Source organism: Tenrec ecaudatus, chromosome 3 (genome assembly GCF_050624435.1).
Source record: "Tenrec ecaudatus isolate mTenEca1 chromosome 3, mTenEca1.hap1, whole genome shotgun sequence".
NCBI lineage: Eukaryota > Metazoa > Chordata > Mammalia > Afrosoricida > Tenrecidae > Tenrec > Tenrec ecaudatus.
In genome coordinates this window covers 104406791-104478879 of record NC_134532.1, presented here as the reverse complement: position 1 = coordinate 104478879, position 72089 = coordinate 104406791, and positions in this window count along the sequence as shown.

Genomic DNA, 72089 nt, shown 5'->3' with positions numbered 1-72089 from the left:
CCGAAACCTCCACGCCTCCAATGGCCACGTGGCCAGACAGATAGACCCAGTGTCAGCCAGGGGTCACCTGTTAGGGAGCAGAGCCTCCCCACCACTGCTGCTTGCTCAGCAGATGTCCACCAAGATCTGCAAACATCCATAGAGATAGAAGCCACGCCGACCGAACCCACTGCCACAGTGTGCAGACCAGAGAGCTCTGATACACCTCATCTCAGAGATGCCAAGAAGGTGCCCCTTCCTAAACCCCCACGCCTCCACAGGCCAAGCTGCCAGACGGTGAAACCCAACTGCAGTGAGTCGTCACCTGTTGGGCAGCAGAGCCTCCCATCCACTACAGCTGACTCAGTGGAACTCCAACAAAATATTCCGCCATCCATGGAGGTAGATGCCATGCATACCGAACACGCTGGCAATGCGTGCATACCAGACAGCTCTGATACGTGTCATCCGAGAGATGTCAAAAAGGTGGCCCCTCCGAAACCTCCACGCCTCCACAGGCCACGTGGCCAGACAGATAGACCCAGTGTCAGCCAGGGGTCACCTGTTAGGGAGCAGAGCCTCCCCACCACCGCTGCTTGCTCTGCAGATGTCCACCACGATCTGCAAACATCCATAGAGATAGAAGCCACGCCGACCGTACCCACTGCCACAGTGTGCAGACCAGGGAGCTCTGATACCACTCATCTCAGAGATGCCAAGAAGGTGCCCCTTCCTAAACCCCCACGCCTCCACAGGCCAAGCTGCCAGACGGTGAAACCCAACTGCAGTGAGTCGTCACCTGTTAGGCAGCAGAGCCTGCCATCCACTACAGCTGACTCAGTGGAACTCCAACAAAATATTCCGCCATCCATGGAGGTAGATGCCAAGCATACCGAACACGCTGGCAATGCGGGCATACCAGACAGCTCCGATACGTGTCATCCGAGAGATGTCAAAAAGGTGGCCCCTCCGAAACCTCCACGCCTCCACAGGCCACGTGGCCAGACAGATAGACCCAGTGTCAGCCAGGGGTCACCTGTTAGGGAGCTGAGCCTGCCTTCCACTAAAGCTGAATCAGTGGATCTCCAACAAAATATTCTGCCATCCATGGAGGTAGATGCCACGAATACCGAACACGCTGGCAATGCGTGCATACCAGACAGCTCTGATACATGTCATCCGAGAGATGTCAAAAAGGTGGCCCCTCGGAAACCTCCATGCCTCCACAGGCCACGTTGCCAGACAGATAGACCCAGTGTTAGCGAGGGGTCACCTGTTAGGAAGCAGAGCCTCCCCACCACCGCTGCTTGCTCAGCAGATGTCCACCAAGATCTGCAAACATCCATAGAGATAGAAGCAACGCCAACAGAACCCACTGCCACAGTGTGCAGACCAGGGAGCTCTGATACCACTCATCTCAGAGATGCCAAGAAGGTGCCCCTTCCTAAACCCCCACGCCTCCACAGGCCAAGCTGCCAGACGGTGAAACCCAACTGCAGTGAGTCGTCACCTGTTAGGCAGCAGAGCCTCCCATCCACTACAGCTGACTCAGTGGAACTCCAACAAAATATTCCGCCATCCATGGAGGTAGATGCCAGGCATACCGAACACGCTGGCAATGCGGGCATACCAGACAGCTCTGATACGTGTCATCCGAGAGATGTCAAAAAGGTGGCCCCTCCGAAACCTCCACGCCTCCACAGGCCACGTGGCCAGACAGATAGACCCAGTGTCAGCCAGGGGTCACCTGTTTGGGAGCAGAGCCTGCCTTCCACTAAAGCTGACTCAGTGGATCTCCAACAAAATATTCTGCCATCCATGGAGGTAGATGCCACGCATACCGAACACGCTGGCAATGCGTGCATACCAGACAGCTCTGATACGTGTCATCCGAGAGATGTCAAAAAGGTGGCCCCTCTGAAACCTCCACGCCTCCACAGGCCACGTGGCCAGGCAGATAGACCCAGTGTCAGCCAGGGGTCACCTGTTAGGGAGCAGAACCTCCCCACCACCGCTGCTTGCTCAGCAGATGTCCACCAAGATCTGCAAACATCCATAGAGATAGAAGCCACGCCGACCGAACCCACTGCCACAGTGTGCAGGCCAGAGAGCTCTGATACCACTCATCTCAGAGATGCCAAAAAGGTGCCCCCTCCAAAAGCTCCATGCCTCCACAGACCAAGTTGCCAGATAGACAAACCCAGTTGCAGTGAGGGGTCACCTGTTAGGGAGCACAGGATCCCCACCACAGCTGTTGGCTCAGCAAAGATGCAACAAGATCTGTCCTCATCCATGGAGATTGATGCCACACCGAACGACCTTACTGCCATAGTGGGCACACCAGAGAGCTCTGATACCCCTCATCTCAGAGATGCCAAGAAGGTGCCCCTTCCTAAACCTCCACGCCTCCACAGTCCAAGCTGCCAGACGGTGAAACCCAACTGCAGTGAGTCGTCACCTGTTAGGCAGCAGAGCCTCCCATCCACTAAAGCTGACTCAGTGGATCTCCAACAAAATATTCTGCCATCCATGGAGGTAGATGCCACGCATACCGAACATGCTGGCAATGCGGGCACACCAGACAGCTCTGTTATGTGTCATCTGAGAGATGTCAAAACGGTGGCCCCTCCGAAACCTCCACGCCTCCACAGGCCACGTGGCCAATCAGATAGACCCAGTGTCAACCAGGGGTCACCTGTTAGGGAGCAGAGCCTCCCCGCCACAGCTGCTTGCTCAGCAGGTGTCCAGCAAGATCTGCCCACATCCATAGAGATAGAAGCCACGCCGACCGAACCCACTGCCACAGTGTGCAGACCAGACAGCACCGATACCTCTCATCTCAGTGATGTCAATAAGGTGCCCCCTAGTTGCCAGACAAGGGGTCCGTGTTCCAACAAGGGACCAGCTGGAACAGAGGAGCGCCTCCCCACTGCTCATGATGGCTCGGCGCATCTCCCACAGGATCTGCCCACACCACTGCAGAGAGCTGCCCCTCTGGCCGACTGCACTGCTACAGACAGCATGCCTGCCACCCTTGACACACCTCATTTGGTGGCCACCAGAAAAAATGCTCGTCTGAAACCACCACGCCGCCACCGTCCGAGTTGTCCATGGAAAACACTCCCTTACTCTGAGGAAACTGCCCACATGCCGGAAACTCCTTCAATATCTGAAGGGCCCACTCACTGCCCGGAAAACCTCCCGGCATCTGATGCCACTGCTGGCCCCCCGACAGGCATCTGCGTCTCTGAGGCCACAGGGGCTAGCTGCGACGCTTCTCCAAACTGTCCACCACGACAACTTTTGGGGGAGTCCTTGCCAGCCATACCTGAAGGCCTGCTGCCCTTTACTGGGCAAAGCCTCCCTGCAGGCGACAACCAAGCCTCCCCCCTGGAAAGACCGCCTGCAAAGGAGGCCTCTGCTGGCCGAACCTCTTCCCCAAAACCACCCAAGAAGGTGGGAAGCCGTTGGGGCTTAAAGCTGGTCTGTTTTGGACACAAACCTGCCCAGCACCACCAGAAGGGCTGCCCACCTGAAAGTGTCCAGTCCACCGAAAACAAGGCTGCCGGCAGGGCAGCCTCTCCACGCCGATGGTGGAAGAAGATGCCACGCACAAAAACCCCGCACCATCGCAGGCACAGCCGCGCATCCCAAGGCCACCCTGGTGCCATCGGCCAAGGTGACACGCAACCAAGCCTCCCTGAAGTAGAGGACACAACCGCCACCACGCCTTCCCTTCAGGATACCAAGAAGGCTCATGGCCGGTGGTGGGCAAGGCTTCGCTGGTGGCGGGCAAGACCTTCAGGCTGCCATGGGACAAGCTGCCCTCCGTAAACCCTCCTCTCCAAGGAGGGCAGCTCTGCCTTACACCAAAATATCGCCATCGCTCTGGAATCCCCCCTAAACCTCCCCACTGCCACCGTCCTAGCTGCCCATCCCAAAGCCTCCCAGACTAGGCTGGGACAGCTGATCCCCTACTAAGCCACCTCGCTTGTCATCGCCCCTCTTGTCCACAGCAAGGCCGCCTGCCCGTGGAGGGCACAGCTTCCGCTGCCATGCCTTCCAGCTGCTCCACAGGAGGAGGTGGGGGGTCGGAGGGGTGCCATCCTGCAGTGCAAAGAACGCTCCCACCACGTCCAGCCCTCCACTGACAACACCCACGAGAGCCTCCTGGCCACCTTAAGCACAGCCGCCAGCTCCTGGGAATCCTCTCTGCTGTGCACTTCAAGAAGGTGCCCACTTCCCACAAACCCCCCTGCCCTCCCAGCCCTGCCTGCCCACAGCAACACCGCCCTGGGACCTAAGGAACGTTCGCCACCTGAAAAACTCACCAATAAAGAAATGGATTCTTCATCAAACTTTTAAGATTGACCTAATATTTGCGTGTGTTTGCGTGCGCACACTCGTGTGTGTACGTTTGTGCGTGCGTGCATGTGCGCATACACGTGCGTGCGTGCGCGTGCATGGGCGCGCATGCGTGTGTGCACGTGTGTAGCACCCTTTGAGAGTTTGTTCCTTGCCTTAGTTTCCTCATTCATAAAACAGGGAAACAATGTAGGTGTGTAAATTGTCCCTGGCAATGTTTCCAGTGGAATGGATGGGTTCTATGAAATGAGATGTCACCAGGGTGGTGGAACGGTGGCCGTAAGGATTACATGTTCACTTGCCAACAAACACGAACTAGTTAATTTTCCTCTCATTTTTTAGGACAGGTAGCCTCTGAGAATTTTGTCATATGAGTGAGTCAACCCAAAACACCGTTTGTTTGTTTGTTTGTTTGTTTTTCAAAGCTATGTGTTTGAATTATTTCACAAGACAACGTATCACCTTCAGAGTGCACTCCATTACACTTAGTACATCTGTCACATCCGTGATTCCATTCTTGGAAATATTTTTCAGTCTCATCTCTTGGATGACTGACAGCACCTCCCTCATTTTTGCCTTCAACTCCCTCATGATTTCCATCACCTCTTCTGCATCAGCAATTTGCTGTCCTTTCCCACCCCTCTTCATTCTTGGAAACAAAAAGAAGTTTCACGCAGCGAGGTCAGGTAAATCAGGTGCATGGGGCAAGAGAGGATTGATGTTTTTGCCCAAAACTGGTGCACTGAGGGGCTGCACGAGCAGGTGCATGGTGGCAATACCATTCTCCCGTCTGCCACATATCAGGCCTTTTGTGTTGCACACTGTTACACAATCTTTTCCGAACCTCTAAAAAGAAAGTTTGCATAACAGGCAGAATCTGGAGGAATGAGCTCCAAGTGCACTAGCCCCCTCACATGTAAACCACATGTAGTTGAACAGCAGTTGGGTTTTTCTTGTTTGGGGTTATCTAGAGCAGGGGCATCTAACTGGTGGCCCTGCATGTCGCATGGCCCCCTGAGGTCCTTTTGTGTGTGTGTGTGTGTGTCCCTCGATGCTCTGGAAAGAGAAAACAATGGTTATGAAGGAAATAACAGGAGATCTCGAGGCAACACCCTACACACAGTTCCTGCGTTGCACTTTATGCCAGAGCATCACGGACCGCAAAACATTACCCCAAGAGGCCCACAGGCTGCCTGTTTGACACCCCTGATCTAGAGGATAAAGGAGGAGCCCTTTATGGTGTGTGGTTACAAAGTCAGCCTATTAACTTCAAGGTGAGCAGTTTGAAACCAGCAGCGCCCTCTGTGGGAGATTGATGGGACTTGTTAGTACTGTAAAGTATTACCGGCTCACAAACACCCTGCAGCACCCCTTTCCTGTCCTATGTGGGTCCGTGGCCAGGAGTCAGAATGGATTCAAGGGCAGCGAGTATGGTTTAGGAGAGGTTCAAGGTGCCCTGTAGGAACAGGAGGTTAAGAGTTGGGCTGCGCACCAATGGAGGATTCAAACCCACCGTCTGCTACCTAGGGAAAAGAGGAGTCTACTGGCTTCTAGAGAGATTTACATTTTCAGAAATCCTAGGGACTGTTTTGGGGGATTTTAAAATCATTTTATTGGGGGCCCCTGAATCTCTTTTCACAATATATACATACAACCATCGTGTCAAATACATTTGTACATTCGTTGTCATCACGATTCTCAAAACATTTGCTTTCTACTTGGAGTCCTTGGTATCACCTCCTCATTTCCCTCCTCCTTCCCCACTGGCCCTCTCCCTCATGAAAACTTGAATAATTTCTAAACTATTATTATTTCTTCATGTCTTACACTGCCCAACGTCTCCTTTCACCCACGTTTCAACTGTCCGTCCCCTAAGGAGGAGGTTATATGTAGACCCTTGTAATGGGTTCCTCCTATCTGCACCACTTTCTCTCTGCCCACCCGCTATCACTACTCCCACCACTGGTCCTGAGGGGATCATCTGTCCTGGAGTCCCTGTGTTTCCAGTTCCTATTTGTACCACTGTACATCCTCTGGTCTAGCCGGATTTGTAAGGTAGAATTGGGATCATGATAGTGGGGCAGTGAGGAAACATTTAAGAATGAGAGGAAAGTTCTATGTTTCCTCATTGCTACACTGCACCCTGACTGGCTTGTCTCCTCCCGACGACCCTTCTGTAAGGGGATGTCCAGTTTCCTAAAGATGGGCTTTGGGTCCCCAATCTGCACTTGCCATCATTAACCATGGTATGATTTTTTGTTCTTTGATGCCTGATACCTGATCCCTTCGACAACTTGTGGGGACACAAGCTGGTGAGCAGCTTGCATGTGGGCTTTGTTCCTTCCGAGCTAGATAGATGGCCATTTGTTTACCTTCAAGCCTTGAAGACCCCAGTCACTGATTCTTTTGATAGCCCGGAACCATCAGCTTTCTTCACCACGTTTGCTTACGCACACAGTTGTCTTCAGAGATCCTGTTGGGAAGGTGGGCATCGTGGAGTGCCAAACTAATAGATCAAAATGCTCTTGCATTGAGAGAGTACTTGAGTGAAGGCCCAGTGTCCATCTGCTACCTTAGTACACTAAACCTATGAATAGATGCACGCAGATCAATTTGCACATCATCATATATAAATCTTATTTACATATGTACATGGCTGTACGTAGACCTCTATAAATGCCATTTCCCTCCTAGTTCTTTCTTCGATGTCCTTCTACTTTCCTCTTGTACGACTGTCATGCTCAGCACTCGTTGTGGTTGCAGTAACCCCTCTGGGTGACATTGCCCATGATCAATCCCTACCAGGCCTCCTGTACCCTCCTCGCCACGGATTTTGGACCACTTGTTGTTCCCTTGTTCCTGGGATGATTTACACCTCTTCCTTTGCCACCTACCCCTCTCACGGGTCCCCCTCAAATCGTCAGTCCTGTTGCTTTCTCCTCCAGATTGTTTACGGAGCCTATCTTACCTAGATAGACCGGCAGAAGCCTCCATGATACGATGGCCGAGGACAAACGTATGCTTAAGCCAATGTGGGGAAGGAAGCTGATGATACCCGGCTATCAAAAGATATAGCATCTGGGGTCTTAAAGGCTTGAAGGTAATCAAGCGGCCATCTAGCTCAGAAGCAACAAAGCCCACATGGAAGAAGCACACCAGCCTGTGTGATCACAGGGTGTCGAAGAGATCAGGTATAAGGCATCATCAGAACAAAATTAATCTTACCACAGTGAGTGAAGAGCCAAGTGCAGAATGGAGATCCAAAGCCCATTTGTCGGCTACTGAAGGTCACCTTGCAAAGGGATCTAGGGGAGGAGATGAGTCAGTCAGGGTGTGATGTAGCCCCGAAAAAGAATACAGCTTCCCTCTAGTTCCTAAATGCTTCCTCCCCACCCACACCCACCCCCACCCCCACTATCATGATCCGAATTCTACCTGGCAAGTCTCGCTAGACCAGAGGATGTACACTGATGCAGATGGGAGCTGGAGGCGCAGGCAATCCAGGGCAGATGGTACCTTCAGGACCAGTGGTGTGAGTGGCGATACTGGGAAGATAGAGGGAGAGATGGTTGAAAAGAGGGAACCGATTACAGGGATCTGCATGTGATGTCCTCCCCGAGGGATGGGCAACAGAAAAGGGGGAAAGGAGACAACAGACAGGGCAGGGTGTGACAAAATAATAATTTATAAATTATCAAGGGCTCATGAGGGAGGGGGGAGCGAAGAGGGAGGGAGTAAAAAGAGGACCTGATGCAACGGTTTAATTGGAGAGCAAATGCTTTGAAAATGATGAGGGCAATGGATGTACAAGGGTGCTTTACACAATTGATGTACGAATGGATTGTGATAAGCGTTGTATGAGCCCCTAATAGAACATTAAAAAATAATGTGAGAAAACCAAGCAAGACAGAGCAAAACAAACAACAAAAATTTACCCACCCTATAAAAAGAATAAGAAAAGAAAAGCCTGTTACTAGTTCAAGGTCTGTTTGTTGAAGTTGAGGAGTGTTTTCCAGTAGAGTCTGATGGAGCGCCACTCCCTGGCCCCCAAGTCAATTTTTCATGCTCCCTCGGGACTTCTTGCTCGTCTCCCTTTGCTGTTCGGGTGCACGTCCTTAGTGTTCTTCTCTGTGTGGTGGGGTTAGATCTGGTGCAGTTCCCACACTGTGTCTCCGGTGTTGTCCACTGTAGGACTCTGGGTCAGTGATGGGTATCATGTCTCATAGTGGGGCCGGCCATATGGTCCTCTCTGTGCATTGGTTGCTCTGAGTGGGCATATCCTGCTCCAGGCTTTGTGGGCCAGGCTGTGCTCCATTCTCTATTTCTCCCCCTTCAATTGCTCCCATGGTGCTCTGCTCAGACATGTCCCTCTCCCAGAGCTGTCGCTTCAGTGCTGTCCTCTGAAGTCAATTCTTATGGGGATAGGGGTGGCTGTCCAGGTAGTTGGGATTGGGCCCGGCCCCTCAGACCTCTCGACTGGATCCCTGCTTCATGCCAGTGGTCTGTTGCATTCACATCTTGGAGCACCGGCTTAAGTTCTGGTCCCTCTTTCCTTGTGGAGATAGAAACAATGTCCTCGCCTTGCGTGGTTTAGTACCGTAGTGCCACTGTTACCCGTTTCTCCTTTTTTCTTTGTCTTTTTCCCCCTCTCCTTTTTAGTTGACTACCATATGTAGCCCTGGATTTGGCCTGGCCCCTGCCACACTACCTGGTCCTCACCCCAGGAGTGTTTGTATGCAGCAGCTTCTTCCCTATGCCCCCTTTGCATTGTTTTCTTCTCAAGCTTCCCTCAGGCAGCAGACTCATGCTGTGCTTGTCCTTTTGTGCTTGGCTCACTACACTTAGCCTGCTTTCCTCCAGTTCCTCCCATGTGCCTCCCCTCCACTCCCCCTACATCTTCTGCTTCTCCATCTCCTGCTCCTTCTCCAGCCACTTGTCTCTCCTGACAACAGGCCCCAAACATGCAAGATGGACACTTGTCATCTGTTTGTCTCTATCTGTAAATATTTTATCTTTCTGGTAGTGGAGTAGTTCGGTAGTTTTATATCAACTAGAAAAAAAATTACATAGCCAATGGAAGAGGCTTTGATGGTCACCAAAGGGGGAGGGCAAAGGAGGGAAGTAGGAGCACTGGGCCACCTGAGGGCTCCGACAACTGATTCTGAGTCAGATTTGGCTCTTTGGTCATGTGCCTGGGGCAATGAAGGAAAATTTGAAATTAGTTGTTATAGTTTCATTCAGAGGGATATAATTCACATAATGGAATTTTCATTTGTTTCTCATTATGTATTTCAGGGTCTCCAATAATTTTTGAATTGTTGTGAGGATTGGCTTTTCTGACAAAAAAGTTTGCAGACCCCGGGCTGAAGGGTCGGCGTGGGGTTCACATCGGTTTAGGGTCACATGATATTCTCCAAGGGAAGGGGTCCAAAAAGGGGAGACTCCATGGACTGAGGTGCTCTTGGAACAATTATACCTACACATACTATGTACATTTATATATAGTAAACACACGTATGTGAACATACAAGTCACCATGCACATACCCAGAAACCTGAAAAACAGTTAAAATTAGGCACATCGTCTGACAGCGCTGTGGGCCAACGTCAGAAAGAGTGAACGGCCCCACCCTGTGATGTCATAAAGGGGGCCAGGGCCGTCCCCGCAGCATGCTGTGGCTATCGCCAGAACTGAGCTGGAGCCCGGCCCTGAGCCCTCGCCAGTTCGCGCTAGCGCCTCAGCGATGTCGCTACTGCACTCTGCTTTCCGGTTCCTGGTGCGCAAACACCGCCGCCGCCACCGCCGCCGCTGCACAGGCGGTGTGACCCACCAGGAGCCCAGCCTTGACCTCGGGGAGCACAGCGCCGCCCTCGAGGGACCCCTCCCAGGCGCTGATCCCTGTGACCCTTGCCTGCTGGGCGCACATCCACAATCTCCAACCTGCCCCCAGCTGGACGTTTTGGGTGAGTTTTCACAACCCAGTCCGGAAGGCATGGCGTCCACCGCCCAGCACCACCTCCGGGACGTTGGGCAACAAGCAGCCCAAGAGCCAAGACATCCTGGATCACAGGGTGCTGCTGACCAAACGCCCCCAGTGGCACCATTCACAACAGGGGGGTGGCCGGAGTGGGACCAAGCTTGGCCCATTTGGTCAGAGCCTGCGTGGCGTGACCAGCCTAGCTGCTTACCCCAGAGCCCACAATCCGGCGAGGGACCAACTGCCGATGGGGACCGATCCGAAATAGGATCGTGCCACACTTCCAGTGAGGGGTCTGCTGGCGCAGACCAGAGTATCCCCGTCACGGAGGCAGGTTCGGCATATCTCCAACAACAACTCCCCATATGGATGGACAGAGACGCCAATCAGACTGTCCTCACTGCCATGCTGGGCACACCAGAAGGCTCCGGTACCTCTCATCTCAAAGAAGCCAAGAAGGTGCCCCCTCTAACACCTCCACGCCTTCAGCGGCCAAGCTGCCAGACGGAGAGCACCAATGGCAGTGAGGGGACACCTGTTAGGCAGCAGAGCCTCCCCACCACTGCTGCTGCCTCAGCAGATATCCAACAAAATGTCCCAATACCGGTGGAGATAGTTGCCCCGCAGACCGACCTCACTGCCATGGTGGGCACACCAGAAAGCTCTGACACCTCTCATGTCAGAGATGTCAAAAAAGAGGCCCCTCCCAAACCTCCACGCCTTCACAGGCCAAGTTGCCTGACAGAGAGACCCAATGGCAGTGAGGGGACACCTGTTGGGCAGCACAGCGTCCCCACCACTGCTGCTGGCTCAGCAGTTCTCCAACAAAATCACCCCACATTGAGGGAGATAGATGCCATGCAGACCAACCACACTGCAATCGTGGGGACACCAGACAGCTCAGATACCTCTCATCGCAGAGATGCCAAAAAGGTGCCCCAAGCTAAACCTCCACGCCTTCACAGGCCAAGTTGCCAGTCAGAGAGACCCAATTGCAGTGATGGGTTCCTTGTTAGGCAGCAGAGCCTCCCTACCACTGCTGCTGGCTCGGCAGATGTCCAACAAAATGTGCCCATATTGGGGGACATAGATGCCAAGCACACCATACTCGGTGCAATGGTGGGCACAACAGACAACTCTGATAACTGTCATCTCAGAGATGCCAAAAAGGTGCCTCCTCCGAAACCTCCACGCCTCCACAGGCCAACTTGCCAGACAGAGGGACCCAAACGCAATGCGGGGTCACCGATGAGGCAGGAGAACAGCCCCACCCCTGCTGCTAGCTCAGCACATGTCCAGCAAGATCTGCCCACACCCATGGAGGTAGATGCCAAGCAGACCGACCTCACTGCAATGGTGGGCACTGGAGACAGCTCAGATACCTCTCATCTCAGAGATGCCAAAAAGGTGGCCCCTCCTAAACCCCCACACCTTCACAAGCCAAGATGCCAGACGGTGAAACCCAACTGCAGTGAGTCGTCAACTGTTAGGCAGCAGAGCCTCCCATCCACTAAAGCTGACTCAGTGGATCTCCAACAAAATATTCCGCCATCCATGGAGGTAGATGCCACGCATACCGAACACGCTGGCAATGCGGGCACACCAGACAGCTCTGATACGTGTCATCCGAGAGATGTCAAAAAGGTGGCCCCTCCGAAACCTCCACGCCTCCACAGGTCACGTGGCCAGACAGATAGACCCAGTGTCAGCCAGGGGTCACCTGTTAGGGAGAAGAGCCTCCCCACCACCGCTGCTTGCTCAGCAGATGTCCACCAAGATCTGCAAACATCCATAGAGATAGAAGCCACGCCGACCGAACCCACTGCCACAGTGTGCAGACCAGAGAGCTCTGATACCACTCATCTCAGAGATGCCAAGAAGGTGCCCCCTCCAAAAGCTCCATGCCTCCACAGACCAAGTTGCCAGATAGACAAACCCAGTTGCAGTGAGGGGTCACCTGTTAGGGAGCACAGGATCCCCACCACAGCTGTTGGCTCAACAAATATGCAACAAGATCTGTCCTCATCCATGGAGATTGAAGCCACACCGAACGACCTTACTGCCATAGTGGGCACACCAGAGAGCTCTGATACCCCTGATCTCAGAGATGACAAGAAGGTGCCCCTTCCTAAACCCCCACGCCTCCACAGGCCAAGCTGCCAGACGGTGAAACCCAACTGAAGTGAGTCGTCACCTGTTAGGCAGCAGAGCCTCCCATCCATTACAGCTGACTCAGTGGAACTCCAACAAAATATTCCGCCATCCATGGAGGTAGATGCCACGCATACCGAACATGCTGGCAATGCGGGCATACCAGACAGCTCTAATACGTGTCATCCGACAGATGTCAAAAAGGTGGCCCCTCCGAAACCTCCACGCCTCCACAGGCCACGTGGCCAGACAGATAGACCCAGTGTCAGCCAGGGGTCACCTGTTAGGGAGCAGAGCCTGCCTTCCACTAAAGCTGACTCAGTGGATCTCCAACAAAATATTCTGCCATCCATGGAGGTAGATGGGACGCATACCGAACACGCTGGCAATGCGTGCATACCAGACAGCTCTGATACGTGTCATCCGAGAGATGTCAAAAAGGTGGCCCCTCCGAAACCTCCACGCCTCCACAGGCCACGTGGCCAGACAGATAGACCCAGTGTCAGCCAGGGGTAACCTGTTAGGGAGCAGAGCCTCCCCACCACTGCTGCTTGCTCAGCAGATGTCCACCAAGATCTGCAAACATCCATAGAGATAGAAGCCACGCCGACCGAACCCACTGCCACAGTGTGCAGACCAGAGAGCTCTGATACCCCTCATCTGAGAGATGCCAAGAAGGTGCCCCTTCCTAAACTCCCACGCCTCCACAGGCCAAGCTGCCAGACGGTGAAACCCAACTGCAGTGAGTCGTCACCTGTTAGGCAGCAGAGCCTGCCATCCACTACAGCTGACTCAGTGAAACTCCAACAAAATATTCCGCCATCCATGGAGGTAGATGCCACGCATACCGAACACGCTGGCAATGCGGGCATACCAGACAGCTCTGATACGTGTCATCCGAGAGATGTCAAAAAGGTGGCCCCTCCGAAACCTCCACGCCTCCACAGGCCACGTGGCCAGACAGATAGACCCAGTGTCAGCCAGGGGTCACCTGTTAGGGAGCAGAGCCTGCCTTCCACTAAAGCTGACTCAGTGGATCTCCAACAAAATATTCTGCCATCCATGGAGGTAGATGACACGCATACCGAACACGTTGGCAATGCGTGCATACCAGACAGCTCTGATACGTGTCATCCGAGAGATGTCAAAAAGGTGGCCCCTCCGAAACCTCCACGCCTCCACAGGCCACGTGGCCAGACAGATAGACCCAGTGTCAGCCAGGGGTCACCTGTTAGGGAGCAGAGCCTCCCCACCACTGCTGCTTGCTCAGCAGATGTCCACCAAGATCTGCAAACATCCATAGAGATAGAAGCCACGCCGACCGAACCCACTGCCACAGTGTGCAGACCAGAGAGCTCTGATACCACTCATCTCAGAGATGCCAAGAAGGTGCCCCTTCCTAAACCCCCACGCCTCCACAGGCCAAGCTGCCAGACGGTGAAACCCAACTGCAGTGAGTCGTCACCTGTTAGGCAGCAGAGCCTCCCATCCACTGCAGCTGACTCAGTGGAACTGCAACAAAATATTCCGCCATCCATGGAGGTAGATGCCACGCAAACCGAACACGCTGGCAATGCATGCATACCAGACAGCTCTGATACGTGTCATCCGAGAGATGTCAAAAAGGTGGCCCCTCCGAAACCTCCACGCCTCCACAGGCCACGTGGCCAGACAGATAGACCCAGTGTCAGCCAGGGGTCACCTGTTAGGAAGCAGAGCCTCCCCACCACCGCTGCTTGCTCAGCAGATGTCCACCAAGATCTGCAAACATCCATAGAGATAGAAGCCACGCCGACCGAACCCACTGCCACAGTGTGCAGACCAGAGAGCTCTGATACCAGTCATCTAAGAGATGCCAAGAAGGTGCCGCTTCTTAAACCCCCACGCCTCCACAGGCCAAGCTGCCAGACAGTGAAACCCAACTGCAGTGAGTCGTCACCTGTTAGGCAGCAGAGCCTCCCATCCACTACAGCTGACTCAGTGGAACTCCAACAAAATATTCCGCCATTCATGGAGGTAGATGCCACGCATACCGAACATGCTGGCAATGCGGGCATACCAGACAGCTCTGATACGTGTTATCCGAGAGATGTCAAAAAGGTGGCCACTCCGAAACCTCCACGCCTCCACAGGCCACGTGGCCAGACAGATAGACCCAGTGTCACCCAGGGGTCACCTGTTAGGGAGCAGAGCCTGCCTTCCACTAAAGCTGACTCAGTGGATCTCCAACAAAATATTCTGCCATCCATGGAGGTAGATGCCACGCATACCGAACACGCTGGCAATGCGTGCATACCAGACAGCTCTGATACGTGTCATTCGAGAGCTGTCAAGAAGGTGGCCCCTCCGAAACCTCCATGCATCCACAGGCCACGTGGCCAGACAGATAGACCCAGTGTCAGCCAGGGGTCACCTGTTAGGAAGCAGAGCCTCCCCACCACCGCTGCTTGCTCAGCAGATGTCCACCAAGATCTGCAAACATCCATAGAGATAGAAGCCTCGCTGACCGAACCCACTGCCACAGTGTGCAGACCAGGGAGCTCTGATACCACTCATCTCAGAGATGCCAAGAAGGTGCCCCTTCCTAAACCCCCACGCCTCCACAGACCAAGCTGCCAGACGGTGAAACCCAACTGCAGTGAGTCGTCACCTGTTAGGCAGCAGAGCCTCCCATCCACTACAGCTGACTCAGTGGAACTCCAACAAAATATTCCGCCATCCATGGAGGTAGATGCCACGCAAACCGAACACGCTGGCAATGCGGGCATACCAGACAGCTCTGATATGTGTCATCCGAGAGATGTCAAAAAAGTGGCCCCTCCGAAACCTCCACGCCTCCACAGGCCACGTGGCCAGACAGATAGACCCAGTGTCAGCCACGGGTCACCTGTTAGGAAGCAGAGCCTCCCCACCACCGCTGCTTGCTCAGCAGATGTCCACCAAGATCTGCAAACATCCATAGAGATAGAAGCCACGCCGACCGAACCCACTGCCACAGTGTGCAGACCAGAGAGCTCTGATACCAGTCATCTCAGAGATGCCAAGAAGGTGCCGCTTCCTAAACCCCCACGCCTCCACAGGCCAAGCTGCCAGACAGTGAAACCCAACTGCAGTGAGTCGTCACCTGTTAGGCAGCAGAGCCTCCGATCGACTGCAGCTGACTCAGTGGAACTCCAACAAAATATTCCGCCATCCATGGAGGTAGATGCCACGCATACCGAACATGCTGGCAATGCGGGCATACCAGACAGCTCTGATACGTGTTATCCGAGAGATGTCAAAAAGGTGGCCCCTCCGAAACCTCCACGCCTCCACAGGCCACGTGGCCAGACAGATAGACCCAGTGTCAGCCAGGGGTCACCTGTTAGGGAGCAGAGCCTGCCTTCCACTAAAGCTGACTCAGTGGATCTCCAACAAAATATTCTGCCATCCATGGAGGTAGATGCCACGCATACCGAACACGCTGGCAATGCGTGCATACCAGACAGCTCTGATACGTGTCATCCGAGAGATGTCAAAAAGGTGGCCCCTCCGAAACCTCCACGCCTCCACAGGCCACGTGGCCAGACAGATAGACCCAGTGTCAGCCAGGGGTCACCTGTTAGGAAGCAGAGCCTCCGCACCACCGCTGCTTGCTCAGCAGATGTCCACCAAGATCTGCAAACATCCATAGAGATAGAAGCCACGCCGACCGAACCCACTGCCACAGTGTGCAGACGAGGTAGCTCTGATACCACTCATCTCAGAGATGCCAAGAAGGTGCCCCTTCCTAAACCCCCACGCCTCCACAGGCCAAGCTGCCAGACGGTGAAACCCAACTGCAGAGAGTCGTCACCTGTTAGGCAGCAGAGCCTGCCATCCACTACAGCTGACTCAGTGGAACTCCAACAAAATATTCCGCCATCCATGGAGGTAGATGCCACGCATACCGAACATGCTGGCAATGCGGGCATACCAGACAGCTCTGATACGTGTCATCCGAGAGATGTCAAAAAGGTGGCCCCTCCGAAACCTCCACGCCTCCACAGGCCACGTGGCCAGACAGATAGACCCAGTGTCAGCCAGGGGTCACCTATTAGGGAGCAGAGCCTGCCTTCCACTAAAGCTGACTCAGTGGATCTCCAACAAAATATTCTGCCATCCATGGAGGTAGATGTCACGCATACCGAACACGCTGGCAATGCGTGCATACCAGACAGCTCTGATACGTGTCATCCGAGAGATGTCAAAAAGGTGGCCCCTCCGAAACCTCCACGCCTCCACAGGCCACGTGGCCAGACAGATAGACCCTGTGTCAGCCAGGGGTCACCTATTAGGGAGCAGAGCCTGCCTTCCACTAAAGCTGACTCAGTGGATCTCCAACAAAATATTCTGCCATCCATGGAGGTAGATGCCACGCATACCGAACACGCTGGCAATGCGTGCATACCAGACAGCTCTGATACGTGTCATCCGAGAGATGTCAAAAAGTTGGCCCCTCCGAAACCTCCACGCCTCCACAGGCCACGTGGCCAGAGAGATAGACCCAGTGTCAGCCAGGGGTCACCTGTTAGGGAGCAGAGCCTCCCCACCACCGCTGCTTGCTCAGCAGATGTCCACCAAGATCTGCAAACATCCATAGAGATAGAAGCCACGCCGACCGAACCCACTGCCACAGTGTGCAGACCAGAGAGCTCTGATACCAGTCATCTCAGAGATGCCAAGAAGGTGCCGCTTCCTAAACCCCCACGCCTCCACAGGCCAAGCTGCCAGACAGTGAAACCCAACTGCAGTGAGTCGTCACCTGTTAGGCAGCAGAGCCTCCGATCCACTGCAGCTGACTCAGTGGAACTCCAACAAAATATTCCGCCATCCATGGAGGTAGATGCCACGCATACCGAACATGCTGGCAATGCGGGCATACCAGACAGCTCTGATACGTGTTATCCGAGAGATGTCAAAAAGGTGGCCCCTCTGAAACCTCCACGCCTCCACAGGCCACGTGGCCAGACAGATAGACCCAGTGTCAGCCAGGGGTCACCTGTTAGGGAGCAGAGCCTGCCTTCCACTAAAGCTGACTCAGTGGATCTCCAACAAAATATTCTGCCATGCATGGAGGTAGATGCCACGCATACCGAACACGCTGGCAATGCGTGCATACCAGACAGCTCTGATACGTGTCATCCGAGAGATGTCAAAAAGGTGGCCCCTCCGAAACCTCCACGCCTCCACAGGCCACGTGGCCAGACAGATAGACCCAGTGTCAGCCAGAGGTCACCTGTTAGGAAGCAGAGCCTCCGCACCACCGCTGCTTGCTCAGCAGATGTCCACCAAGATCTGCAAACATCCATAGAGATAGAAGCCACGCCGACCGAACCCACTGCCACAGTGTGCAGACGAGGAAGCTCTGATACCACTCATCTCAGAGATGCCAAGAAGGTGCCCCTTCCTAAACCCCCACGCCTCCACAGGCCAAGCTGCCAGACGGTGAAACCCAACTGCAGTGAGGCGTCACCTGTTAGGCAGCAGAGCCTGCCATCCACTACAGCTGACTCAGTGGAACTCCAACAAAATATTCCGCCATCCATGGAGGTAGATGCCACGCATACCGAACATGCAGGCAATGCGGGCATACCAGACAGCTCTGATACGTGTCATCCGAGAGATGTCAAAAAGGTGGCCACTCCGAAACCTCCACGCCTCCACAGGCCACGTGGCCAGACAGATAGACCCAGTGTCAGCCAGGGGTCACCTGTTAGGAAGCAGAGCCTCCGCACCACCGCTGCTTGCTCAGCAGATGTCCACCAATATCTGCAAACATTCATAGAGATAGAAGCCACGCCGACCGAACCCACTGCCACAGTGTGCAGACGAGGGAGCTCTGATACCACTCATCTCAGAGATGCCAAGAAGGTGCCCCTTCCTAAACCCCCACGCCTCCACAGGCCAAGCTGCCAGACGGTGAAACCCAACTGCAGAGAGTCGTCACCTGTTAGGCAGCAGAGCCTGCCATCCACTACAGCTGACTCAGTGGAACTCCAACAAAATATTCCGCCATCCATGGAGGTAGATGCCACGCATACCGAACATGCTGGCAATGCGGGCATACCAGACAGCTCTGATACGTGTCATCCGAGAGATGTCAAAAAGGTGGCCCCTCCGAAACCTCCACGCCTCCACAGGCCACGTGGCCAGACAGATAGACCCAGTGTCAGCCAGGGGTCACCTATTAGGGAGCAGAGCCTGCCTTCCACTAAAGCTGACTCAGTGGATCTCCAACAAAATATTCTGCCATCCATGGAGGTAGATGTCACGCATACCGAACACGCTGGCAATGCGTGCATACCAGACAGCTCTGATACGTGTCATCCGAGAGATGTCAAAAAGGTGGCCCCTCCGAAACCTCCACGCCTCCACAGGCCACGTGGCCAGACAGATAGACCCTGTGTCAGCCAGGGGTCACCTATTAGGGAGCAGAGCCTGCCTTCCACTAAAGCTGACTCAGTGGATCTCCAACAAAATATTCTGCCATCCATGGAGGTAGATGCCACGCATACCGAACACGCTGGCAATGCGTGCATACCAGACAGCTCTGATACGTGTCATCCGAGAGATGTCAAAAAGTTGGCCCCTCCGAAACCTCCACGCCTCCACAGGCCACGTGGCCAGACAGATAGACCCAGTGTCAGCCAGGGGTCACCTGTTAGGGAGCAGAGCCTCCCCACCACCGCTGCTTGCTCAGCAGATGTCCACCAAGATCTACAAACATCCATAGAGATAGAAGCCACGCCGACCGAACCCACTGCCACAGTGTGCAGACCAGGGAGCTCTGATACCACTCATCTCAGAGATGCCAAGAAGGTGCCCCTTCCTAAACCCCCACGCCTCCACAGGCCAAGCTGCCAGACGGTGAAACCCAACTGCAGTGAGTCGTCACCTGTTAGGCAGCAGATCCTCCCATCCACTACAGCTGACTCAGTGGAAATCCAACAAAATATTCCGCCATCCATGGAGGTAGATGCCACGCATACCGAAAACGCTGGCAATGCGGGCATACCAGACAGCTCTGATACGTGTCATCCGAGAGATGTCAAAAAGGTGGCCCCTCCGAAACCTCCACGCCTCCACAGGCCACGTGGCCAGACAGATAGACCCAGTGTCAGCCAGGGGTCACCTGTTAGGAAGCAGAGCCTCCCCACCACCGCTGCTTGCTCAGCAGATGTCCACCAAGATCTGCAAACATCCATAGAGATAGAAGCCACGCCGACCGAACCCACTGCCACAGTGTGCAGACCAGAGAGCTCTGATACCACTCATCTCAGAGATGCCAAGAAGTTGCCTCTTCCTAAAACCCCACGCCTCCACAGGCCAAGCTTCCAGACGGTGAAACCCAACTGCAGTGAGTCGTCACCTGTTAGGCAGCAGAGCCTCCCATCCACTGCAGCTGACTCAGTGGAACTCCAACAAAATATTCCGCCATCCATGGAGGTAGATGCCACGCATACCGAACATGCTGGCAATGCGTGCATACCAGACAGCTCTGATACGTGTCATCCGAGAGATGTCAAAAAGGTGGCCCCTCCGAAACCTCCACGCCTCCACAGGACACGTGGCCAGACAGATAGACCCAGTGTCAGCCAGGGGTCACCTGTTAGGAAGCAGAGCCTCCCCACCACCGCTGCTTGCTCAGCAGATGTCTACCAAGATCTGCAAACATCCATAGAGATAGAAGCCACGCCGACCGAACCCACTGCCACAGTGTGCAGACCAGAGAGCTCTGATACCAGTCATCTCAGAGATGCCAAGAAGGTGCCCCTTCCTAAACCCCCACGCCTCCACAGGCCAAGCTGCCAGACGGTGAAACCCAACTGCAGTGAGTCGTCACCTGTTAAGCAGCAGAGCCTCCCATCCACTACAGCTGACTCAGTGGAACTCCAACAAAATATTCCGCCATCCATGGAGGTAGATGCCACGCATACCGAAAACGCTGGCAATGCGGGCATACCATACAGCTCTGATATGTGTCATCCGAGAGATGTCAAAAAGGTGGCCCCTCCGAAACCTCCACGCCTCCACAGGCCACGTGGCCAGACAGATAGACCCAGTGTCAGCCAGGGGTCACCTGTTAGGGAGCAGAGCCTGCCTTCCACTAAAGCTGACTCAGTGGATCTCCAACAAAATATTCTGCCATCCATGGAGGTAGATGCCACGCATACCGAACACGCTGGCAATGCGTGCATACCAGACAGCTCTGATACGTGTCATCCGAGAGATGTCAAAAAGGTGGCCCCTCCGAAACCTCCACGCCTCCATAGGCCACGTGGCCAGACAGATAGACCCAGTGTCAGCCAGGGGTCACCTGTTAGGGAGCAGAGCCTCCTCACCACCGCTGCTTGCTCAGCAGATGTCCACCAAGATCTACAAACATCCATAGAGATAGAAGCCACGCCGACCGAACCCACTGCCACAGTGTGCAGACCAGGGAGCTCTGACACCACTCATCTCAGAGATGCCAAGAAGGTGCCCCTTCCTAAACCCCCACGCCTCCACAGGCCAAGCTGCCAGACGGTGAAACCCAACTGCAGTGAGTCGTCACCTGTTAGGCAGCAGATCCTCCCATCCACTACAGCTGACTCAGTGGAAATCCAACAAAATATTCCGCCATCCATGGAGGTAGATGCCACGCATACCGAAAACGCTGGCAATGCGGGCATACCAGACAGCTCTGATACGTGTCATCCGAGAGATGTCAAAAAGGTGGCCCCTCCGAAACCTCCACGCCTCCACAGGCCACGTGGCCAGACAGATAGACCCAGTGTCAGCCAGGGGTCACCTGTTAGGAAGGAGAGCCTCCCCACCACCGCTGCTTGCTCAGCAGATGTCCACCAAGATCTGCAAACATCCATAGAGATAGAAGCCACGCCGACCGAACCCACTGCCACAGTGTGCAGACCAGAGAGCTCTGATACCACTCATCTCAGAGATGCCAAGAAGTTGCCTCTTCCTAAAACCCCACGCCTCCACAGGCCAAGCTTCCAGACGGTGAAACCCAACTGCAGTGAGTCGTCACCTGTTAGGCAGCAGAGCCTCCCATCCAGTGCAGCTGACTCAGTGGAACTCCAACAAAATATTCCGCCATCCATGGAGGTAGATGCCACGCATACCGAACATGCTGGCAATGCGTGCATACCAGACAGCTCTGATACGTGTCATCCGAGAGATGTCAAAAAGGTGGCCCCTCCGAAACCTCCACGCCTCCACAGGCCACGTGGCCAGACAGATAGACCCAGTGTCAGCCAGGGGTCACCTGTTAGGAAGCAGAGCCTCCCCACCACCGCTGCTTGCTCAGCAGATGTCTACCAAGATCTGCAAACATCCATAGAGATAGAAGCCACGCCGACCGAACCCACTGCCACAGTGTGCAGACCAGAGAGCTCTGATACCAGTCATCTCAGAGATGCCAAGAAGGTGCCCCTTCCTAAACCCCCACGCCTCCACAGGCCAAGCTGCCAGACGGTGAAACCCAACTGCAGTGAGTCGTCACCTGTTAGGCAGCAGAGCCTCCCATCCACTACAGCTGACTCAGTGGAACTCCAACAAAATATTCCGCCATCCATGGAGGTAGATGCCACGCATACCGAAAACGCTGGCAATGCGGGCATATCAGACAGCTCTGATATGTGTCATCCGAGAGATGTCAAAAAGGTGGCCCCTCCGAAACCTCCATGCCTCCACAGGCCAAGTGGCCAGACAGATAGACCCAGTGTCAGCCAGGGGTCACCTGTTAGGGAGCAGAGCCTGCCTTCCACTAAAGCTGTCTCAGTGGATATCCAACAAAATATTCTGCCATCCATGGAGGTAGATGCCACGCATACCGAACACGCTGGCAATGCGTGCATACCAGACAACTCTGATACGTGTCATCCGAGAGATGTCAAAAAGGTGGCCCCTCCGAAACCTCCACACCTCCACAGGCCACGTGGCCAGACAGATAGACCCAGTGTCTGCCAGGGGTCACCTGTTAGGTAGCAGAGCCTCCCCACCACCGCTGCTTGCTCAGCAGATGTCCACCAAGATCTGCAAACATCCATAGAGATAGAAGCCATGCCGACCGAACCCACTGCCACAGTGTGCAGACCAGAGAGCTCTGATACCAGTCATCTCAGAGATGCCAAGAAGGTGCCCCTTCCTAAACCTCCACGCCTCCACAGGCCAAGCTGCCAGACGGTGAAACCCAACTGCAGTGAGTCGTCACCTGTTAGGCAGGAGAGCCTCCCATCCACTACAGCTGACTCAGTGGAACTCCAACAAAATATTCCGCCATCCATGGAGGTAGATGCCACGCATACCGAACATGCTGGCAATGCGGGCATACCAGACAGCTCTGATACGTGTCATCCGAGAGATGTCAAAAAGGTGGCCCCTCCGAAACCTCCACGCCTCCACAGGCAACGTGGCCAGACAGATAGACCCAGTGTCAGCCAGGGGTCACCTGTTAGGGAGCAGAGCCTGCCTTCCACTAAAGCTGACTCAGTGGATATCCAACAAAATATTCTGCCATCCATGGAGATAGATGCCACGCATACCGAACACGCTGGCAATGTGTGCATACCAGACAGCTCTGATACGTGTCATCCGAGAGATGTCAATAAGGTGGCCCCTCCGAAACCTCCACGCCTCCACAGGACACGTGGCCAGACAGATAGACCCAGTGTCAGCCAGGGGTCACCTGTTAGGGAGCAGAGCCTCCCCACCACCGCTGCTTGCTCAGGAGATGTCCACCAAGATCTGCAAACATCCATAGAGATAGAAGCCACACCGACTGAACCCACTGCCACAGTGTGCAGACCAGAGAGCTCTGATACCACTCATCTCAGAGATGCCAAGAAGGTGCCCCTTCCTAAACCCCCACGCCTCCACAGGCCAAGCTGCCAGACGGTGAAACCCAACTGCAGTGAGTCGTCACCCGTTAGGCAGCAGAGCCTCCCATCCACTACAGCTGACTCAGTGGAACTTCAACAAAATATTCCGCCATCCATGGAGGTAGATGCCACGCATACCGAACACGCTGGCAATGCGGGCATACCAGACAGCTCTGATACGTGTCATCCGAGAGATGTCAAAAAGGTGGCCCCTCCGAAACATCCACGACTCCACAGGCCACGTGGCCAGACAGATAGACCCAGTGTCAGCCAGGGGTCACCTGTTAGGGAGCAGAGCCTGCCTTCCACTAAAGCTGACTCAGTGGATCTCCAACAAAATATTCTGCCATCCATGGAGGTAGATGCCACGCATACCGAACACGCTGGCAATGCGTGCATACCAGACAGCTCTGATACGTGTCATCCGAGAGATGTCAAAAAGGTGGCCCCTCTGAAACCTCCACGCCTCCACAGGCCACGTGGCCAGACAGATAGACCCAGTGTCAGCCAGGGGTCACCTGTTAGGGAGCAGAGCCTCCCCACCACCGCTGCTTGCTCAGCAGATGTCCACCAAGATCTGCAAAAATCCATAGAGATAGAAGCCACGCCGACCGAACCCACTGCCACAGTGTGCAGACCAGAGAGCTCTGATACCACTCATCTCAGAGATGCAAAGAAGGTGCCCCCTCCAAAAGCTCCATGCCTCCACAGACCAAGTTACCAGATAGACAAACCCAGTTGCAGTGAGGGGTCACCTGTTAGGGAGCACAGGATCCCCACCACAGCTGTTGGCTCAGCAAATATGCAACAAGATCTGTCCTCATCCATGGAGATTGATGCCACACCGAACGACCTTACTGCCATAGTGGGCACACCAGAGAGCTCTGATACCCCTCATCTCAGAGATGCCAAGAAGGTGCCCCTTCCTAAACCTCCACGCCTCCACAGGCCAAGCTGCCAGACGGTGAAACCCAACTGCAGTGAGTCGTCACCTGTTAGGCAGCAGAGCCTCCCATCCACGAAAGCTGACTCAGTGGATCTCCAACAAAATATTCTGCCATCCATGGAGGTAGATGCCACGCATACCGAACATGCTGGCAATGCGGGCACACCAGACAGCTCTGTTACGTGTCATCTGAGAGATGTCAAAACGGTGGCCCCTCCGAAACCTCCACGCCTCCACAGGCCACGTGGCCAAACAGATAGACCCAGTGTCAGCCAGGTGTCACCTGTTAGGGAGCAGAACCTCCCCGCCACAGCTGCTTGCTCAGCAGATGTCCAGCAAGATCTGCCCACATCCATAGAGATAGAAGCCACGCCGACCGAACCCACTGCCACAGTGTGCAGACCAGACAGCACCGATACCTCTCATCTCAGTGATGTCAATAAGGTGCCCCCTAGTTGCCAGACAAGGAGTCCGTGTTCCAACAAGGGACCAGCTGGAACAGAGGAGCGCCTCCCCACTGCTCATGATGGCTCGGCGCATCTCCCACAGGATCTGCCCACACCACTGCAGAGAGCTGCCCCTCTGGCCGACTGCACTGCTACAGACAGCATGCCTGCCACCCTTGACACACCTCATTTGGTGGCCACCAGAAAAAAATGCTCCTCTGAAACCACCACGCCGCCACCGTCTGAGTTGTCCATGGAAAACACTCCCTTACTCTGAGGAAACTGCCCACATGCCGGAAACTCCTTCAATATCTGAAGGGCCCACTCACTGCCCGGAAAACCTCCCGGCATCTGATGCCACTGCTGGCCCCCCGACAGGCATCTGCGTCTCTGAGGCCACAGGGGCTAGCTGCGACGCTTCTCCAAACTGTCCACCACGACAACTTTTGGGGGAGTCCTTGCCAGCCATACCTGAAGGCCTGCTGCCCTTTACTGGGCAAAGCCTCCCTGCAGGCGACAACCAAGCCTCCCCCCTGGAAAGACCGCCTGCAAAGGAGGCCTCTGCTGGCCGAACCTCTTCCCCAAAACCACCCAAGAAGGTGGGAAGCCGTTGGGGCTTAAAGCTGGTCTGTTTTGGACACAAACCTGCCCAGCACCACCAGAAGGGCTGCCCACCTGAAAGTGTCCAGTCCACCGAAAACAAGGCTGCCGGCAGGGCAGCCTCTCCACGCAGATGGTGGAAGAAGATGCCACGCACTAAAACCCCGCACCATCGCAGGCACAGCCGCGCATCCCAAGGCCACCCTGGTGCCATCGGCCAAGGTGACACGCAACCAAGCCTCCCTGAAGTAGAGGACACAACCGCCACCACGCCTTCCCTTCAGGATACCAAGAAGGCTCATGGCCGGTGGTGGGCAAGGCTTCGCTGGTGGCGGGCAAGACCTTCAGGCTGCCATGGGACAAGCTGCCCTCCGTAAACCCTCCTCTCCAAGGAGGGCAGCTCTGCCTTACACCAAAATATCGCCATCGCTCTGGAATCCCCCCTAAACCTCCCCACTGCCACCGTCCTAGCTGCCCATCCCAAAGCCTCCCAGACTAGGCTGGGACAGCTGATCCCCTACTAAGCCACCTCGCTTGTCATCGCCCCTCTTGTCCACAGCAAGGCCGCCTGCCCGTGGAGGGCACAGCTTCCGCTGCCATGCCTTCCAGCTGCTCCACAGGAGGAGGTGGGGGGTCGGAGGGGTGCCATCCTGCAGTGCAAAGAACGCTCCCACCACGTCCAGCCCTCCACTGACAACACCCACGAGAGCCTCCTGGCCACCTTAAGCACAGCCGCCAGCTCCTGGGAATCCTCTCTGCTGTGCACTTCAAGAAGGTGCCCACTTCCCACAAACCCCCCTGCCCTCCCAGCCCTGCCTGCCCACAGCAACACCGCCCTGGGACCTAAGGAACGTTCGCCACCTGAAAAACTCACCAATAAAGAAATGGATTCTTCATCAAACTTTTAAGATTGACCTAATATTTGCGTGTGTTTGCGTGCGCACACTCGTGTGTGTACATTTGTGCGTGCGTGCGTGTGCGCATACACGTGCGTGCGTGCGCGTGCGTGGGCGCGCATGCGTGTGTGCACGTGTGTAGCACCCTTTGAGAGTTTGTTCCTTGCCTTAGTTTCCTCATTCATAAAACAGGGAAACAATGTAGGCGTGTAAATTGTCCCTGGCAATGTTTCCAGTGGAATGGATGGGTTCTATGAAATGAGATGTCACCAGGGTGGTGGAACGGTGGCCGTAAGGATTACATGTTCACTTGCCAACAAACACGAACTAGTTAATTTTCCTCTCATTTTTTAGGACAGGTAGCCTCTGAGAATTTTGTCATATGAGTGAGTCAACCCAAAACACCATTTGTTTGTTTGTTTGTTTGTTTGTTTTTCAAAGCTATGTGTTTGAATTATTTCACAAGACAACGTATCACCTTCAGAGTGCACTCCATTACACTTAGTACATCTGTCACATCCGTGATTCCATTCTTGGAAATATTTTTCAGTCTCATCTCTTGGATGACTGACAGCACCTCCCTCATTTTTGCCTTCAACTCCCTCATGATTTCCATCACCTCTTCTGCATCAGCAATTTGCTGTCCTTTCCCGCCCCTCTTCATTCTTGGAAACAAAAAGAAGTTTCACGCAGCGAGGTCAGGTAAATCAGGTGCATGGGGCAAGAGAGGATTGATGTTTTTGCCCAAAACTGGTGCACTGAGGGGCTGCACGAGCAGGTGCATGGTGGCAATACCATTCTTCCGTCTGCCACATATCAGGCCTTTTGTGTTGCACACTGTTACACAATCTTTTCCGAACCTCTAAAAAGAAAGTTTGCATAACAGGCAGAATCTGGAGGAATGAGCTCCAAGTGCACTAGCCCCCTCACATGTAAACCACATGTAGTTGAACAGCAGTTGGGTTTTTCTTGTTTGGGGTTATCTAGAGCAGGGGCATCTAACTGGTGGCCCTGCATGTCGCATGGCCCCCTGAGGTCCTTTTGTGTGTGTGTGTGTGTGTGTGTGTGTGTGTGTGTGTGTGTGTGTGTCCCTCGATGCTCTGGAAAGAGAAAACAATGGTTATGAAGGAAATAACAGGAGATCTCGAGGCAACACCCTACACACAGTTCCTGCGTTGCACTTTATGCCAGAGCATCACGGACCGCAAAACATTACCCCAAGAGGCCCACAGGCTGCCTGTTTGACACCCCTGATCTAGAGGATAAAGGAGGAGCCCTTTATGGTGTGTGGTTACAAAGTCAGCCTATTAACTTCAAGGTGAGCAGTTTGAAACCAGCAGCGCCCTCTGTGGGAGATTGATGGGACTTGTTAGGACTGTAAAGTATTACCGGCTCACAAACACCCTGGAGCACCCCTTTCCTGTCCTATGTGGGTCCGTGGCCAGGAGTCAGAATGGATTCAAGGGCAGCGAGTATGGTTTAGGAGAGGTTCAAGGTGCCCTGTAGGAACAGGAGGTTAAGAGTTGGGCTGCGCACCAATGGAGGATTCAAACCCACCGTCTGCTACCTAGGGAAAAGAGGAGTCTACTGGCTTCTAGAGAGATTTACATTTTCAGAAATCCTAGGGACTGTTTTGGGGGATTTTAAAATCATTTTATTGGGGGCCCCTGAATCTCTTTTCACAATATATACATACAACCATCGTGTCAAATACATTTGTACATTCGTTGTCATCACGATTCTCAAAACATTTGCTTTCTACTTGGAGTCCTTGGTATCACCTCCTCATTTCCCTCCTCCTTCCCCACTGGCCCTCTCCCTCATGAAAACTTGAATAATTTCTAAACTATTATTATTTCTTCATGTCTTACACTGCCCAACGTCTCCTTTCACCCACGTTTCAACTGTCCGTCCCCTAAGGAGGAGGTTATATGTAGACCCTTGTAATGGGTTCCTCCTATCTGCACCACTTTCTCTCTGCCCACCCGCTATCACTACTCCCACCACTGGTCCTGAGGGGATCATCTGTCCTGGAGTCCCTGTGTTTCCAGTTCCTATTTGTACCACTGTACATCCTCTGGTCTAGCCGGATTTGTAAGGTAGAATTGGGATCATGATAGTGGGGCAGTGAGGAAACATTTAAGAATGAGAGGAAAGTTCTATGTTTCCTCATTGCTACACTGCACCCTGACTGGCTTGTCTCCTCCCGACGACCCTTCTGTAAGGGGATGTCCAGTTTCCTAAAGATGGGCTTTGGGTCCCCAATCTGCACTTGCCATCATTAACCATGGTATGATTTTTTGTTCTTTGATGCCTGATACCTGATCCCTTCGACAACTTGTGGGGACGCAAGCTGGTGAGCAGCTTGCATGTGGGCTTTGTTCCTTCCGAGCTAGATAGATGGCCGTTTGTTTACCTTCAAGCCTTGAAGACCCCAGTCACTGATTCTTTTGATAGCCCGGAACCATCAGCTTTCTTCACCACGTTTGCTTACGCACACAGTTGTCTTCAGAGATCCTGTTGGGAAGGTGGGCATCGTGGAGTGCCAAACTAATAGATCAAAATGCTCTTGCATTGAGAGAGTACTTGAGTGAAGGCCCAGTGTCCATCTGCTACCTTAGTACACTAAACCTATGAATAGATGCACGCAGATCAATTTGCACATCATCATATATAAATCTTATTTACATATGTACATGGCTGTACGTAGACCTCTATAAATGCCATTTCCCTCCTAGTTCTTTCTTCGATGTCCTTCTACTTTCCTCTTGTACGACTGTCATGCTCAGCACTCGTTGTGGTTGCAGTAACCCCTCTGGGTGACATTGCCCATGATCAATCCCTACCAGGCCTCCTGTACCCTCCTCGCCACGGATTTTGGACCACTTGTTGTTCCCTTGTTCCTGGGATGATTTACACCTCTTCCTTTGCCACCTACCCCTCTCACGGGTCCCCCTCAAATCGTCAGTCCTGTTGCTTTCTCCTCCAGATTGTTTACGGAGCCTATCTTACCTAGATAGACCGGCAGAAGCCTCCATGATACGATGGCCGAGGACAAACGTATGCTTAAGCCAATGTGGGGAAGGAAGCTGATGATACCCGGCTATCAAAAGATATAGCATCTGGGGTCTTAAAGGCTTGAAGGTAATCAAGCGGCCATCTAGCTCAGAAGCAACAAAGCCCACATGGAAGAAGCACACCAGCCTGTGTGATCACAGGGTGTCGAAGAGATCAGGTATAAGGCATCATCAGAACAAAATTAATCTTACCACAGTGAGTGAAGAGCCAAGTGCAGAATGGAGATCCAAAGCCCATTTGTCGGCTACTGAAGGTCACCTTGCAAAGGGATCTAGGGGAGGAGATGAGTCAGTCAGGGTGTGATGTAGCCCCGAAAAAGAATACAGCTTCCCTCTAGTTCCTAAATGCTTCCTCCCCACCCACACCCACCCCCACCCCCACTATCATGATCCGAATTCTACCTGGCAAGTCTCGCTAGACCAGAGGATGTACACTGATGCAGATGGGAGCTGGAGGCGCAGGCAATCCAGGGCAGATGGTACCTTCAGGACCAGTGGTGTGAGTGGCGATACTGGGAAGATAGAGGGAGAGATGGTTGAAAAGAGGGAACCGATTACAGGGATCTGCATGTGATGTCCTCCCCGAGGGATGGGCAACAGAAAAGGGGGAAAGGAGACAACAGACAGGGCAGGGTGTGACAAAATAATAATTTATAAATTATCAAGGGCTCATGAGGGAGGGGGGAGCGAAGAGGGAGGGAGTAAAAAGAGGACCTGATGCAACGGTTTAATTGGAGAGCAAATGCTTTGAAAATGATGAGGGCAATGGATGTACAAGGGTGCTTTACACAATTGATGTACGAATGGATTGTGATAAGCGTTGTATGAGCCCCTAATAGAACATTAAAAAATAATGTGAGAAAACCAAGCAAGACAGAGCAAAACAAACAACAAAAATTTACCCACCCTATAAAAAGAATAAGAAAAGAAAAGCCTGTTACTAGTTCAAGGTCTGTTTGTTGAAGTTGAGGAGTGTTTTCCAGTAGAGTCTGATGGAGCGCCACTCCCTGGCCCCCAAGTCAATTTTTCATGCTCCCTCGGGACTTCTTGCTCGTCTCCCTTTGCTGTTCGGGTGCACGTCCTTAGTGTTCTTCTCTGTGTGGTGGGGTTAGATCTGGTGCAGTTCCCACACTGTGTCTCCGGTGTTGTCCACTGTAGGACTCTGGGTCAGTGATGGGTATCATGTCTCATAGTGGGGCCGGCCATATGGTCCTCTCTGTGCATTGGTTGCTCTGAGTGGGCATATCCTGCTCCAGGCTTTGTGGGCCAGGCTGTGCTCCATTCTCTATTTCTCCCCCTTCAATTGCTCCCATGGTGCTCTGCTCAGACATGTCCCTCTCCCAGAGCTGTCGCTTCAGTGCTGTCCTCTGAAGTCAATTCTTATGGGGATAGGGGTGGCTGTCCAGGTAGTTGGGATTGGGCCCGGCCCCTCAGACCTCTCGACTGGATCCCTGCTTCATGCCAGTGGTCTGTTGCATTCACATCTTGGAGCACCGGCTTAAGTTCTGGTCCCTCTTTCCTTGTGGAGATAGAAACAATGTCCTCGCCTTGCGTGGTTTAGTACCGTAGTGCCACTGTTACCCGTTTCTCCTTTTTTCTTTGTCTTTTTCCCCCTCTCCTTTTTAGTTGACTACCATATGTAGCCCTGGATTTGGCCTGGCCCCTGCCACACTACCTGGTCCTCACCCCAGGAGTGTTTGTATGCAGCAGCTTCTTCCCTATGCCCCCTTTGCATTGTTTTCTTCTCAAGCTTCCCTCAGGCAGCAGACTCATGCTGTGCTTGTCCTTTTGTGCTTGGCTCACTACACTTAGCCTGCTTTCCTCCAGTTCCTCCCATGTGCCTCCCCTCCACTCCCCCTACATCTTCTGCTTCTCCATCTCCTGCTCCTTCTCCAGCCACTTGTCTCTCCTGACAACAGGCCCCAAACATGCAAGATGGACACTTGTCATCTGTTTGTCTCTATCTGTAAATATTTTATCTTTCTGGTAGTGGAGTAGTTCGGTAGTTTTATATCAACTAGAAAAAAAATTACATAGCCAATGGAAGAGGCTTTGATGGTCACCAAAGGGGGAGGGAAAAGGAGGGAAGTAGGAGCACTGGGCCACCTGAGGGCTCCGACAACTGATTCTGAGTCAGATTTGGCTCTTTGGTCATGTGCCTGGGGCAATGAAGGAAAATTTGAAATTAGTTGTTATAGTTTCATTCAGAGGGATATAATTCACATAATGGAATTTTCAATTGTTTCTCATTATGTATTTCAGGGTCTCCAATAATTTTTGAATTGTTGTGAGGATTGGCTTTTCTGACAAAAAAGTTTGCAGACCCCAGGCTGAAGGGTCGGCGTGGGGTTCACATCGGTTTAGGGTCACATGATATTCTCCAAGGGAAGGGGTCCAAAAAAGGGAGACTCCATGGACTGAGGTGCTCTTGGAACAATTATACCTACACATACTATGTACATTTATATATAGTAAACACACGTATGTGAACATACAAGTCACCATGCACATACCCAGAAACCTGAAAAACAGTTAAAATTAGGCACATCGTCTGACAGCGCTGTGGGCCAACGTCAGGAAGAGTGAACGGCCCCACCCTGTGATGTCATAAAGGGGGCCAGGGCCGTCCCCGCCGCATGCTGTGGCTATCGCCAGAACTGAGCTGGAGCCCGGCCCTGAGCCCTCGCCAGTTCGCGCTAGCGCCTCAGCGATGTCGCTACTGCACTCTGCTTTCCGGTTCCTGGTGCGCAAACACCGCCGCCGCCACCGCCGCCGCTGCACAGGCGGTGTGACCCACCAGGAGCCCAGCCTTGACCTCGGGGAGCACAGCGCCGCCCTCGAGGGACCCCTCCCAGGCGCTGATCCCTGTGACCCTTGCCTGCTGGGCGCACATCCACAATCTCCAACCTGCCCCCAGCTGGACGTTTTGGGTGAGTTTTCACAACCCAGTCCCGAAGGCATGGCGTCCACCGCCCAGCACCACCTCCGGGACGTTGGGCAACAAGCAGCCCAAGAGCCAAGACATCCTGGATCACAGGGTGCTGCTGACCAAACGCCCCCAGTGGCACCATTCACAACAGGGGGGTGGCCGGAGTGGGACCAAGCTTGGCCCATTTGGTCAGAGCCTGCGTGGCGTGACCAGCCTAGCTGCTTACCCCAGAGCCCACAATCCGGCGAGGGACCAACTGCCGATGGGGACCGATCCGAAATAGGATCGTGCCACACTTCCAGTGAGGGGTCTGCTGGCGCAGACCAGAGTATCCCCGTCACGGAGGCAGGTTCGGCATATCTCCAACAACAACTCCCCATATGGATGGACAGAGACGCCAATCAGACTGTCCTCACTGCCATGCTGGGCACACCAGAAGGCTCCGGTACCTCTCATCTCAAAGAAGCCAAGAAGGTGCCCCCTCTAACACCTCCACGCCTTCAGCGGCCAAGCTGCCAGACGGAGAGCACCAATGGCAGTGAGGGGACACCTGTTAGGCAGCAGAGCCTCCCCACCACTGCTGCTGCCTCAGCAGATATCCAACAAAATGTCCCAATACCGGTGGAGATAGTTGCCCCGCAGACCGACCTCACTGCCATGGTGGGCACACCAGAAAGCTCTGACACCTCTCATGTCAGAGATGTCAAAAAAGAGGCCCCTCCCAAACCTCCACGCCTTCACAGGCCAAGTTGCCTGACAGAGAGACCCAATGGCAGTGAGGGGACACCTGTTGGGCAGCACAGCGTCCCCACCACTGCTGCTGGCTCAGCAGTTCTCCAACAAAATCACCCCACATTGAGGGAGATAGATGCCATGCAGACCAACCACACTGCAATCGTGGGGACACCAGACAGCTCAGATACCTCTCATCGCAGAGATGCCAAAAAGGTGCCCCAAGCTAAACCTCCACGCCTTCACAGGCCAAGTTGCCAGTCAGAGAGACCCAATTGCAGTGATGGGTTCCTTGTTAGGCAGCAGAGCCTCCCTACCACTGCTGCTGGCTCGGCAGATGTCCAACAAAATGTGCCCATATTGGGGGACATAGATGCCAAGCACACCATACTCGGTGCAATGGTGGGCACAACAGACAACTCTGATAACTGTCATCTCAGAGATGCCAAAAAGGTGCCTCCTCCGAAACCTCCACGCCTCCACAGGCCAACTTGCCAGACAGAGGGACCCAAACGCAATGCGGGGTCACCGATGAGGCAGGAGAACAGCCCCACCCCTGCTGCTAGCTCAGCACATGTCCAGCAAGATCTGCCCACACCCATGGAGGTAGATGCCAAGCAGACCGACCTCACTGCAATGGTGGGCACTGGAGACAGCTCAGATACCTCTCATCTCAGAGATGCCAAAAAGGTGGCCCCTCCTAAACCCCCACACCTTCACAAGCCAAGATGCCAGACGGTGAAACCCAACTGCAGTGAGTCGTCAACTGTTAGGCAGCAGAGCCTCAAATCCACTAAAGCTGACTCAGTGGATCTCCAACAAAATATTCCACCATCCATGGAGGTAGATGCCACGCATACCGAACACGCTGGCAATGCGGGCACACCAGACAGCTCTGATACGTGTCATCCGAGAGATGTCAAAAAGGTGGCCCCTCCGAAACCTCCACGCCTCCACAGGTCACGTGGCCAGACAGATAGACCCAGTGTCAGCCAGGGGTCACCTGTTAGGGAGCAGAGCCTCCCCACCACCGCTGCTTGCTCAGCAGATGTCCAGCAAGATCTGCAAACATCCATAGAGATAGAAGCCACGCCGACCGAACCCACTGCCACAGTGTGCAGACCAGAGAGCTCTGATACCACTCATCTCAGAGATGCCAAGAAGGTGCCCCCTCCAAAAGCTCCATGCCTCCACAGACCAAGTTGCCAGATAGACAAACCCAGTTGCAGTGAGGGGTCACCTGTTAGGGAGCACAGGATCCCCACCACGGCTGTTGGCTCAACAAATATGCAACAAGATCTGTCCTCATCCATGGAGATTGATGCCACACCGAACGACCTTACTGCCATAGTGGGCACACCAGAGAGCTCTGATACCCCTCATCTGAGAGATGCCAAGAAGGTGCCCCTTCCTAAACCCACACGCCTCCACAGGCCAAGCTGCCAGATGGTGAAACCCAACTGCAGTGAGTCGTCACCTGTTAGGCAGCAGAGCCTCCCATCCACTACAGCTGACTCAGTGGAACTCCAACAAAATATTCCGCCATCCATGGAGGTAGATGCCACGCATACCGAACATGCTGGCAATGCGGGCATACCAGACAGCTCTGATACGTGTCATCCGAGAGATGTCAAAAAGGTGGCCCCTCAGAAACCTCCACGCCTCCACAGGCCACGTGGCCAGACAGATAGACCCAGTGTCAGCCAGGGGTCACCTGTTAGGGAGCAGAGCCTGCCTTCCACTAAAGCTGACTCAGTGGATCTCCAACAAAATATTCTGCCATCCATGGAGGTAGATGCCACGCATACCGAACACGCTGGCAATGCGTGCATACCAGACAGCTCTGATACGTGTCATCCGAGAGATGTCAAAAAGGTGGCCCCTCCGAAACCTCCACGCCTCCAATGGCCACGTGGCCAGACAGATAGACCCAGTGTCAGCCAGGGGTCACCTGTTAGGGAGCAGAGCCTCCCCACCACTGCTGCTTGCTCAGCAGATGTCCACCAAGATCTGCAAACATCCATAGAGATAGAAGCCACGCCGACCGAACCCACTGCCACAGTGTGCAGACCAGAGAGCTCTGATACACCTCATCTCAGAGATGCCAAGAAGGTGCCCCTTCCTAAACCCCCACGCCTCCACAGGCCAAGCTGCCAGACGGTGAAACCCAACTGCAGTGAGTCGTCACCTGTTGGGCAGCAGAGCCTCCCATCCACTACAGCTGACTCAGTGGAACTCCAACAAAATATTCCGCCATCCATGGAGGTAGATGCCATGCATACCGAACACGCTGGCAATGCGTGCATACCAGACAGCTCTGATACGTGTCATCCGAGAGATGTCAAAAAGGTGGCCCCTCCGAAACCTCCACGCCTCCACAGGCCACGTGGCCAGACAGATAGACCCAGTGTCAGCCAGGGGTCACCTGTTAGGGAGCAGAGCCTCCCCACCACCGCTGCTTGCTCTGCAGATGTCCACCACGATCTGCAAACATCCATAGAGATAGAAGCCACGCCGACCGTACCCACTGCCACAGTGTGCAGACCAGGGAGCTCTGATACCACTCATCTCAGAGATGCCAAGAAGGTGCCCCTTCCTAAACCCCCACGCCTCCACAGGCCAAGCTGCCAGACGGTGAAACCCAACTGCAGTGAGTCGTCACCTGTTAGGCAGCAGAGCCTGCCATCCACTACAGCTGACTCAGTGGAACTCCAACAAAATATTCCGCCATCCATGGAGGTAGATGCCAAGCATACCGAACACGCTGGCAATGCGGGCATACCAGACAGCTCTGATACGTGTCATCCGAGAGATGTCAAAAAGGTGGCCCCTCTGAAACCTCCACGCCTCCACAGGCCACGTGGCCAGGCAGATAGACCCAGTGTCAGCCAGGGGTCACCTGTTAGGGAGCAGAACCTCCCCACCACCGCTGCTTGCTCAGCAGATGTCCACCACGATCTGCAAACATCCATAGAGATAGAAGCCACGCCGACCGAACCCACTGCCACAGTGTGCAGACCAGAGAGCTCTGATACCAGTCATCTAAGAGATGCCAAGAAGGTGCCGCTTCTTAAACCCCCACGCCTCCACAGGCCAAGCTGCCAGACAGTGAAACCCAACTGCAGTGAGTCGTCACCTGTTAGGCAGCAGAGCCTCCCATCCACTACAGCTGACTCAGTGGAACTCCAACAAAATATTCCGCCATTCATGGAGGTAGATGCCACGCATACCGAACATGCTGGCAATGCGGGCATACCAGACAGCTCTGATACGTGTTATCCGAGAGATGTCAAAAAGGTGGCCACTCCGAAACCTCCACGCCTCCACAGGCCACGTGGCCAGACAGATAGACCCAGTGTCACCCAGGGGTCACCTGTTAGGGAGCAGAGCCTGCCTTCCACTAAAGCTGACTCAGTGGATCTCCAACAAAATATTCTGCCATCCATGGAGGTAGATGCCACGCATACCGAACACGCTGGCAATGCGTGCATACCAGACAGCTCTGATACGTGTCATTCGAGAGCTGTCAAGAAGGTGGCCCCTCCGAAACCTCCATGCATCCACAGGCCACGTGGCCAGACAGATAGACCCAGTGTCAGCCAGGGGTCACCTGTTAGGAAGCAGAGCCTCCCCACCACCGCTGCTTGCTCAGCAGATGTCCACCAAGATCTGCAAACATCCATAGAGATAGAAGCCTCGCTGACCGAACCCACTGCCACAGTGTGCAGACCAGGGAGCTCTGATACCACTCATCTCAGAGATGCCAAGAAGGTGCCCCTTCCTAAACCCCCACGCCTCCACAGACCAAGCTGCCAGACGGTGAAACCCAACTGCAGTGAGTCGTCACCTGTTAGGCAGCAGAGCCTCCCATCCACTACAGCTGACTCAGTGGAACTCCAACAAAATATTCCGCCATCCATGGAGGTAGATGCCACGCAAACCGAACACGCTGGCAATGCGGGCATACCAGACAGCTCTGATATGTGTCATCCGAGAGATGTCAAAAAAGTGGCCCCTCCGAAACCTCCACGCCTCCACAGGCCACGTGGCCAGACAGATAGACCCAGTGTCAGCCACGGGTCACCTGTTAGGAAGCAGAGCCTCCCCACCACCGCTGCTTGCTCAGCAGATGTCCACCAAGATCTGCAAACATCCATAGAGATAGAAGCCACGCCGACCGAACCCACTGCCACAGTGTGCAGACCAGAGAGCTCTGATACCAGTCATCTCAGAGATGCCAAGAAGGTGCCGCTTCCTAAACCCCCACGCCTCCACAGGCCAAGCTGCCAGACAGTGAAACCCAACTGCAGTGAGTCGTCACCTGTTAGGCAGCAGAGCCTCCGATCGACTGCAGCTGACTCAGTGGAACTCCAACAAAATATTCCGCCATCCATGGAGGTAGATGCCACGCATACCGAACATGCTGGCAATGCGGGCATACCAGACAGCTCTGATACGTGTTATCCGAGAGATGTCAAAAAGGTGGCCCCTCCGAAACCTCCACGCCTCCACAGGCCACGTGGCCAGACAGATAGACCCAGTGTCAGCCAGGGGTCACCTGTTAGGGAGCAGAGCCTGCCTTCCACTAAAGCTGACTCAGTGGATCTCCAACAAAATATTCTGCCATCCATGGAGGTAGATGCCACGCATACCGAACACGCTGGCAATGCGTGCATACCAGACAGCTCTGATACGTGTCATCCGAGAGATGTCAAAAAGGTGGCCCCTCCGAAACCTCCACGCCTCCACAGGCCACGTGGCCAGACAGATAGACCCAGTGTCAGCCAGGGGTCACCTGTTAGGAAGCAGAGCCTCCGCACCACCGCTGCTTGCTCAGCAGATGTCCACCAAGATCTGCAAACATCCATAGAGATAGAAGCCACGCCGACCGAACCCACTGCCACAGTGTGCAGACGAGGTAGCTCTGATACCACTCATCTCAGAGATGCCAAGAAGGTGCCCCTTCCTAAACCCCCACGCCTCCACAGGCCAAGCTGCCAGACGGTGAAACCCAACTGCAGAGAGTCGTCACCTGTTAGGCAGCAGAGCCTGCCATCCACTACAGCTGACTCAGTGGAACTCCAACAAAATATTCCGCCATCCATGGAGGTAGATGCCACGCATACCGAACATGCTGGCAATGCGGGCATACCAGACAGCTCTGATACGTGTCATCCGAGAGATGTCAAAAAGGTGGCCCCTCCGAAACCTCCACGCCTCCACAGGCCACGTGGCCAGACAGATAGACCCAGTGTCAGCCAGGGGTCACCTATTAGGGAGCAGAGCCTGCCTTCCACTAAAGCTGACTCAGTGGATCTCCAACAAAATATTCTGCCATCCATGGAGGTAGATGTCACGCATACCGAACACGCTGGCAATGCGTGCATACCAGACAGCTCTGATACGTGTCATCCGAGAGATGTCAAAAAGGTGGCCCCTCCGAAACCTCCACGCCTCCACAGGCCACGTGGCCAGACAGATAGACCCTGTGTCAGCCAGGGGTCACCTATTAGGGAGCAGAGCCTGCCTTCCACTAAAGCTGACTCAGTGGATCTCCAACAAAATATTCTGCCATCCATGGAGGTAGATGCCACGCATACCGAACACGCTGGCAATGCGTGCATACCAGACAGCTCTGATACGTGTCATCCGAGAGATGTCAAAAAGTTGGCCCCTCCGAAACCTCCACGCCTCCACAGGCCACGTGGCCAGAGAGATAGACCCAGTGTCAGCCAGGGGTCACCTGTTAGGGAGCAGAGCCTCCCCACCACCGCTGCTTGCTCAGCAGATGTCCACCAAGATCTGCAAACATCCATAGAGATAGAAGCCACGCCGACCGAACCCACTGCCACAGTGTGCAGACCAGAGAGCTCTGATACCAGTCATCTCAGAGATGCCAAGAAGGTGCCGCTTCCTAAACCCCCACGCCTCCACAGGCCAAGCTGCCAGACAGTGAAACCCAACTGCAGTGAGTCGTCACCTGTTAGGCAGCAGAGCCTCCGATCCACTGCAGCTGACTCAGTGGAACTCCAACAAAATATTCCGCCATCCATGGAGGTAGATGCCACGCATACCGAACATGCTGGCAATGCGGGCATACCAGACAGCTCTGATACGTGTTATCCGAGAGATGTCAAAAAGGTGGCCCCTCTGAAACCTCCACGCCTCCACAGGCCACGTGGCCAGACAGATAGACCCAGTGTCAGCCAGGGGTCACCTGTTAGGGAGCAGAGCCTGCCTTCCACTAAAGCTGACTCAGTGGATCTCCAACAAAATATTCTGCCATGCATGGAGGTAGATGCCACGCATACCGAACACGCTGGCAATGCGTGCATACCAGACAGCTCTGATACGTGTCATCCGAGAGATGTCAAAAAGGTGGCCCCTCCGAAACCTCCACGCCTCCACAGGCCACGTGGCCAGACAGATAGACCCAGTGTCAGCCAGAGGTCACCTGTTAGGAAGCAGAGCCTCCGCACCACCGCTGCTTGCTCAGCAGATGTCCACCAAGATCTGCAAACATCCATAGAGATAGAAGCCACGCCGACCGAACCCACTGCCACAGTGTGCAGACGAGGAAGCTCTGATACCACTCATCTCAGAGATGCCAAGAAGGTGCCCCTTCCTAAACCCCCACGCCTCCACAGGCCAAGCTGCCAGACGGTGAAACCCAACTGCAGTGAGGCGTCACCTGTTAGGCAGCAGAGCCTGCCATCCACTACAGCTGACTCAGTGGAACTCCAACAAAATATTCCGCCATCCATGGAGGTAGATGCCACGCATACCGAACATGCAGGCAATGCGGGCATACCAGACAGCTCTGATACGTGTCATCCGAGAGATGTCAAAAAGGTGGCCACTCCGAAACCTCCACGCCTCCACAGGCCACGTGGCCAGACAGATAGACCCAGTGTCAGCCAGGGGTCACCTGTTAGGAAGCAGAGCCTCCGCACCACCGCTGCTTGCTCAGCAGATGTCCACCAATATCTGCAAACATTCATAGAGATAGAAGCCACGCCGACCGAACCCACTGCCACAGTGTGCAGACGAGGGAGCTCTGATACCACTCATCTCAGAGATGCCAAGAAGGTGCCCCTTCCTAAACCCCCACGCCTCCACAGGCCAAGCTGCCAGACGGTGAAACCCAACTGCAGAGAGTCGTCACCTGTTAGGCAGCAGAGCCTGCCATCCACTACAGCTGACTCAGTGGAACTCCAACAAAATATTCCGCCATCCATGGAGGTAGATGCCACGCATACCGAACATGCTGGCAATGCGGGCATACCAGACAGCTCTGATACGTGTCATCCGAGAGATGTCAAAAAGGTGGCCCCTCCGAAACCTCCACGCCTCCACAGGCCACGTGGCCAGACAGATAGACCCAGTGTCAGCCAGGGGTCACCTATTAGGGAGCAGAGCCTGCCTTCCACTAAAGCTGACTCAGTGGATCTCCAACAAAATATTCTGCCATCCATGGAGGTAGATGTCACGCATACCGAACACGCTGGCAATGCGTGCATACCAGACAGCTCTGATACGTGTCATCCGAGAGATGTCAAAAAGGTGGCCCCTCCGAAACCTCCACGCCTCCACAGGCCACGTGGCCAGACAGATAGACCCTGTGTCAGCCAGGGGTCACCTATTAGGGAGCAGAGCCTGCCTTCCACTAAAGCTGACTCAGTGGATCTCCAACAAAATATTCTGCCATCCATGGAGGTAGATGCCACGCATACTGAACACGCTGGCAATGCGTGCATACCAGACAGCTCTGATACGTGTCATCCGAGAGATGTCAAAAAGTTGGCCCCTCCGAAACCTCCACGCCTCCACAGGCCACGTGGCCAGACAGATAGACCCAGTGTCAGCCAGGGGTCACCTGTTAGGGAGCAGAGCCTCCCCACCACCGCTGCTTGCTCAGCAGATGTCCACCAAGATCTACAAACATCCATAGAGATAGAAGCCACGCCGACCGAACCCACTGCCACAGTGTGCAGACCAGGGAGCTCTGATACCACTCATCTCAGAGATGCCAAGAAGGTGCCCCTTCCTAAACCCCCACGCCTCCACAGGCCAAGCTGCCAGACGGTGAAACCCAACTGCAGTGAGTCGTCACCTGTTAGGCAGCAGATCCTCCCATCCACTACAGCTGACCCAGTGGAAATCCAACAAAATATTCCGCCATCCATGGAGGTAGATGCCACGCATACCGAAAACGCTGGCAATGCGGGCATACCAGACAGCTCTGATACGTGTCATCCGAGAGATGTCAAAAAGGTGGCCCCTCCGAAACCTCCACGCCTCCACAGGCCACGTGGCCAGACAGATAGACCCAGTGTCAGCCAGGGGTCACCTGTTAGGAAGCAGAGCCTCCCCACCACCGCTGCTTGCTCAGCAGATGTCCACCAAGATCTGCAAACATCCATAGAGATAGAAGCCACGCCGACCGAACCCACTGCCACAGTGTGCAGACCAGAGAGCTCTGATACCACTCATCTCAGAGATGCCAAGAAGTTGCCTCTTCCTAAAACCCCACGCCTCCACAGGCCAAGCTTCCAGACGGTGAAACCCAACTGCAGTGAGTCGTCACCTGTTAGGCAGCAGAGCCTCCCATCCACTGCAGCTGACTCAGTGGAACTCCAACAAAATATTCCGCCATCCATGGAGGTAGATGCCACGCATACCGAACATGCTGGCAATGCGTGCATACCAGACAGCTCTGATACGTGTCATCCGAGAGATGTCAAAAAGGTGGCCCCTCCGAAACCTCCACGCCTCCACAGGACACGTGGCCAGACAGATAGACCCAGTGTCAGCCAGGGGTCACCTGTTAGGAAGCAGAGCCTCCCCACCACCGCTGCTTGCTCAGCAGATGTCTACCAAGATCTGCAAACATCCATAGAGATAGAAGCCACGCCGACCGAACCCACTGCCACAGTGTGCAGACCAGAGAGCTCTGATACCAGTCATCTCAGAGATGCCAAGAAGGTGCCCCTTCCTAAACCCCCACGCCTCCACAGGCCAAGCTGCCAGACGGTGAAACCCAACTGCAGTGAGTCGTCACCTGTTAAGCAGCAGAGCCTCCCATCCACTACAGCTGACTCAGTGGAACTCCAACAAAATATTCCGCCATCCATGGAGGTAGATGCCACGCATACCGAAAACGCTGGCAATGCGGGCATACCATACAGCTCTGATATGTGTCATCCGAGAGATGTCAAAAAGGTGGCCCCTCCGAAACCTCCACGCCTCCACAGGCCACGTGGCCAGACAGATAGACCCAGTGTCAGCCAGGGGTCACCTGTTAGGGAGCAGAGCCTGCCTTCCACTAAAGCTGACTCAGTGGATCTCCAACAAAATATTCTGCCATCCATGGAGGTAGATGCCACGCATACCGAACACGCTGGCAATGCGTGCATACCAGACAGCTCTGATACGTGTCATCCGAGAGATGTCAAAAAGGTGGCCCCTCCGAAACCTCCACGCCTCCATAGGCCACGTGGCCAGACAGATAGACCCAGTGTCAGCCAGGGGTCACCTGTTAGGGAGCAGAGCCTCCTCACCACCGCTGCTTGCTCAGCAGATGTCCACCAAGATCTACAAACATCCATAGAGATAGAAGCCACGCCGACCGAACCCACTGCCACAGTGTGCAGACCAGGGAGCTCTGACACCACTCATCTCAGAGATGCCAAGAAGGTGCCCCTTCCTAAACCCCCACGCCTCCACAGGCCAAGCTGCCAGACGGTGAAACCCAACTGCAGTGAGTCGTCACCTGTTAGGCAGCAGATCCTCCCATCCACTACAGCTGACTCAGTGGAAATCCAACAAAATATTCCGCCATCCATGGAGGTAGATGCCACGCATACCGAAAACGCTGGCAATGCGGGCATACCAGACAGCTCTGATACGTGTCATCCGAGAGATGTCAAAAAGGTGGCCCCTCCGAAACCTCCACGCCTCCACAGGCCACGTGGCCAGACAGATAGACCCAGTGTCAGCCAGGGGTCACCTGTTAGGAAGGAGAGCCTCCCCACCACCGCTGCTTGCTCAGCAGATGTCCACCAAGATCTGCAAACATCCATAGAGATAGAAGCCACGCCGACCGAACCCACTGCCACAGTGTGCAGACCAGAGAGCTCTGATACCACTCATCTCAGAGATGCCAAGAAGTTGCCTCTTCCTAAAACCCCACGCCTCCACAGGCCAAGCTTCCAGACGGTGAAACCCAACTGCAGTGAGTCGTCACCTGTTAGGCAGCAGAGCCTCCCATCCAGTGCAGCTGACTCAGTGGAACTCCAACAAAATATTCCGCCATCCATGGAGGTAGATGCCACGCATACCGAACATGCTGGCAATGCGTGCATACCAGACAGCTCTGATACGTGTCATCCGAGAGATGTCAAAAAGGTGGCCCCTCCGAAACCTCCACGCCTCCACAGGCCACGTGGCCAGACAGATAGACCCAGTGTCAGCCAGGGGTCACCTGTTAGGAAGCAGAGCCTCCCCACCACCGCTGCTTGCTCAGCAGATGTCTACCAAGATCTGCAAACATCCATAGAGATAGAAGCCACGCCGACCGAACCCACTGCCACAGTGTGCAGACCAGAGAGCTCTGATACCAGTCATCTCAGAGATGCCAAGAAGGTGCCCCTTCCTAAACCCCCACGCCTCCACAGGCCAAGCTGCCAGACGGTGAAACCCAACTGCAGTGAGTCGTCACCTGTTAGGCAGCAGAGCCTCCCATCCACTACAGCTGACTCAGTGGAACTCCAACAAAATATTCCGCCATCCATGGAGGTAGATGCCACGCATACCGAAAACGCTGGCAATGCGGGCATATCAGACAGCTCTGATATGTGTCATCCGAGAGATGTCAAAAAGGTGGCCCCTCCGAAACCTCCATGCCTCCACAGGCCAAGTGGCCAGACAGATAGACCCAGTGTCAGCCAGGGGTCACCTGTTAGGGAGCAGAGCCTGCCTTCCACTAAAGCTGTCTCAGTGGATATCCAACAAAATATTCTGCCATCCATGGAGGTAGATGCCACGCATACCGAACACGCTGGCAATGCGTGCATACCAGACAACTCTGATACGTGTCATCCGAGAGATGTCAAAAAGGTGGCCCCTCCGAAACCTCCACACCTCCACAGGCCACGTGGCCAGACAGATAGACCCAGTGTCTGCCAGGGGTCACCTGTTAGGTAGCAGAGCCTCCCCACCACCGCTGCTTGCTCAGCAGATGTCCACCAAGATCTGCAAACATCCATAGAGATAGAAGCCATGCCGACCGAACCCACTGCCACAGTGTGCAGACCAGAGAGCTCTGATACCAGTCATCTCAGAGATGCCAAGAAGGTGCCCCTTCCTAAACCTCCACGCCTCCACAGGCCAAGCTGCCAGACGGTGAAACCCAACTGCAGTGAGTCGTCACCTGTTAGGCAGGAGAGCCTCCCATCCACTACAGCTGACTCAGTGGAACTCCAACAAAATATTCCGCCATCCATGGAGGTAGATGCCACGCATACCGAACATGCTGGCAATGCGGGCATACCAGACAGCTCTGATACGTGTCATCCGAGAGATGTCAAAAAGGTGGCCCCTCCGAAACCTCCACGCCTCCACAGGCAACGTGGCCAGACAAATAGACCCAGTGTCAGCCAGGGGTCACCTGTTAGGGAGCAGAGCCTGCCTTCCACTAAAGCTGACTCAGTGGATATCCAACAAAATATTCTGCCATCCATGGAGATAGATGCCACGCATACCGAACACGCTGGCAATGTGTGCATACCAGACAGCTCTGATACGTGTCATCCGAGAGATGTCAATAAGGTGGCCCCTCCGAAACCTCCACGCCTCCACAGGACACGTGGCCAGACAGATAGACCCAGTGTCAGCCAGGGGTCACCTGTTAGGGAGCAGAGCCTCCCCACCACCGCTGCTTGCTCAGGAGATGTCCACCAAGATCTGCAAACATCCATAGAGATAGAAGCCACACCGACTGAACCCACTGCCACAGTGTGCAGACCAGAGAGCTCTGATACCACTCATCTCAGAGATGCCAAGAAGGTGCCCCTTCCTAAACCCCCACGCCTCCACAGGCCAAGCTGCCAGACGGTGAAACCCAACTGCAGTGAGTCGTCACCCGTTAGGCAGCAGAGCCTCCCATCCACTACAGCTGACTCAGTGGAACTTCAACAAAATATTCCGCCATCCATGGAGGTAGATGCCACGCATACCGAACACGCTGGCAATGCGGGCATACCAGACAGCTCTGATACGTGTCATCCGAGAGATGTCAAAAAGGTGGCCCCTCCGAAACATCCACGACTCCACAGGCCACGTGGCCAGACAGATAGACCCAGTGTCAGCCAGGGGTCACCTGTTAGGGAGCAGAGCCTGCCTTCCACTAAAGCTGACTCAGTGGATCTCCAACAAAATATTCTGCCATCCATGGAGGTAGATGCCACGCATACCGAACACGCTGGCAATGCGTGCATACCAGACAGCTCTGATACGTGTCATCCGAGAGATGTCAAAAAGGTGGCCCCTCTGAAACCTCCACGCCTCCACAGGCCACGTGGCCAGACAGATAGACCCAGTGTCAGCCAGGGGTCACCTGTTAGGGAGCAGAGCCTCCCCACCACCGCTGCTTGCTCAGCAGATGTCCACCAAGATCTGCAAAAATCCATAGAGATAGAAGCCACGCCGACCGAACCCACTGCCACAGTGTGCAGACCAGAGAGCTCTGATACCACTCATCTCAGAGATGCAAAGAAGGTGCCCCCTCCAAAAGCTCCATGCCTCCACAGACCAAGTTACCAGATAGACAAACCCAGTTGCAGTGAGGGGTCACCTGTTAGGGAGCACAGGATCCCCACCACAGCTGTTGGCTCAGCAAATATGCAACAAGATCTGTCCTCATCCATGGAGATTGATGCCACACCGAACGACCTTACTGCCATAGTGGGCACACCAGAGAGCTCTGATACCCCTCATCTCAGAGATGCCAAGAAGGTGCCCCTTCCTAAACCTCCACGCCTCCACAGGCCAAGCTGCCAGACGGTGAAACCCAACTGCAGTGAGTCGTCACCTGTTAGGCAGCAGAGCCTCCCATCCACGAAAGCTGACTCAGTGGATCTCCAACAAAATATTCTGCCATCCATGGAGGTAGATGCCACGCATACCGAACATGCTGGCAATGCGGGCACACCAGACAGCTCTGTTACGTGTCATCTGAGAGATGTCAAAACGGTGGCCCCTCCGAAACCTCCACGCCTCCACAGGCCACGTGGCCAAACAGATAGACCCAGTGTCAGCCAGGTGTCACCTGTTAGGGAGCAGAACCTCCCCGCCACAGCTGCTTGCTCAGCAGATGTCCAGCAAGATCTGCCCACATCCATAGAGATAGAAGCCACGCCGACCGAACCCACTGCCACAGTGTGCAGACCAGACAGCACCGATACCTCTCATCTCAGTGATGTCAATAAGGTGCCCCCTAGTTGCCAGACAAGGAGTCCGTGTTCCAACAAGGGACCAGCTGGAACAGAGGAGCGCCTCCCCACTGCTCATGATGGCTCGGCGCATCTCCCACAGGATCTGCCCACACCACTGCAGAGAGCTGCCCCTCTGGCCGACTGCACTGCTACAGACAGCATGCCTGCCACCCTTGACACACCTCATTTGGTGGCCACCAGAAAAAATGCTCCTCTGAAACCACCACGCCGCCACCGTCTGAGTTGTCCATGGAAAACACTCCCTTACTCTGAGGAAACTGCCCACATGCCGGAAACTCCTTCAATATCTGAAGGGCCCACTCACTGCCCGGAAAACCTCCCGGCATCTGATGCCACTGCTGGCCCCCCGACAGGCATCTGCGTCTCTGAGGCCACAGGGGCTAGCTGCGACGCTTCTCCAAACTGTCCACCACGACAACTTTTGGGGGAGTCCTTGCCAGCCATACCTGAAGGCCTGCTGCCCTTTACTGGGCAAAGCCTCCCTGCAGGCGACAACCAAGCCTCCCCCCTGGAAAGACCGCCTGCAAAGGAGGCCTCTGCTGGCCGAACCTCTTCCCCAAAACCACCCAAGAAGGTGGGAAGCCGTTGGGGCTTAAAGCTGGTCTGTTTTGGACACAAACCTGCCCAGCACCACCAGAAGGGCTGCCCACCTGAAAGTGTCCAGTCCACCGAAAACAAGGCTGCCGGCAGGGCAGCCTCTCCACGCAGATGGTGGAAGAAGATGCCACGCACTAAAACCCCGCACCATCGCAGGCACAGCCGCGCATCCCAAGGCCACCCTGGTGCCATCGGCCAAGGTGACACGCAACCAAGCCTCCCTGAAGTAGAGGACACAACCGCCACCACGCCTTCCCTTCAGGATACCAAGAAGGCTCATGGCCGGTGGTGGGCAAGGCTTCGCTGGTGGCGGGCAAGACCTTCAGGCTGCCATGGGACAAGCTGCCCTCCGTAAACCCTCCTCTCCAAGGAGGGCAGCTCTGCCTTACACCAAAATATCGCCATCGCTCTGGAATCCCCCCTAAACCTCCCCACTGCCACCGTCCTAGCTGCCCATCCCAAAGCCTCCCAGACTAGGCTGGGACAGCTGATCCCCTACTAAGCCACCTCGCTTGTCATCGCCCCTCTTGTCCACAGCAAGGCCGCCTGCCCGTGGAGGGCACAGCTTCCGCTGCCATGCCTTCCAGCTGCTCCACAGGAGGAGGTGGGGGGTCGGAGGGGTGCCATCCTGCAGTGCAAAGAACGCTCCCACCACGTCCAGCCCTCCACTGACAACACCCACGAGAGCCTCCTGGCCACCTTAAGCACAGCCGCCAGCTCCTGGGAATCCTCTCTGCTGTGCACTTCAAGAAGGTGCCCACTTCCCACAAACCCCCCTGCCCTCCCAGCCCTGCCTGCCCACAGCAACACCGCCCTGGGACCTAAGGAACGTTCGCCACCTGAAAAACTCACCAATAAAGAAATGGATTCTTCATCAAACTTTTAAGATTGACCTAATATTTGCGTGTGTTTGCGTGCGCACACTCGTGTGTGTACATTTGTGCGTGCGTGCGTGTGCGCATACACGTGCGTGCGTGCGCGTGCGTGGACGCGCATGCGTGTGTGCACGTGTGTAGCACCCTTTGAGAGTTTGTTCCTTGCCTTAGTTTCCTCATTCATAAAACAGGGAAACAATGTAGGCGTGTAAATTGTCCCTGGCAATGTTTCCAGTGGAATGGATGGGTTCTATGAAATGAGATGTCACCAGGGTGGTGGAACGGTGGCCGTAAGGATTACATGTTCACTTGCCAACAAACACGAACTAGTTAATTTTCCTCTCATTTTTTAGGACAGGTAGCCTCTGAGAATTTTGTCATATGAGTGAGTCAACCCAAAACACCATTTGTTTGTTTGTTTGTTTGTTTGTTTTTCAAAGCTATGTGTTTGAATTATTTCACAAGACAACGTATCACCTTCAGAGTGCACTCCATTACACTTAGTACATCTGTCACATCCGTGATTCCATTCTTGGAAATATTTTTCAGTCTCATCTCTTGGATGACTGACAGCACCTCCCTCATTTTTGCCTTCAACTCCCTCATGATTTCCATCACCTCTTCTGCATCAGCAATTTGCTGTCCTTTCCCGCCCCTCTTCATTCTTGGAAACAAAAAGAAGTTTCACGCAGCGAGGTCAGGTAAATCAGGTGCATGGGGCAAGAGAGGATTGATGTTTTTGCCCAAAACTGGTGCACTGAGGGGCTGCACGAGCAGGTGCATGGTGGCAATACCATTCTTCCGTCTGCCACATATCAGGCCTTTTGTGTTGCACACTGTTACACAATCTTTTCCGAACCTCTAAAAAGAAAGTTTGCATAACAGGCAGAATCTGGAGGAATGAGCTCCAAGTGCACTAGCCCCCTCACATGTAAACCACATGTAGTTGAACAGCAGTTGGGTTTTTCTTGTTTGGGGTTATCTAGAGCAGGGGCATCTAACTGGTGGCCCTGCATGTCGCATGGCCCCCTGAGGTCCTTTTGTGTGTGTGTGTGTGTGTGTGTGTGTGTGTGTGTGTGTGTGTGTGTGTGTCCCTCGATGCTCTGGAAAGAGAAAACAATGGTTATGAAGGAAATAACAGGAGATCTCGAGGCAACACCCTACACACAGTTCCTGCGTTGCACTTTATGCCAGAGCATCACGGACCGCAAAACATTACCCCAAGAGGCCCACAGGCTGCCTGTTTGACACCCCTGATCTAGAGGATAAAGGAGGAGCCCTTTATGGTGTGTGGTTACAAAGTCAGCCTATTAACTTCAAGGTGAGCAGTTTGAAACCAGCAGCGCCCTCTGTGGGAGATTGATGGGACTTGTTAGGACTGTAAAGTATTACCGGCTCACAAACACCCTGGAGCACCCCTTTCCTGTCCTATGTGGGTCCGTGGCCAGGAGTCAGAATGGATTCAAGGGCAGCGAGTATGGTTTAGGAGAGGTTCAAGGTGCCCTGTAGGAACAGGAGGTTAAGAGTTGGGCTGCGCACCAATGGAGGATTCAAACCCACCGTCTGCTACCTAGGGAAAAGAGGAGTCTACTGGCTTCTAGAGAGATTTACATTTTCAGAAATCCTAGGGACTGTTTTGGGGGATTTTAAAATCATTTTATTGGGGGCCCCTGAATCTCTTTTCACAATATATACATACAACCATCGTGTCAAATACATTTGTACATTCGTTGTCATCACGATTCTCAAAACATTTGCTTTCTACTTGGAGTCCTTGGTATCACCTCCTCATTTCCCTCCTCCTTCCCCACTGGCCCTCTCCCTCATGAAAACTTGAATAATTTCTAAACTATTATTATTTCTTCATGTCTTACACTGCCCAACGTCTCCTTTCACCCACGTTTCAACTGTCCGTCCCCTAAGGAGGAGGTCATATGTAGACCCTTGTAATGGGTTCCTCCTATCTGCACCACTTTCTCTCTGCCCACCCGCTATCACTACTCCCACCACTGGTCCTGAGGGGATCATCTGTCCTGGAGTCCCTGTGTTTCCAGTTCCTATTTGTACCACTGTACATCCTCTGGTCTAGCCGGATTTGTAAGGTAGAATTGGGATCATGATAGTGGGGCAGTGAGGAAACATTTAAGAATGAGAGGAAAGTTCTATGTTTCCTCATTGCTACACTGCCCCCTGACTGGCTTGTCTCCTCCCGACGACCCTTCTGTAAGGGGATGTCCAGTTTCCTAAAGATGGGCTTTGGGTCCCCAATCTGCACTTGCCATCATTAACCATGGTATGATTTTTTGTTCTTTGATGCCTGATACCTGATCCCTTCGACAACTTGTGGGGACGCAAGCTGGTGAGCAGCTTGCATGTGGGCTTTGTTCCTTTCGAGCTAGATAGATGGCCGTTTGTTTACCTTCAAGCCTTGAAGACCCCAGTCACTGATTCTTTTGATAGCCCGGAACCATCAGCTTTCTTCACCACGTTTGCTTACGCACACAGTTGTCTTCAGAGATCCTGTTCGGAAGGTGGGCATCGTGGAGTGCCAAACTAATAGATCAAAATGCTCTTGCATTGAGAGAGTACTTGAGTGAAGGCCCAGTGTCCATCTGCTACCTTAGTACACTAAACTTATGAATAGATGCACGCAGATCAATTTGCACATCATCATATATAAATCTTATTTACATATGTACATGGCTGTACGTAGACCTCTATAAATGCCATTTCCCTCCTAGTTCTTTCTTCGATGTCCTTCTACTTTCCTCTTGTACGACTGTCATGCTCAGCACTCGTTGTGGTTGCAGTAACCCCTCTGGGTGACATTGCCCATGATCAATCCCTACCAGGCCTCCTGTACCCTCCTCGCCACGGATTTTGGACCACTTGTTGTTCCCTTGTTCCTGGAATGATTTACACCTCTTCCTTTGCCACCTACCCCTCTCACGGGTCCCCCTCAAATCGTCAGTCCTGTTGCTTTCTCCTCCAGATTGTTTACGGAGCCTATCTTACCTAGATAGACCGGCAGAAGCCTCCATGATACGATGGCCGAGGACAAACGTATGCTTAAGCCAATGTGGGGAAGGAAGCTGATGATACCCGGCTATCAAAAGATATAGCATCTGGGGTCTTAAAGGCTTGAAGGTAATCAAGCGGCCATCTAGCTCAGAAGCAACAAAGCCCACATGGAAGAAGCACACCAGCCTGTGTGATCACAGGGTGTCGAAGAGATCAGGTATAAGGCATCATCAGAACAAAATTAATCTTACCACAGTGAGTGAAGAGCCAAGTGCAGAATGGAGATCCAAAGCCCATTTGTCGGCTACTGAAGGTCACCTTGCAAAGGGATCTAGGGGAGGAGATGAGTCAGTCAGGGTGTGATGTAGCCCCGAAAAAGAATACAGCTTCCCTCTAGTTCCTAAATGCTTCCTCCCCACCCACACCCACCCCCACTATCATGATCCGAATTCTACCTGGCAAGTCTCGCTAGACCAGAGGATGTACACTGATGCAGATGGGAGCTGGAGGCGCAGGCAATCCAGGGCAGATGGTACCTTCAGGACCAGTGGTGTGAGTGGCGATACTGGGAAGATAGAGGGAGAGATGGTTGAAAAGAGGGAACCGATTACAGGGATCTGCATGTGATGTCCTCCCCGAGGGATGGGCAACAGAAAAGGGGGAAAGGGAGACAACAGACAGGGCAGGGTGTGACAAAATAATAATTTATAAATTATCAAGGGCTCATGAGGGAGGGGGGAGCGAAGAGGGAGGGAGAAAAAGAGGACCTGATGCAACGGTTTAATTGGAGAGCAAATGCTTTGAAAATGATGAGGGCAATGGATGTACAAGGGTGCTTTACACAATTGATGTACGAATGGATTGTGATAAGCGTTGTATGAGCCCCTAATAGAACATTAAAAAATAATGTGAGAAAACCAAGCAAGACAGAGCAAAACAAACAACAAAAATTTACCCACCCTATAAAAAGAATAAGAAAAGAAAAGCCTGTTACTAGTTCAAGGTCTGTTTGTTGAAGTTGAGGAGTGTTTTCCAGTAGAGTCTGATGGAGCGCCACTCCCTGGCCCCCAAGTCAATTTTTCATGCTCCCTCGGGACTTCTTGCTCGTCTCCCTTTGCTGTTCGGGTGCACGTCCTTAGTGTTCTTCTCTGTGTGGTGGGGTTAGATCTGGTGCAGTTCCCACACTGTGTCTCCGGTGTTGTCCACTGTAGGACTCTGGGTCAGTGATGGGTATCATGTCTCATAGTGGGGCCGGCCATATGGTCCTCTCTGTGCATTGGTTGCTCTGAGTGGGCATATCCTGCTCCAGGCTTTGTGGGCCAGGCTGTGCTCCATTCTCTATTTCTCCCCCTTCAATTGCTCCCATGGTGCTCTGCTCAGACATGTCCCTCTCCCAGAGCTGTCGCTTCAGTGCTGTCCTCTGAAGTCAATTCTTATGGGGATAGGGGTGGCTGTCCAGGTAGTTGGGATTGGGCCCGGCCCCTCAGACCTCTCGACTGGATCCCTGCTTCATGCCAGTGGTCTGTTGCATTCACATCTTGGAGCACCGGCTTAAGTTCTGGTCCCTCTTTCCTTGTGGAGATAGAAACAATGTCCTCGCCTTGCGTGGTTTAGTACCGTAGTGCCACTGTTACCCGTTTCTCCTTTTTTCTTTGTCTTTTTCCCCCTCTCCTTTTTAGTTGACTACCATATGTAGCCCTGGATTTGGCCTGGCCCCTGCCACACTACCTGGTCCTCACCCCAGGAGTGTTTGTATGCAGCAGCTTCTTCCCTATGCCCCCTTTGCAGTGTTTTCTTCTCAAGCTTCCCTCAGGCAGCAGACTCATGCTGTGCTTGTCCTTTTGTGCTTGGCTCACTACACTTAGCCTGCTTTCCTCCAGTTCCTCCCATGTGCCTCCCCTCCACTCCCCCTCCATCTTCTGCTTCTCCATCTCCTGCTCCTTCTCCAGCCACTTGTCTCTCCTGACAACAGGCCCCAAACATGCAAGATGGACACTTGTCATCTGTTTGTCTCTATCTGTAAATATTTTATCTTTCTGGTAGTGGAGTAGTTCGGTAGTTTTATATCAACTAGAAAAAAAATTACATAGCCAATGGAAGAGGCTTTGATGGTCACCAAAGGGGGAGGGCAAAGGAGGGAAGTAGGAGCACTGGGCCACCTGAGGGCTCCGACAACTGATTCTGAGTCAGATTTGGCTCTTTGGTCATGTGCCTGGGGCAATGAAGGAAAATTTGAAATTAGTTGTTATAGTTTCATTCAGAGGGATATAATTCACATAATGGAATTTTCATTTGTTTCTCATTATGTATTTCAGGGTCTCCAATAATTTTTGAATTGTTGTGAGGATTGGCTTTTCTGACAAAAAAGTTTGCAGACCCCGGGCTGAAGGGTCGGCGTGGGGTTCACATCGGTTTAGGGTCACATGATATTCTCCAAGGGAAGGGGTCCAAAAAAGGGAGACTCCATGGACTGAGGTGCTCTTGGAACAATTATACCTACACATACTATGTACATTTATATATAGTAAACACACGTATGTGAACATACAAGTCACCATGCACATACCCAGAAACCTGAAAAACAGTTAAAATTAGGCACATCGTCTGACAGCGCTGTGGGCCAACGTCAGGAAGAGTGAACGGCCCCACCCTGAGATGTCATAAAGGGGGCCAGGGCCGTCCCCGCAGCATGCTGTGGCTATCGCCAGAACTGAGCTGGAGCCCGGCCCTGAGCCCTCGCCAGTTCGCGCTAGCGCCTCAGCGATGTCGCTACTGCACTCTGCTTTCCGGTTCCTGGTGCGCAAACACCGCCGCCGCCACCGCCGCCGCTGCACAGGCGGTGTGACCCACCAGGAGCCCAGCCTTGACCTCGGGGAGCACAGCGCCACCCTCGAGGGACCCCTCCCAGGCGCTGATCCCTGTGACCCTTGCCTGCTGGGCGCACATCCACAATCTCCAACCTGCCCCCAGCTGGACGTTTTGGGTGAGTTTTCACAACCCAGTCCGGAAGGCATGGCGTCCACCGCCCAGCACCACCTCCGGGACGTTGGGCAACAAGCAGCCCAAGAGCCAAGACATCCTGGATCACAGGGTGCTGCTGACCAAACGCCCCCAGTGGCACCATTCACAACAGGGGGGTGGCCGGAGTGGGACCAAGCTTGGCCCATTTGGTCAGAGCCTGCGTGGCGTGACCAGCCTAGCTGCTTACCCCAGAGCCCACAATCCGGCGAGGGACCAACTGCCGATGGGGACCGATCCGAAATAGGATCGTGCCACACTTCCAGTGAGGGGTCTGCTGGCGCAGACCAGAGTATCCCCGTCACGGAGGCAGGTTCGGCATATCTCCAACAACAACTCCCCATATGGATGGACAGAGACGCCAATCAGACTGTCCTCACTGCCATGCTGGGCACACCAGAAGGCTCCGGTACCTCTCATCTCAAAGAAGCCAAGAAGGTGCCCCCTCTAACACCTCCACGCCTTCAGCGGCCAAGCTGCCAGACGGAGAGCACCAATGGCAGTGAGGGGACACCTGTTAGGCAGCAGAGCCTCCCCACCACTGCTGCTGCCTCAGCAGATATCCAACAAAATGTCCCAATACCGGTGGAGATAGTTGCCCCGCAGACCGACCTCACTGCCATGGTGGGCACACCAGAAAGCTCTGACACCTCTCATGTCAGAGATGTCAAAAAAGAGGCCCCTCCCAAACCTCCACGCCTTCACAGGCCAAGTTGCCTGACAGAGAGACCCAATGGCAGTGAGGGGACACCTGTTGGGCAGCACAGCGTCCCCACCACTGCTGCTGGCTCAGCAGTTCTCCAACAAAATCACCCCACATTGAGGGAGATAGATGCCATGCAGACCAACCACACTGCAATGGTGGGGACACCAGACAGCTCAGATACCTCTCATCGCAGAGATGCCAAAAAGGTGCCCCAAGCTAAACCTCCACGTCTTCACAGGCCAAGTTGCCAGTCAGAGAGACCCAATTGCAGTGATGGGTTCCTTGTTAGGCAGCAGAGCCTCCCTACCACTGCTGCTGGCTCGGCAGATGTCCAACAAAATGTGCCCATATTGGGGGACATAGATGCCAAGCACACCATACTCGGTGCAATGGTGGGCACAACAGACAACTCTGATAACTGTCATCTCAGAGATGCCAAAAAGGTGCCTCCTCCGAAACCTCCACGCCTCCACAGGCCAACTTGCCAGACAGAGGGACCCAAACGCAATGCGGGGTCACCGATGAGGCAGGAGAACAGCCCCACACCTGCTGCTAGCTCAGCACATGTCCAGCAAGATCTGCCCACACCCATGGAGGTAGATGCCAAGCAGACCGACCTCACTGCAATGGTGGGCACTGGAGACAGCTCAGATACCTCTCATCTCAGAGATGCCAAAAAGGTGGCCCCTCCTAAACCCCCACACCTTCACAAGCCAAGATGCCAGACGGTGAAACCCAACTGCAGTGAGTCGTCAACTGTTAGGCAGCAGAGCCTCCCATCCACTAAAGCTGACTCAGTGGATCTCCAACAAAATATTCCGCCATCCATGGAGGTAGATGCCACGCATACCGAACACGCTGGCAATGCGGGCACACCAGACAGCTCTGATACGTGTCATCCGAGAGATGTCAAAAAGGTGGCCCCTCCGAAACCTCCACGCCTCCACAGGCCACGTGGCCAGACAGATAGACCCAGTGTCAGCCAGGGGTCACCTGTTAGGAAGCAGAGCCTCCCCACCACCGCTGCTTGCTCAGCAGATGTCCACCAAGATCTGCAAACATCCATAGAGATAGAAGCCACGCCGACTGAACCCACTGCCACAGTGTGCAGACCAGAGACCTCTGATACCACTCATCACAGAGATGCCAAGAAGGTGCCCCTTCCTAAAACCCCACGCCTCCACAGTCCAAGCTTCCAGACGGTGAAACCCAACTGCAGTGAGTCGTCACCTGTTAGGCAGCAGATCCTCCCATCCACTACAGCTGACTCAGTGGAACTCCAACAAAATATTCCGCCATCCATGGAGGTAGATGCCACGCATACCGAACATGCTGGCAATGCGGGCATACCAGACAGCTCTGATACGTGTCATCCGAGAGATGTCAAAAAGGTGGCCCCTCCGAAACCTCCACGCCTCCACAGGCCACGTGGCCAGACAGATAGACCCAGTGTCAGCCAGGGGTCACCTGTTAGGGAGCAGAGCCTGCCTTCCACTAAAGCTGACTCAGTGGATCTCCAACAAAATATTCTGCCATCCATGGAGGTAGATGCCACGCATACCGAACACGCTGGCAATGCGTGCATACCAGACAGCTCTGATACGTGTCATCCGAGAGATGTCAAAAAGGTGGCCCCTCCGAAACCTCCACGCCTCCACAGGCCACGTGGCCAGACAGATAGACCCAGTGTCAGCCAGAGGTCACCTGTTAGGAAGCAGAGCCTCCCCACCACCGCTGCTTGCTCAGCAGATGTCCACCAAGATCTGCAAACATCCATAGAGATAGAAGCCACGCCTACCGAACCCACTGCCACAGTGTGCAGACCAGAGAGCTCTGATACCACTCATTTCAGAGATGCCAAGAAGGTGCCCCTTCCTAAACCCCCACGCCTCCACAGGCCAAGCTGCCAGACGGTGAAACCCAACTGCAGTGAGTCGTCACCTGTTAGGCAGCAGAGCCTCCCATCCACTACAGCTGACTCAGTGGAACTCCAACAAAATATTCCGCCATCCATGGAGGTAGATGCCACGCATACCGAACACGCTGGCAATGCGGGCATACCAGACAGCTCTGATACGTGTCATCCGAGAGATGTCAAAAAGGTGGCCCCTCCGAAACCTCCACGCCTCCACAGGCCACGTGGCCAGACAGATAGACCCAGTGTCAGCCAGGGGTCACCTGTTAGGGAGCAGAGCCTGCCTTCCACTAAAGCTGACTCAGTGGATCTCCAACAAAATATTCTGCCATCCATGGAGGTAGATGCCACGCATACCCAACAAGCTGGCAATGCGTGCATACCAGACAGCTCTGATACGTGTCATCCGAGAGATGTCAAAAAGGTGGCCCCTCCGAAACCTCCACGCCTCCACAGGCCACGTGGCCAGACAGATAGACCCAGTGTCAGCCAGGGGTCACCTGTTAGGGAGCAGAGCCTCCCCACCACCGCTGCTTGCTCAGCAGATGTCCACCAAGATCTGCAAACATCCATAGAGATAGAAGCAACGCCAACCGAACCCACTGCCACAGTGTGCAGACCAGGGAGCTCTGATACCACTCATCTCAGAGATGCCAAGAAGGTGCCCCTTCCTAAACCCCCACGCCTCCACAGGCCAAGCTGCCAGACGGTGAAACCCAACTGCAGTGAGTCGTCACCTGTTAGGCAGCAGAGCCTCCCATCCACTACAGCTGACTCAGTGGAACTCCAACAAAATATTCCGCCATCCATGGAGGTAGATGCCAGGCATACCGAACACGCTGGCAATGCGGGCATACCAGACAGCTCTGATACGTGTCATCCGAGAGATGTCAAAAAGGTGGCCCCTCCGAAACCTCCACGCCTCCACAGGCCACGTGGCCAGACAGATAGACCCAGTGTCAGCCAGGGGTCACTTGTTTGGGAGGAGAGCCTGCCTTCCACTAAAGCTGACTCAGTGGATCTCCAACAAAATATTCTGCCATCCATGGAGGTAGATGCCACGCATACCGAACACGCTGGCAATGCGTGCATACCAGACAGCTCTGATACGTGTCATCCGAGAGATGTCAAAAAGGTGGCCCCTCTGAAACCTCCACGCCTCCACAGGCCACGTGGCCAGACAGATAGACCCAGTGTCAGCCAGGGGTCACCTGTTAGGGAGCAGAGCCTCCCCACCACCGCTGCTTGCTCAGCAGATGTCCACCAAGATCTGCAAACATCCATAGAGATAGAAGCCACGCCGACCGAACCCACTGCCACAGTGTGCAGGCCAGAGAGCTCTGATACCACTCATCTCAGAGATGCCAAAAAGGTGCCCCCTCCAAAAGCTCCATGCCTCCACAGACCAAGTTGCCAGATAGACAAACCCAGTTGCAGTGAGGGGTCACCTGTTAGGGAGCACAGGATCCCCACCACAGCTGTTGGCTCAGCAAAGATGCAACAAGATCTGTCCTCATCCATGGAGATTGATGCCACACCGAACGACCTTACTGCCATAGTGGGCACACCAGAGAGCTCTGATACCCCTCATCTCAGAGATGCCAAGAAGGTGCCCCTTCCTAAACCTCCACGCCTCCACAGGCCAAGCTGCCAGACGGTGAAACCCAACTGCAGTGAGTCATCACCTGTTAGGCAGCAGAGCCTCCCATCCACTAAAGCTGACTCAGTGGATCTCCAACAAAATATTCTGCCATCCATGGAGGTAGATGCCACGCATACCGAACATGCTGGCAATGCGGGCACACCAGACAGCTCTGTTATGTGTCATCTGAGAGATGTCAAAACGGTGGCCCCTCCGAAACCTCCACGCCTCCACAGGCCACGTGGCCAATCAGATAGACCCAGTGTCAGCCAGGGGTCACCTGTTAGGGAGCATAGCCTCCCCGCCACAGCTGCTTGCTCAGCAGATGTCCAGCAAGATCTGCCCACAACCATAGAGATAGAAGCCACGCCGACCGAACCCACTGCCACAGTGTGCAGACCAGACAGCACTGATACCTCTCATCTCAGTGATGTCAATAAGGTGCCCCCTAGTTGCCAGACAAGGGGTCCGTGTTCCAACAAGGGACCAGCTTGTACAGAGGAGCGCCTCCCCACTGCTCATGATGGCTCGGCGCATCTCCCACAGGATCTGCCCACACCACTGCAGAGAGCTGCCCCTCTGGCCGACTGCACTGCTACAGACAGCATGCCTGCCACCCTTGACACACCTCATTTGGTGGCCACCAGAAAAAATGCTCGTCTGAAACCACCACGCCGCCACCGTCCGAGTTGTCCATGGAAAACACTCCCTTACTCTGAGGAAACTGCCCACATGCCGGAAACTCCTTCAATATCTGAAGGGCCCACTCACTGCCCGGAAAACCTCCCGGCATCTGATGCCACTGCTGGCCCCCCGACAGGCATCTGCGTCTCTGAGGCCACAGGGGCTAGCTGCGACGCTTCTCCAAACTGTCCACCACGACAACTTTTGGGGGAGTCCTTGCCAGCCATACCTGAAGGCCTGCTGCCCTTTACTGGGCAAAGCCTCCCTGCAGGCGACAACCAAGCCTCCCCCCTGGAAAGACCGCCTGCAAAGGAGGCCTCTGCTGGCCGAACCTCTTCCCCAAAACCACCCAAGAAGGTGGGAAGCCGTTGGGGCTTAAAGCTGGTCTGTTTTGGACACAAACCTGCCCAGCACCACCAGAAGGGCTGCCCACCTGAAAGTGTCCAGTCCACCGAAAACAAGGCTGCCGGCAGGGCAGCCTCTCCACGCAGATGGTGGAAGAAGATGCCACGCACTAAAACCCCGCACCATCGCAGGCACAGCCGCGCATCCCAAGGCCACCCTGGTGCCATCGGCCAAGGTGACACGCAACCAAGCCTCCCTGAAGTAGAGGACACAACCGCCACCACGCCTTCCCTTCAGGATACCAAGAAGGCTCATGGCCGGTGGTGGGCAAGGCTTCGCTGGTGGCGGGCAAGACCTTCAGGCTGCCATGGGACAAGCTGCCCTCCGTAAACCCTCCTCTCCAAGGAGGGCAGCTCTGCCTTACACCAAAATATCGCCATCGCTCTGGAATCCCCCCTAAACCTCCCCACTGCCACCGTCCTAGCTGCCCATCCCAAAGCCTCCCAGACTAGGCTGGGACAGCTGATCCCCTACTAAGCCACCTCGCTTGTCATCGCCCCTCTTGTCCACAGCAAGGCCGCCTGCCCGTGGAGGGCACAGCTTCCGCTGCCATGCCTTCCAGCTGCTCCACAGGAGGAGGTGGGGGGTCGGAGGGGTGCCATCCTGCAGTGCAAAGAACGCTCCCACCACGTCCAGCCCTCCACTGACAACACCCACGAGAGCCTCCTGGCCACCTTAAGCACAGCCGCCAGCTCCTGGGAATCCTCTCTGCTGTGCACTTCAAGAAGGTGCCCACTTCCCACAAACCCCCCTGCCCTCCCAGCCCTGCCTGCCCACAGCAACACCGCCCTGGGACCTAAGGAACGTTCGCCACCTGAAAAACTCACCAATAAAGAAATGGATTCTTCATCAAACTTTTAAGATTGACCTAATATTTGCGTGTGTTTGCGTGCGCACACTCGTGTGTGTACGTTTGTGCGTGCGTGCGTGTGCGCATACACGTGCGTGCGTGCGCGTGCATGGACGCGCATGCGTGTGTGCACGTGTGTAGCACCCTTTGAGAGTTTGTTCCTTGCCTTAGTTTCCTCATTCATAAAACAGGGAAACAATGTAGGCGTGTAAATTGTCCCTGGCAATGTTTCCAGTGGAATGGATGGGTTCTATGAAATGAGATGTCACCAGGGTGGTGGAACGGTGGCCGTAAGGATTACATGTTCACTTGCCAACAAACACGAACTAGTTAATTTTCCTCTCATTTTTTAGGACAGGTAGCCTCTGAGAATTTTGTCATATGAGTGAGTCAACCCAAAACACCGTTTGTTTGTTTGTTTGTTTGTTTTTCAAAGCTATGTGTTTGAATTATTTCACAAGACAACGTATCACCTTCAGAGTGCACTCCATTACACTTAGTACATCTGTCACATCCGTGATTCCATTCTTGGAAATATTTTTCAGTCTCATCTCTTGGATGACTGACAGCACCTCCCTCATTTTTGCCTTCAACTCCCTCATGATTTCCATCACCTCTTCTGCATCAGCAATTTGCTGTCCTTTCCCGCCCCTCTTCATTCTTGGAAACAAAAAGAAGTTTCACGCAGCGAGGTCAGGTAAATCAGGTGCATGGGGCAAGAGAGGATTGATGTTTTTGCCCAAAACTGGTGCACTGAGGGGCTGCACGAGCAGGTGCATGGTGGCAATACCATTCTCCCGTCTGCCACATATCAGGCCTTTTGTGTTGCACACTGTTACACAATCTTTTCCGAACCTCTAAAAAGAAAGTTTGCATAACAGGCAGAATCTGGAGGAATGAGCTCCAAGTGCACTAGCCCCCTCACATGTAAACCACATGTAGTTGAACAGCAGTTGGGTTTTTCTTGTTTGGGGTTATCTAGAGCAGGGGCATCTAACTGGTGGCCCTGCATGTCGCATGGCCCCCTGAGGTCCTTTTGTGTGTGTGTGTGTGTGTGTGTGTGTGTGTGTGTGTCCCTCGATGCTCTGGAAAGAGAAAACAATGGTTATGAAGGAAATAACAGGAGATCTCGAGGCAACACCCTACACACAGTTCCTGCGTTGCACTTTATGCCAGAGCATCACGGACCGCAAAACATTACCCCAAGAGGCCCACAGGCTGCCTGTTTGACACCCCTGATCTAGAGGATAAAGGAGGAGCCCTTTATGGTGTGTGGTTACAAAGTCAGTCTATTAACTTCAAGGTGAGCAGTTTGAAACCAGCAGCGCCCTCTGTGGGAGATTGATGGGACTTGTTAGGACTGTAAAGTATTACCGGCTCACAAACACCCTGGAGCACCCCTTTCCTGTCCTATGTGGGTCCGTGGCCAGGAGTCAGAATGGATTCAAGGGCAGCGAGTATGGTTTAGGAGAGGTTCAAGGTGCCCTGTAGGAACAGGAGGTTAAGAGTTGGGCTGCGCACCAATGGAGGATTCAAACCCACCGTCTGCTACCTAGGGAAAAGAGGAGTCTACTGGCTTCTAGAGAGATTTACATTTTCAGAAATCCTAGGGACTGTTTTGGGGGATTTTAAAATCATTTTATTGGGGGCCCCTGAATCTCTTTTCACAATATATACATACAACCATCGTGTCAAATACATTTGTACATTCGTTGTCATCACGATTCTCAAAACATTTGCTTTCTACTTGGAGTCCTTGGTATCACCTCCTCATTTCCCTCCTCCTTCCCCACTGGCCCTCTCCCTCATGAAAACTTGAATAATTTCTAAACTATTATTATTTCTTCATGTCTTACACTGCCCAACGTCTCCTTTCACCCACGTTTCAACTGTCCGTCCCCTAAGGAGGAGGTCATATGTAGACCCTTGTAATGGGTTCCTCCTATCTGCACCACTTTCTCTCTGCCCACCCGCTATCACTACTCCCACCACTGGTCCTGAGGTGATCATCTGTCCTGGAGTCCCTGTGTTTCCAGTTCCTATTTGTACCACTGTACATCCTCTGGTCTAGCCGGATTTGTAAGGTAGAATTGGGATCATGATAGTGGGGCAGTGAGGAAACATTTAAGAATGAGAGGAAAGTTCTATGTTTCCTCATTGCTACACTGCCCCCTGACTGGCTTGTCTCCTCCCGACGACCCTTCTGTAAGGGGATGTCCAGTTTCCTAAAGATGGGCTTTGGGTCCCCAATCTGCACTTGCCATCATTAACCATGGTATGATTTTTTGTTCTTTGATGCCTGATACCTGATCCCTTCGACAACTTGTGGGGACACAAGCTGGTGAGCAGCTTGCATGTGGGCTTTGTTCCTTCCGAGCTAGATAGATGGCCATTTGTTTACCTTCAAGCCTTGAAGACCCCAGTCACTGATTCTTTTGATAGCCCGGAACCATCAGCTTTCTTCACCACGTTTGCTTACGCACACAGTTGTCTTCAGAGATCCTGTTGGGAAGGTGGGCATCGTGGAGTGCCAAACTAATAGAACAAAATGCTCTTGCATTGAGAGAGTACTTGAGTGAAGGCCCAGTGTCCATCTGCTACCTTAGTACACTAAACCTATGAATAGATGCACGCAGATCAATTTGCACATCATCATATATAAATCTTATTTACATATGTACATGGCTGTACGTAGGCCTCTATAAATGCCATTTCCCTCCTAGTTCTTTCTTCGATGTCCTTCTACTTTCCTCTTGTACGACTGTCATGCTCAGCACTCGTTGTGGTTGCAGTAACCCCTCTGGGTGACATTGCCCATGATCAATCCCTACCAGGCCTCCTGTACCCTCCTCGCCACGGATTTTGGACCACTTGTTGTTCCCTTGTTCCTGGGATGATTTACACCTCTTCCTTTGCCACCTACCCCTCTCACGGGTCCCCCTCAAATCGTCAGTCCTGTTGCTTTCTCCTCCAGATTGTTTACGGAGCCTATCTTACCTAGATAGACCGGCAGAAGCCTCCATGATACGATGGCCGAGGACAAACGTATGCTTAAGCCAATGTGGGGAAGGAAGCTGATGATACCCGGCTATCAAAAGATATAGCATCTGGGGTCTTAAAGGCTTGAAGGTAATCAAGCGGCCATCTAGCTCAGAAGCAACAAAGCCCACATGGAAGAAGCACACCAGCCTGTGTGATCACAGGGTGTCGAAGAGATCAGGTATAAGGCATCATCAGAACAAAATTAATCTTACCACAGTGAGTGAAGAGCCAAGTGCAGAATGGAGATCCAAAGCCCATTTGTCGGCTACTGAAGGTCACCTTGCAAAGGGATCTAGGGGAGGAGATGAGTCAGTCAGGGTGTGATGTAGCCCCGAAAAAGAATACAGCTTCCCTCTAGTTCCTAAATGCTTCCTCCCCACCCACACCCACCCCCACTATCATGATCCGAATTCTACCTGGCAAGTCTCGCTAGACCAGAGGATGTACACTGATGCAGATGGGAGCTGGAGGCGCAGGCAATCCAGGGCAGATGGTACCTTCAGGACCAGTGGTGTGAGTGGCGATACTGGGAAGATAGAGGGAGAGATGGTTGAAAAGAGGGAACCGATTACAGGGATCTGCATGTGATGTCCTCCCCGAGGGATGGGCAACAGAAAAGGGGGAAAGGGAGACAACAGACAGGGCAGGGTGTGACAAAATAATAATTTATAAATTATCAAGGGCTCATGAGGGAGGGGGGAGCGAAGAGGGAGGGAGAAAAAGAGGACCTGATGCAACGGTTTAATTGGAGAGCAAATGCTTTGAAAATGATGAGGGCAATGGATGTACAAGGGTGCTTTACACAATTGATGTACGAATGGATTGTGATAAGCGTTGTATGAGCCCCTAATAGAACATTAAAAAATAATGTGAGAAAACCAAGCAAGACAGAGCAAAACAAACAACAAAAATTTACCCACCCTATAAAAAGAATAAGAAAAGAAAAGCCTGTTACTAGTTCAAGGTCTGTTTGTTGAAGTTGAGGAGTGTTTTCCAGTAGAGTCTGATGGAGCGCCACTCCCTGGCCCCCAAGTCAATTTTTCATGCTCCCTCGGGACTTCTTGCTCGTCTCCCTTTGCTGTTCGGGTGCACGTCCTTAGTGTTCTTCTCTGTGTGGTGGGGTTAGATCTGGTGCAGTTCCCACACTGTGTCTCCGGTGTTGTCCACTGTAGGACTCTGGGTCAGTGATGGGTATCATGTCTCATAGTGGGGCCGGCCATATGGTCCTCTCTGTGCATTGGTTGCTCTGAGTGGGCATATCCTGCTCCAGGCTTTGTGGGCCAGGCTGTGCTCCATTCTCTATTTCTCCCCCTTCAATTGCTCCCATGGTGCTCTGCTCAGACATGTCCCTCTCCCAGAGCTGTCGCTTCAGTGCTGTCCTCTGAAGTCAATTCTTATGGGGATAGGGGTGGCTGTCCAGGTAGTTGGGATTGGGCCCGGCCCCTCAGACCTCTCGACTGGATCCCTGCTTCATGCCAGTGGTCTGTTGCATTCACATCTTGGAGCACCGGCTTAAGTTCTGGTCCCTCTTTCCTTGTGGAGATAGAAACAATGTCCTCGCCTTGCGTGGTTTAGTACCGTAGTGCCACTGTTACCCGTTTCTCCTTTTTTCTTTGTCTTTTTCCCCCTCTCCTTTTTAGTTGACTACCATATGTAGCCCTGGATTTGGCCTGGCCCCTGCCACACTACCTGGTCCTCACCCCAGGAGTGTTTGTATGCAGCAGCTTCTTCCCTATGCCCCCTTTGCAGTGTTTTCTTCTCAAGCTTCCCTCAGGCAGCAGACTCATGCTGTGCTTGTCCTTTTGTGCTTGGCTCACTACACTTAGCCTGCTTTCCTCCAGTTCCTCCCATGTGCCTCCCCTCCACTCCCCCTCCATCTTCTGCTTCTCCATCTCCTGCTCCTTCTCCAGCCACTTGTCTCTCCTGACAACAGGCCCCAAACATGCAAGATGGACACTTGTCATCTGTTTGTCTCTATCTGTAAATATTTTATCTTTCTGGTAGTGGAGTAGTTCGGTAGTTTTATATCAACTAGAAAAAAAATTACATAGCCAATGGAAGAGGCTTTGATGGTCACCAAAGGGGGAGGGCAAAGGAGGGAAGTAGGAGCACTGGGCCACCTGAGGGCTCCGACAACTGATTCTGAGTCAGATTTGGCTCTTTGGTCATGTGCCTGGGGCAATGAAGGAAAATTTGAAATTAGTTGTTATAGTTTCATTCAGAGGGATATAATTCACATAATGGAATTTTCATTTGTTTCTCATTATGTATTTCAGGGTCTCCAATAATTTTTGAATTGTTGTGAGGATTGGCTTTTCTGACAAAAAAGTTTGCAGACCCCGGGCTGAAGGGTCGGCGTGGGGTTCACATCGGTTTAGGGTCACATGATATTCTCCAAGGGAAGGGGTCCAAAAAAGGGAGACTCCATGGACTGAGGTGCTCTTGGAACAATTATACCTACACATACTATGTACATTTATATATAGTAAACACACGTATGTGAACATACAAGTCACCATGCACATACCCAGAAACCTGAAAAACAGTTAAAATTAGGCACATCGTCTGACAGCGCTGTGGGCCAACGTCAGGAAGAGTGAACGGCCCCACCCTGAGATGTCATAAAGGGGGCCAGGGCCGTCCCCGCAGCATGCTGTGGCTATCGCCAGAACTGAGCTGGAGCCCGGCCCTGAGCCCTCGCCAGTTCGCGCTAGCGCCTCAGCGATGTCGCTACTGCACTCTGCTTTCCGGTTCCTGGTGCGCAAACACCGCCGCCGCCACCGCCGCCGCTGCACAGGCGGTGTGACCCACCAGGAGCCCAGCCTTGACCTCGGGGAGCACAGCGCCGCCCTCGAGGGACCCCTCCCAGGCGCTGATCCCTGTGACCCTTGCCTGCTGGGCGCACATCCACAATCTCCAACCTGCCCCCAGCTGGACGTTTTGGGTGAGTTTTCACAACCCAGTCCCGAAGGCATGGCGTCCACCGCCCAGCACCACCTCCGGGACGTTGGGCAACAAGCAGCCCAAGAGCCAAGACATCCTGGATCACAGGGTGCTGCTGACCAAACGCCCCCAGTGGCACCATTCACAACAGGGGGGTGGCCGGAGTGGGACCAAGCTTGGCCCATTTGGTCAGAGCCTGCGTGGCGTGACCAGCCTAGCTGCTTACCCCAGAGCCCACAATCCGGCGAGGGACCAACTGCCGATGGGGACCGATCCGAAATAGGATCGTGCCACACTTCCAGTGAGGGGTCTGCTGGCGCAGACCAGAGTATCCCCGTCACGGAGGCAGGTTCGGCATATCTCCAACAACAACTCCCCATATGGATGGACAGAGACGCCAATCAGACTGTCCTCACTGCCATGCTGGGCACACCAGAAGGCTCCGGTACCTCTCATCTCAAAGAAGCCAAGAAGGTGCCCCCTCTAACACCTCCACGCCTTCAGCGGCCAAGCTGCCAGACGGAGAGCACCAATGGCAGTGAGGGGACACCTGTTAGGCAGCAGAGCCTCCCCACCACTGCTGCTGCCTCAGCAGATATCCAACAAAATGTCCCAATACCGGTGGAGATAGTTGCCCCGCAGACCGACCTCACTGCCATGGTGGGCACACCAGAAAGCTCTGACACCTCTCATGTCAGAGATGTCAAAAAAGAGGCCCCTCCCAAACCTCCACGCCTTCACAGGCCAAGTTGCCTGACAGAGAGACCCAATGGCAGTGAGGGGACACCTGTTGGGCAGCACAGCGTCCCCACCACTGCTGCTGGCTCAGCAGTTCTCCAACAAAATCACCCCACATTGAGGGAGATAGATGCCATGCAGACCAACCACACTGCAATCGTGGGGACACCAGACAGCTCAGATACCTCTCATCGCAGAGATGCCAAAAAGGTGCCCCAAGCTAAACCTCCACGCCTTCACAGGCCAAGTTGCCAGTCAGAGAGACCCAATTGCAGTGATGGGTTCCTTGTTAGGCAGCAGAGCCTCCCTACCACTGCTGCTGGCTCGGCAGATGTCCAACAAAATGTGCCCATATTGGGGGACATAGATGCCAAGCACACCATACTCGGTGCAATGGTGGGCACAACAGACAACTCTGATAACTGTCATCTCAGAGATGCCAAAAAGGTGCCTCCTCCGAAACCTCCACGCCTCCACAGGCCAACTTGCCAGACAGAGGGACCCAAACGCAATGCGGGGTCACCGATGAGGCAGGAGAACAGCCCCACCCCTGCTGCTAGCTCAGCACATGTCCAGCAAGATCTGCCCACACCCATGGAGGTAGATGCCAAGCAGACCGACCTCACTGCAATGGTGGGCACTGGAGACAGCTCAGATACCTCTCATCTCAGAGATGCCAAAAAGGTGGCCCATCCTAAACCCCCACACCTTCACAAGCCAAGATACCAGACGGTGAAACCCAACTGCAGTGAGTCGTCAACTGTTAGGCAGCAGAGCCTCCCATCCACTAAAGCTGACTCAGTGGATCTCCAACAAAATATTCCGCCATCCATGGAGGTAGATGCCACGCATACCGAACACGCTGGCAATGCGGGCACACCAGACAGCTCTGATACGTGTCATCCGAGAGATGTCAAAAAGGTGGCCCCTCCGAAACCTCCACGCCTCCACAGGTCACGTGGCCAGACAGATAGACCCAGTGTCAGCCAGGGGTCACCTGTTAGGGAGCGGAGCCTCCCCACCACCGCTGCTTGCTCAGCAGATGTCCACCAAGATCTGCAAACATCCATAGAGATAGAAGCCACGCCGACCGAACCCACTGCCACAGTGTGCAGACCAGAGAGCTCTGATACCACTCATCTCAGAGATGCCAAGAAGGTGCCCCCTCCAAAAGCTCCATGCCTCCACAGACCAAGTTGCCAGATAGACAAACCCAGTTGCAGTGAGGGGTCACCTGTTAGGGAGCACAGGATCCCCACCACAGCTGTTGGCTCAACAAATATGCAACAAGATCTGTCCTCATCCATGGAGATTGAAGCCACACCGAACGACCTTACTGCCATACTGGGCACACCAGAGAGCTCTGATACCCCTCATCTCAGAGATGCCAAGAAGGTGCCCCTTCCTAAACCCCCACGCCTCCACAGGCCAAGCTGCCAGACGGTGAAACCCAACTGCAGTGAGTCGTCACCTGTTAGGCAGCAGAGCCTCCCATCCACTACAGCTGACTCAGTGGAACTCCAACAAAATATTCCGCCATCCATGGAGGTAGATGCCACGCATACCGAACACGCTGGCAATGCGGGCATACCAGACAGCTCTGATACGTGTCATCCGAGAGATGTCAAAAAGGTGGCCCCTCCGAAACCTCCACGCCTCCACAGGCCACGTGGCCAGACAGATATACCCAGTGTCAGCCAGGGGTCACCTGTTAGGGAGCAGAGCCTGCCTTCCACTAAAGCTGACTCAGTGGATCTCCAACAAAATATTCTCCCATCCATGGAGGTAGATGCCACGCATACCGAACACGCTGGCAATGCGTGCATACCAGACAGCTCTGACACGTGTCATCCGAGAGATGTCAAAAAGGTGGCCCCTCCGAAACCTCCACGCCTCCACAGGCCACGTGGCCATACAGATAGACCCAGTGTCAGCCAGGGGTCACCTGTTAGGGAGCAGAGCCTCCCCACCACTGCTGCTTGCTCAGCAGATGTCCACCAAGATCTGCAAACATCCATAGAGATAGAAGCCACGCCGACCGAACCCACTGCCACAGTGTGCAGACCAGAGAGCTCTGATACCACTCATCTCAGAGATGCCAAGAAGGTGCCCCTTCCTAAACCCCCACGCCTCCACAGGCCAAGCTGCCAGACGGTGAAACCCAACTGCAGTGAGTCGTCACCTGTTAGGCAGCAGAGCCTCCCATCCACTGCAGCTGACTCAGTGGAACTCCAACAAAATATTCCGCCATCCATGGAGGTAGATGCCACGCATACCGAACACGCTGGCAATGCGGGCATACCAGACAGCTCTGATACGTGTCATCCGAGAGATGTCAAAAAAGTGGCCCCTCCGAAACCTCCACGCCTTCACAGGCCACGTGGCCAGACAGATAGACCCAGTGTCAGCCAGGGGTCACCTGTTAGGGAGCAGAGCCTGCCTTCCACTAAAGCTGACTCAGTGGATCTCCAACAAAATATTCTGCCATCCATGGAGGTAGATGCCACGCATACCGAACACGCTGGCAATGCGTGCATACCAGACAGCTCTGATACGTGTCATCCGAGAGATGTCAAAAAGGTGGCCCCTCCGAAACCTCCACGCCTCCACAGGCCACGTGGCCAGACAGATAGACCCAGTGTCAGCCAGGGATCACCTGTTAGGAAGCAGAGCCTCCCCACCACCGCTGCTTGCTCAGCAGATGTCCACCAAGATCTGCAAACATCCATAGAGATAGAAGCCACGCCGACCGAACCCACTGCCACAGTGTGCAGACCAGAGAGCTCTGATACCACTCATCTCAGAGATGCCAAGAAGGTGCCGCTTCTTAAACCCCCACGCCTCCACAGGCCAAGCTGCCAGAAGGTGAAACCCAACTGCAGTGAGTCGTCACCTGTTAGGCAGCAGAGCCTCCCATCCACTACAGCTGACTCAGTGGAACTCCAACAAAATATTCCGCCATCCATGGAGGTAGATGCCACGCATACCGAACATGCTGGCAATGCGGGCATACCAGACAGCTCTGATACGTGTAATCCGAGAGATGTCAAAAAGGTGGCCACTCCGAAACCTCCACGCCTCCACAGGCCACGTGGCCAGACAGATATACCCAGTGTCAGCCAGGGGTCACCTGTTAGGGAGCAGAGCCTGCCTTCCACTAAAGCTGACTCAGTGGATCTCCAACAAAATATTCTGCCATCCATGGAGGTAGATGCCACGCATACCGAACACGCTGGCAATGCGTGCATACCAGACAGCTCTGATACGTGTCATTCGAGAGATGTCAAAAAGGTGGCCCCTCCGAAACCTCCATGCATCCACAGGCCACGTGGCCAGACAGATAGACCCAGTGTCAGCGAGGGGTCACCTGTTAGGAAGCAGAGCCTCCCCACCACCGCTGCTTGCTCAGCAGATGTCCACCAAGATCTGCAAACATCCATAGAGATAGAAGCCACGCCGACCGAACCCACTGCCACAGTGTGCAGACCAGGGAGCTCTGATACCACTCATCTCAGAGATGCCAAGAAGGTGCCCCTTCCTAAACCCCCACGCCTCCACAGACCAAGCTGCCAGATGGTGAAACCCAACTGCAGTGAGTCGTCACCTGTTAGGCAGCAGAGCCTCCCATCCACTACAGCTGACTCAGTGGAACTCCGACAAAATATTCCGCCATCCATGGAGGTAGATGCCACGCAAACCGAACACGCTGGCAATGCTGGCATACCAGACAGCTCTGATACGTGTCATCCGAGAGATGTCAAAAAGGTGGCCCCTCCGAAACCTCCACGCCTCCACAGGCCACGTGGCCAGACAGATAGACCCAGTGTCAGCCACGGGTCGCCTGTTAGGAAGCAGAGCCTCCCCACCACCGCTGCTTGCTCAGCAGATGTCCACCAAGATCTGCAAACATCCATAGAGATAGAAGCCACGCCGACCGAACCCACTGCCACAGTGTGCAGACCAGAGAGCTCTGATACCAGTCATCTCAGAGATGCCAAGAAGGTGCCGCTTCCTAAACCCCCACGCCTCCACAGGCCAAGCTGCCAGACGGTGAAACCCAACTGCAGTGAGTCGTCACCTGTTAGGCAGCAGAGCCTCCGATCCACTGCAGCTGACTCAGTGGAACTCCAACAAAATATTCCGCCATCCATGGAGGTAGATGCCATGCATACCGAACATGCTGGCAATGCGGGCATACCAGACAGCTCTGATACGTGTTATCCGAGAGATGTCAAAAAGGTGGCCCCTCCGAAACCTCCACGCCTCCACTGGCCACGTGGCCAGACAGATAGACCCAGTGTCAGCCAGGGGTCACCTGTTAGGGAGCAGAGCCTGCCTTCCACTAAAGCTGACTCAGTGGATCTCCAACAAAATATTCTGCCATCCATGGAGGTAGATGCCACGCATACCGAACACGCTGGCAATGCGTGCATACCAGACAGCTCTGATACGTGTCATCCGAGAGATGTCAAAAAGATGGCCCCTCCGAAACCTCCACGCCTCCACAGGCCACGTGGCCAGACAGATAGACCCAGTGTCAGCCAGGGGTCACCTGTTAGGAAGCAGAGCCTCCGCACCACCGCTGCTTGCTCAGCAGATGTCCACCAAGATCTGCAAACATCCATAGAGATAGAAGCCACGCCGACCAAACCCACTGCCACAGTGTGCAGACGAGGGAGCTCTGATACCACTCATCTCAGAGATGCCAAGAAGGTGCCCCTTCCTAAACCCCCACGCCTCCACAGGCGAAGCTCCCAGACGGTGAAACCCAACTGCAGTGAGTCGTCACCTGTTAGGCAGCAGAGACTGCCATCCACTACAGCTGACTCAGTGGAACTCCAACAAAATATTCCGCCATCCATGGAGGTAGATGCCACGCATACCGAACATGCTGGCAATGCGGGCATACCAGACAGCTCTGATACGTGTCATCCGAGAGATGTCAAAAAGGTGGCCCCTCCGAAACCTCCACGCCTCCACAGGCCACGTGGCCAGACAGATAGACCCAGTGTCAGCCAGGGGTCACCTGTTAGGAAGCAGAGCCTCCGCACCACCGCTGCTTGCTCAGCAGATGTCCACCAAGATCTGCAAACATTCATAGAGATAGAAGCCACGCCGACCGAACCCACTGCCACAGTGT